The 72,089-nt window shown below is 38.5% G+C and overlaps 2 pseudogenes; both read left to right on the forward strand.

Moving 5' to 3' along the window:
- The first annotated feature begins 1,804 nt into the window (after positions 1-1,804).
- LOC117706441 (small nucleolar RNA SNORA17) lies at positions 1,805-1,920 on the forward strand (annotated as a pseudogene).
- An 11,505-nt stretch (positions 1,921-13,425) lies between these two features.
- Positions 13,426-14,021, forward strand: LOC117705666 (protein SET-like; annotated as a pseudogene).
- The last annotated feature ends 58,068 nt before the right edge of the window (positions 14,022-72,089 follow it).

A 72,089-nucleotide genomic window follows, 5' to 3' on the forward strand; every position in this document is an offset into this window, starting at 1 on the left:
ACTAACCCTAGTGGGCATTGATTGAATCTATTAAATTAAAAGCCACCATCACAGGCTCAGTGCAACACGGGAATCAACCCCATTCAATCAGTGAAGCTTATACTGGCAAGTCTTCTAAATTTCCAAGCAGGAATACACAAGAACAGAACCACAAAATCACTCACCTCTTTACACTGAGAATGGCCCTCTATGGCTGCATCACTTCCTCACTCTGCAGCTTGAGTGATTCTCTTAACCTCACGATACCACTCAGCTCATCCATACACTGGGGACAATGTCAATCAACCAAATGGGGTCACACAAGAAAATATACAGGAACAGTCTTGCAATATACAGTACATGGCACATCAGGCTTTACATTCTTGATTCTGTCGTTGTCATGATGGCTAAACTCAGATGAAGCTCCTAAGAGCTCCTTAATGGATTCTCGGTTACTAAAATAGCATAATTTAATAGAAAATGGAATATTTAGTGTGCCTGGGGTAAAGGGTAAAAATGTCCTCTCTCTCTCTCTCTCTCTCTCTCTCTCTCTCTCTCTTTCTCTCTCTCCCCATACATATGCTTATGTACATGAATATATACATATATGTATGTATGTACTTGTATGTATTACATAATACCTGTGCTTATAATTAAATGCTTATAAATATATAATTTATTGAGGTCCTCTGGCTATACATATGCAGATATGAGCCTATAATTATAATAAAATTAAATATGCATTTACATGAAATTACTTATATAGAGATACTATGTAAACAGATACATTGCTTATCCATATTTTTAAAATATTTTCCTTGAGGTCCAAGAACTAAATATATTACTCTAGTTTCTTATTTATATGCTTTATAATTTCTTTGAAGTTTGCTTCTCTGTCAGTATGATAAAAAACTGACCAAAAGCAACTTGGAAAAGCAAGGTCTTAATTCATTTCCCACTTCCAGATAGTGCTCCATCACCATGGGAAGCCAAGGCTGGAACTGAATCACAAGCCATGGAGGATCACTGCTTAATGGCTTGCTTTGCATGGCTTGTTACACAACCTGAGACCACCTGCCCAGGAGTGAAGCTGCCCACAATGGTCTAGGCCCTCCCTTAGCACTTATTAATAAAGAAAATATGTCACAGACATACCCACATGCCAGTCAGGTGGAAGTAATTCCTCATAGGGGATTTCTTCTTCCCAGTGACTCTGGTTTGAGTCAAGTTGGCAAAAGACTAAGCAGCACACCAACCACTTGATTAGATGGGGGTGAAAGCTTGACCCTGTGTATGCTACTTCACACTACTATTCACACTTCTGTTCTTCACACTACTATTTTCTGTGAGCTTTTTCTAGGCTGGGATAAGTGCAGATAAGATGTGAGCATTCTGAACACCATGTTCAGGGTGCCAAGCTCTATTTGTTTGACATCTCAAATCTTATACGTCTGTGAGTGACAAGTCTGAGACTCTTGTATGGCACCAGTTCCCCACCAGACAAGGCTGCTACTCCGAGCTGCTGACTCACAAACACACTCAACTACCAAATATGCTTGTCCTGTACTCTTGAATATCCTGGTAAATATTTCACATATTTGCCAATATGAAAATCAAATTTCATACCATTAGTAAAGGTTGTTGTGGTTGTGGTTATGGCCATTTAATGTAAAGTACAAAAGTTAGGAAAATGCATTTGTTTATGATTAGAGTCACATTCACAAAACATTTTAGACACAGACAGACACATACATACATACATACACACACATATAATACACATGACCACTCACTTGTTTTTGTTACATCAAGATTATTAAATGAGATCCCTAGAGGTGTTGCAAGCATCAGATGTGCATCAGTAGATGGCAGAGAGGAGAAAGCCTATGTCATGCTCAGCGTTTTGATCAGTAACATCTAAATGATTAGTAGTCTAACATCCCTGAAAAAAGAAGTGAGCCCAAGACAATTACCAGTCTGGGACCACATGGGCCCAGATGGGCTTCGAAAAGAAGGCATAAGCTGGAGACTAGAAAACCCTGCCTGGGACCTTGGGGATGAGCCATAGACTCAATGGGCCATGCAGGCCTGGGCAAGGACCAGGCCTGGAGTCATGAGAGCAGGAGACCTAGTTCTGCCCCTTACCAGCTGCAGGACTCAGGATATCAGGCCCTGTACCCCACCTGAAAAATGCAGTAGAGATGACCCTGGTTGCAAGGTGGATACAGTCGAGCTTTCCCCAGAAACATGAGTGTAGGAGAGCTGACCCTGCAACTTGTCTGTCATGCAGTGACATGGGTGAGGGAGAGATACCCCCTCACCCCCTGCCACATACAGTAGGCAGGAGACTTGGCCACAAGGTCATCAGAGCAGAGGGAGCTGTCCCTTCCCCGCACCTACTTCAACACTCAGGACAGAAGGCCCTAAACCTCACCTGGGCAGCTTAGTAGAGCTGGCCCTGACTATAGGGATTGTAAGTGAGCTGGTCTAGAGGATACTAGCATGGGAAAGCTGGTGGGGCAACTTGTCTGCTGTGCAGCAACATGGGAAAAGTAGAGATGCCCTCCCCTGTCCTTGCCACTTGACACCAGTGGCAGGTAGGAAAGCTGGCCTAGGGGTCAGGAAAGCAGGAGAACTGACCCTGACCCTCATCTGCTACAGCGCTCAGGGGAACAGGCCTTAAACCTTACCTAGGCATCACAGCAGAGTGGTCCTGGACATGGGGGTTTGCAGATAAGAGTGACATCTGTCCCCTCTCTTTCTCTCTCTTTCTCTCTCTCATCACCTAGCTTCTCCTCTCCTTCTTCTCCTCCTCTCCTTACTCCTTTTCTTCCTCTCGGTACTCCTCCCACCTTAGCTCCAAAAAGGAAAAGGGGGCATGGGATAGGGATTTTCTAGGGAGGGGAAATGGGGAAAGGGGATGGCATCTGAAATGTAAATAAAATATCCAATAAAAAAAAAAAGAAAGAAAAAAAGAGCGACATCTGGGAGCCAGACGAACTCGGATGCCTCTCAGGCCCACATTCAGGGCTATGAATTGGCCCACCCCAACATCTACCCTATGGATGCACTGCTTGAGTGCATGAAGGAGCCAGTCCTATAGATCCAAAACTATGGGGTCTCTATTACACAGGGTAGCAACAGTCTGTCTGATATGAGGCCCTGTGAGGTTCCAGTATTGATAGAGTAGCAGAAGCCAGAGGCCTCACACTAGACCAATGAGTCATTGCAGTGAACATGTGTAAGAAAAGTATGAACAGAAGGTAATAGTGTGGAATACACCATGATGCAATACAACTTCTACATGCATTTTTTTTCTCTGTTGGGGGAGGAAAGTAGCAAGGGGGAAAGTGGGTACAAGGGGACAAGGAGAGGATTGGGATACATGATATGAAATTCACAGAGAAGCAGTGGAAAACTTTTTTTTTTTTAAGTTTACTTATTTCTTTGGCAGAAAAAGAAAGAATAGGAGGAAGGAAGGAAGGAAGGAAGGAAGGAAGGGAGGGAGGAAGGGAGGGAGGGAAGCAGGGAGGGAGGGAGGGAGGGAGGGAGGGAGGAAGGAAGGAAGGAAGGAAGGAAGGAAGGAAGGAAGGAAGGAAGGAAAGAAGGATAGACTGATAAATGGATGGACAGATGGATGGACATAAGAAAAAAGAGAGAAAGAAGTCATTCCATTGACTTCCTTTACATGGACCAAAAGACAGTTTTTGTTTGATCTCCTATTACAGTGAGCAAAGTAAATTATAAAACTTATTTAAATAAATTAAAAGTTAACAGTTTCTTTTTTTATATTGGATATTTTACTTATTTACATTTCAGACTTCATCCCATATCCCCTCCCTAGAACCCCCTATCCCATGCCTCCTCCTCCTCCTTTATGCTTTTATACCATTTTGATTACATGCATGTAATAAGGTCAGTTCTAGGTTGAGGGACTGGCAATACAATAGATGCAAATAGTTGAGGAACAAGCAATACAATAAATGCAAATAGTCAAAGAAAAAGCAAAGCATTAAATCCAGTTACATGAACACTCCCATGATCACTGTTTCTAAAGGCTTAACAGGATGTCCAAAGTATCTGAGTCTACTTCCCTATCCTAGCCCAAGGTCATTTTCATGTCTGAAGCCTACTTCCTTGTTCTAGCCTAAAATTTAGATTCCTGTTTGAAATTACTTCTTTGTTCTAGACTAATATTTAGATTCCTGTCTGAGATTACTTCTTTGTTGTAGCCTAAGTTTAGAGTCTTACCTGAAATTACTTCTTTGTTCTAGTCTAATGTCACATTCCTGCTTGAAGCCTACTTCCTTGTCCTTAGCCAATGTCATATTCCTGCCAAGCAGCCCATTTCCTTGTCCTTGGCCCATGTCAGCTTCTTGCCAAGAAGCCCCAAAGGCTCTCCATCTCTCCCTACTTTTTATTTCATTAACAAGACTGAGCCTGTCTTAGGTTGTTCTGACAAGAATGCCTTCCTTACCAGTCATGGAATATGCATTATCAAAGGCAATGCACTTATTTCTTAGGTTGGTAAGGCTCTGTGCAGAATCTTACCCATCCTTGACTTGCCAGCCTGTTAATTTAGTAACTCTGTCTGGGGGCCCATTTTCAGGTTTAAATCATGTACTTTGGCTGCAAACATGTTGATGTTGTTAAAGGTAAACTTAACACAATGGGCAGGAATAAAAGTATTCCCAGGACAAAAAGGGCTGGCCTGATCAAACTATATATGCCATTCCCAAGGTTTGTCCAAAATGGAAAAACTGAGCTCAGGCCATGAATAATTTTATTGGCATTATCTGCAGCATCGAAGGTCAACAGAGCAGTATTCTTTAAATTCATAATCTCACTATGCAAAGTTAACACACCCAGAGAGGTGGTAGTATTATGCCAAAAATGCTTCAGGTGTCTTTAAACTTTTTTCTAATTATAATGACAATCATTGTGAATTTTAAGTAATACTACTCCAATGATGTTTGTCAAGACCCTTGGGATGGCTCCTAACTCTTGAACCCTGAATGTCCTTCAGATAATTTGAATGGGTTATAGAGCATCATTCATTGTTCCAGATACCTATATAAATTGTTTTGCATACTCAATACATTAGTAACATTTTTTTGCTAGATGGTTAACAAAAATAGTTTTCTTAACTCCTTGTGTCAATGCTGTTGCCGAAGCAGTGGTGCTAGCAATTAATGGAACTAAAGCTGTTATACCAGCAATAATCAAGCCTGCTACCCTCTTGCTTCTTCGTAAAGCCTAACTCATTTCTTCCAGCACTTTTAAGCTTTTTTCAGAGAATCAAGGTTTTCTAATACTCAGGATAGTGAGACAAAAACTGGTTGATAGACCCCCATAACAGATATGCCAGGTTACAACACACTAGCATAATTGGAAATTATACAGTCAATGCAACTTACAATAAATGTTGTAGAAGAGACAAAACCAATTTTAGCTTGACAATTAAAAGAGTCTTAAAACATGAACTAACCATGTTTGAAATCCAGATTCTGTCCCAACATTATCTCTTGCTATCCTAACATCATAGTGAGCTATAGCTAGCTTTCAAATATGTCTCTGACAAAGTCCAGATCCAGTCTTTCAAAAGTAGACTGTTATTTCCCATATTGGATTGATTTCTAGACCAGTACATGATTGAGTCCGAATAGCTGGGCACCTTTGAGAAGAATATAAGAGACATAATTTCTCTTTTTGATTCTCGATCCCACAAGGTCTAAAAACTTGAGGCAAGGTGTGGGGTGGTGGGCTGTGAGATGCAGCTGGTTGCTTGGTCGAGCATGAGCTTGGAACCCCGGAACCTTATTGGAAAGCAGGAGTTCAGCTGTGCTCCCAGGCCTTGGTACTAGGGGTGTGGCTGAACACATGTCCCATACCAACCCAAGAACCAGAATATCTTTCCATGGCCCAACACTCCAGCATGTTTCTTAGAACCATTTTCTTGAAAAATTGTTTTTCAGCTTTTTACTCTAAGGTAGTGTCTGTCTTTGTCACAGAGGTGGGTTTCCTTTATGCAGCAAAATGTTGGGTCCTGTTTATGTATCCAGTCCACTAGCCTATGTCTTTTAATTGGAGAATTGAGTCCATTGATGTTAAGAGATATTAAGAAATAGTGATTGTTGCTTCCTGTTATTTTTGTTATTAGAGGTGGAATTATCTTTGTGTGGCTATCTTCTTTTGGATTTCTAGGGTATAATTTCCCTCCTTGTATTGGAGCTTTCCTGCTGTTATCCTTTGTAATGCTCTGCTTGTGGAAAGATACTGTGTAAATTTGGTTTTGTCATAGAATATCTTGGTTTCTCCATTTATGGTAATTGAGAGTTTTGCTGGGTATAGTAGCCTGGGCTGACATTTGTGTTCTCTTACGATCTGTATGACATCTGTCCAGCATCTTCTAGCTTTTATAGTATCTGGTGAGAAGTCTGGTGTAATTCTCATCTGTCTGCCTTTATATGTTACTTGGCCTTTTTCTCTTATTGCATTTAATATTCTTTCTTTGTTTTGTGCACTTGGTGTTTTGATTATTATGTGACGGGAGGTATTTCTTTTCTGGTCTAGTCTATTTGGCATTCTATAGGCTTCTTGTATGTTTATGGGCATCTCTTTCTTTAGATTAGGGAAGTTTTCTTCTATAATTTTGTTGAAGATATTTATTGGCCCTTTAAGTTGGGAATCTTCACTCTCATCTATACCTATTATCCTTAGGTTTGGTCTTCTCATTGTGTCCTGGATTTCCTGGATGTTTTGGGTTAGGAGTTTTTTGCATTTTGCATTTTCTTTGACAGTTGAGTTAATGTTTTCTATGGTATCTTCTGAACCTGAGATTTTCTCTTCTGTCTCTTGTATTCTGTTGGTGATGCTTGCGTCTATGACTCCTGATTTCTTTCCTAGGTTTTCTATCTCCAGCATAGTCTCCCTTTGTGATTTCTTGATTGTTTCTACTTCCATTTTTATGTCCTGGATGATTTTGTTCAATTCCTTCACCTGTTTGGTTGTGTTTTCTTGCAATTCTTTAAGGGACTTTTGTGTTTCCTCTTTAAGGACTTCTACCTATTTACCTGTGTTCTCCTCAATTTCTTTAAGAGTGTTATTTATGTCCTTCTTAAAGTCCTCTATCATCATCATTAGAAGTGATTTTAAATCTGAATCTTGCTTTTCTGTGCAATGGGAAATTCAGGACTTGCTAGTGTGGGAGAACTAGTTTCTGATGATGCCAAGTATCCTGGGTTGCTGATGCTTATGTTCTTGCGCTCGTCTTTTGCCATCTGTTTCTCCTTAGTGCTATCTGCAGTCTCTGACTGGAGCCTGTCTTTCCTATTATCTTGGTTGTGTCAGAACTGTGTGAGGTGGGTGTTGCTGCTGGGGTTAGAGCTGAAGCCCAGGATCTGCTCAGTGTTCCAGTGTTCCAGTGTTCCAGCACAGACCGGAAGGAACCAGTGCTCCAGGCTAGAAGTGACTTCCTGGGTCCTAATGGGTCCCAGTTACTCCCTGCTTGGGGCGGGTGTTGCTGTCTTTTTACCCAAGATACTGCCGGGGTTAGAGGTCCTGGGAGCCGTGCTTTCTCTGGGGTTTGTGAGATTGGGTGCAGAACTGAAGCCTGGGATCTGTTCAGTCAAAAGTTGACAGCTTAAAAAACTATTAAGTAATAGTACACAGAGTTATATTGTAATTTCAGAGACCAATGAGTAGCTATGACTAGAGTTGGTTAATTGGTGTTGGATACTGGTGATATCTTCGCATATACACCAAGAGGTAGATTAGCTGTAAGAACCAAATACCATGGTATACAATTTAAGCATATACAGTTCTGAAAAAGTCAGAAAAATTCAGGATACTAAGGATATTTCATTTGTTTTGATGCAGTAATCTTACCTTTAAAACTCTATTGGGAAGTATTTCTGAATCCAAGGAAATATTTCTCTGCAGGTATTCACTGCATTATAACTTCTTTGTAAAAATTAATATGTAAAGCTATGTGCTCAGTAATTGCTAAAAAGTTTATGTTGTCCCCATCTGTTGCAATATTTTGTAGCCACTAAAGTTATTTATAAAGAGATACTAGTAACACATTATGTAAAATATCAAATATGGGTGAAAATTAATTAACAACAAGTTGACCAGTGAACACTGAAAAGGAGTTGGTTGAAGTGTTGTTATTGCTTGTCTTTACAATTGTATGACTGCGGGCAATATTTCTTTGTTTGGTTTTCTTTCTAAATTTCATAAAATACTGTTTTTAATGAGACATTTGTCTTTGCTTTTTTTTAACAGAAAGATATGAAAGCATATTAACTTATTGGAAACAAAGAACAAAGAATTAATTTCCCCTCTTTCTTTTTTGGCCTTCAGAAGGTGTCCACCAGAATGACTGAGTTGCATGGCATGCATTGTTGGTAAATTGCTGGTGAGTGAGGTAGAGTGTCCTCATATCTAGCTTACTAAATCTCTAGCATCTAGATAATTGGTAGATTTCATCGTTTTTGTTTCCCAAGATCTAAATAGAGTCTAAATTCTGTTAAGTAAAGACTGGACTACACAGAGTAACACTGAGTGACACTGGCCAGACCCACTCTACTCTTTCAAGGGGATATTGAGTTTTAGTTCCTCCTGTATATTTATGATGCAAGACAAGAAAAAAATCACATTGCATTCCATCCCTCTACCCTGCTCATACTGGAACTTGAATGCTTTGTCTTTCAAAAGCCCAAGGATCCCAAGATTGAAATCATCCAGCATAAAAGAGCACAACTACTGGGACAGGATACAGACAAACTCAAGATAGCACAAAGGCTGGAGCAATTTGCCATTTCAGAATAGAGTCCCACATGATAACCTGAAGCTCCTTCCCTACAAAGCTGATATTCACCGCATACTCTCCTCTCATCCTGAAGCCGAAGGCATACTTTGTACAGTTCACATTTCTGCAAATTGGTGTCTATTTGTAGCTATTTGGTTTATTATAACTGGTCCAGGGACAATTTAGACCAGACTTTGGCAGGCTCTTATGATAACAATCTGCCCCATGGTGCTCCTTATGGAAGACACCTGCTTTGCCAGGAAGATGCATTAGCTGTGGGTGACTGAGTAAGAACACAATTAAGTTGTCAAAGTTTCTGCCGGACCCTGCTGGGTCTGGGCACAGTAAATCTCAGGGATTCCTATTTCTTCTGTTAGCCACAGTGCCTGCCAAGTCAAGAGACCCTGGTTCTATGCTTTCTACATTTTGTGTCAGAGATCATCAGAAAATATATGGTTTACTTTGGAAAGAAACCAGGGCTTCAGTTCCCTGTTGGTGTTGTCTGTCTAGCTATTAATCCCTCATCCCTTTCAAGTTCATTCTACCCAAAGAGGATGCAGAAAGCTATCCAGAGTCAAATAACACCAAGAAGTCACAGACCTGCCAGAATGGGCAGTATATGGGACCTGTCCTGGTGCAACTTGATTGTCTACCTAGGGCAAAACCTCCAGTACACTAATAAGATATTAGTGCTAAGATAAAAAGCAAAAAGGTCATTAATCTCCTTAGTATATAGCATATATGTATGCAGGTATTGAAGGTCACATACAAAATTTTCTGAGCCAATAAGTCATGTTTCTTTCTACCTTCATTCAGACTTCCCCTCCAAAATCCACTCTCCAGATACAATCATGGGGTATTTCAGATTAAAACAGGAAATGGCAAATGATTCCTATCCTGATTTTGTTATCTTTCACCAGTGCCCAAGGCTTCAGTCCTCTGGCCTATCTAACCTTATAGAACATAATGTGGTTTGTTGGAAAAGGCACAAGGTTTAGACTCACACTCACATAACTACAAATTTGTTTCTGCCCTTTTTTAAGCCACAAAACCATATCTCTGTAAAAGGCACAGTGAAATTTGGGCTAAATAAAATTGTATGTGTAAAATATCTCATGATAGCTAAGTAGACAGCTGTTCCTCAGTCAGATATGCAGTCATTTGCAAGGTCAATTGGGACTCATCTCAAGACTCTACTCTTTAAAAGTTATTTCCTGACTACTCACTTAAATGCCTCTGGCACCTTAGTCACTCAAGAGCACCTTATCTTTTCTCATAACGTAGACAAGAAGGTATTTAGCTGGCTTTCTGTAGTAGGACAGAGCTTCTAGAAAGATTCACAAGCATGCCATGGCTTCTGTTCAGCAGTTGGCTAGGAACAGGGCCCAGTAGCTTTTTAGTAGAGAATTGGCTTCAGTGTGTAGCCATAATATCTAAGGCTTCTGGTGGGCATCTAAGTAGGGAAGAAGTTTCAATGCATCAGATCATACTAGACCCTTTCCATTCTAGACTCCTCAGAAAGTGCCCTGGGGCTTCCCTGCAGACATCTAACATGACACAGAAAAACACAAGATGTATCAATTTTTAAGAGGAAGATTGGAAACAGAATGATACAATTACATGTGTCCAGCCACAGAGACTGAAGGCATAAATCTTGGATGTGTTCCACAAAACATCTTTTGCCTATCTATAAGCCAGATCTGGCAGCCATATTTAACGTCTGTTTAACATTCTCTGTTGTAAAGGATGAAAAGGCTATTTATGGTCAACATAGACTATAGTTGTTGTTCTTTGGAGAAACAAATGAAAATGACAATTCGAAGCCTTGATAGTTATTTAAATATCTACTTATTTATAAGTAGATTAAAAATAAGTATGGCCTTCCTCATAAAATCAGAATTTAAAATATTCTACATCCTGAATAAGGTGATTGGTGTAACTCATTCAATACTATTTTTTTAAAAAGATTAAACACACATACATCTCAGAGGAGAAATTTTGGATCCTTAGAAAGATTGTTCACTTTGGAGATATGCAAGCTGTGTTTTACATCACTCCAAGAGGAATCCTTCACTGTACAGGAAAAGGGCAATATTTGAGAGACAACTCTTCTTCATGAGACAGTACAATTTCTGATGGAAAAGGATGTTGCCTTCTTATTTGCACTGTGCCTTGCAGTTATTTGCAAGGACAGCATACAAACATGAACACATGCCCTATTTCCATATAATCTACACTAAGTGAAAAAAAAAATCCCCCATGTAGGGAATGTCTCATTTACAAAAGTATTCATCACAGCATTATTCAAACATTGCAAATAACCCGAATGTCCAATAGGAAGGAAATGATTCAATCAATGGTAGTGTTCACAATGGATATTTAGGAACTGCTTCTAATAACATGGAGGAAAGCTTCTGCTATGCTATCATTATAATTTTATACTTAGGGATAAAAATTGCGTATACAGCATGATTACTGCTATGCAAAGCAAACAAAAATATTTAAAAGCTATTCATAATGAAATTGTAGGATGGTAGTATTTTGAAACATGGATTAGCAGCAGTTGTTTGGGGATATAAGACTACCAGTGCTATTTCTGCCTCCTAACTTCCTATGTTTTCCAAATATTTTAATGAGTATGTACTCATTTTATATTGAAATATCTACCAGTCATTGTTAAAACTGAGAACAGTTAAACATCAGAGGTAGAATTAAAATTTTCTCAAAATCCATTGATAAGGCATAAAGGAAGCCTATTTCTCTACCTAATGGAGAGGTTTCAGTGCCTTGACATAGGAATTCTTCCCACCACCAGCTTCAAGAATCCTTGTGGATGACAAGAGCCATGGGAAATCTCTGAAAAGGCAGAAAGAATCCTTCAGCCTAGAGTTACTCATTCTGAATGTGTAGCATTTTCTCAAAGAAGGTACAAGGTTCCCATTATGAGAGGAAAAAAATTTAAAAAAAAAACAGAAAATAGATTAGAGACCTATAACCATTAATATTGCAAAAAGACAAATGAATCAAAGTTGACTAGAACCATTTTCATTATTTTATTTATAATGAAATTATAAATTATTTTCATTTCTTTTAGTATCAGAACTCATTTTCCCTCAAACTTTCTCCCTCTGACTGTACATGTCTTAGTGAGACCAAGCACATTCTCTGATCAAAGCATGAGTCTGCATGTCATCGGGCCTGGCAGATCCATATCAGGGGTCAGAGCAAGCCTGCTAACCCAGCTGAGCATTTTCCAGATTAAGCTTTGGGGATTCCCAGAGGGTTTTGAAAAGAGAATTTCTGCCGGCTTCCTATGCATTGGGCTAGTCAGTTATAAGCTGAACTTTTATAACCATCTTGCCTAAATGTAGAAAACATCTGCCCAAGAAAAACCCAGAAGCAAGCCATCTGAGAGAGGTTTTTTAAAAATCTGCAGACAACACAGAACATAGGAGAAAACTTTCTCTCCTCATAGTATTTGTGCTTTTATCCTTTTTCTGATGATATTTTGGTATTTTGAGTCAGTTCCTTCCTGAGTCAATTCTACTCTTTGACTTCCCATTTTCCAAAACTACTAAATCCCACACTCATTTGTGTTAACCTAAATTGGCTTAGGTAGAGTCTTTTTCACTCACAAAGTATTCTTGTCTATATGGAAACTTGAAGAAACAAGTGGAAGAAGAAGGAGGAGGAGGAGGAGGAGGAGGAGGAGGAGGAGGAGGAGGAGGAGGAGGAAGAGGAAGAGGGAGAGGAGGAAGAGGAGGAGGAGGAGGGAGAGGAGGAAGAAGAGGAAGAGGAGGAGGATGACCACAAGGATGAGGAAGACGAGGACAAAGGGAAGGAAGAAAGGAAGGAAGAAACAAAGAAACAAAGAAACAAAAAAAATTCAGAGAACCTACATATTACAGACCATGTGCATGTGCACACCCATGTGGGGGGTGGTTAAGGTGAACTGAGAAATACATATTTTTAGGTGAACTCAACTAAGTTTCGTGATAGCAATTTTTAATCACATTTTAGGGATTCTTAGTGGTTACAAGTGACAAAGTGAAACCCAATTGACAGAGCTTTAACTCTGACAGTTTAGACAACTACACCTCAAGGGTAATACAAGGACCTAATCAATGGGACTGTCATTTTGAGGTTCTGTGTTGTCTGTGATACGTCAGTAGGAGACAGATGAGACATAGATGCCATATTGGCAGCAGGAGTAACTGCACAAGGTTAGAGGCCCAACAGTGGGCTTCTTCAGATTGGCGCTCAACTAAGAAAAAGGCATAGTCAAGTTAAAGGAAATGAGTTTCAGTTCACACTTTGCTTCCCCTTGAAAGAATTTGAAGAATTCCCTAAGTCTGCCTCTCTGGAGTGACAGAACGTATATTCTAGACAACAAAAATAGTTACATTTGAACATGCATAAAACTGATCTGAACATGCAGGAGAGAGCTCTGGCTTCTAAACATGCCCCTCTTGCAATGGCCTGAATTGGCAATCTGGACTTCTGCCCAAGCCTAAGAAATCCAGACAAGTTCCTGCACCAAAGCCAGCTGACATCTCCTGACCTGACAAAAGGAGTGGGGAAAAACATCAAAAAGCATTTGAACGTATTGTCAAAGTACAATATAAATAGACTCAATGAATAAGCCAATAAAAAATTTTGAAAATAGAATAGAATTTATCAACAAAATCCCATATTTTGGGGTAACATTTGCCAGCCATCCACAAGTGTCCGCACTTGTGGGGAAGGAGGACAAAGAAGCTCTACAGTATTTGGCCATAAAAGTGACACAATTTGAAGATACAAAATCAGGTTGCAGGAATAATTTTTATTTTGATGAAAATTGATGAAACTTGGAAAATAAAGTCTCCAAATAATTTGATCTGAATGAAGGTGGCAACCCATTTTCAAAGTCCACTAAAATCAAATGGAAATATGGAAAGGATTTGACAAAATGTTCAAATCTAGTGCAGAATAAGACCAGCAAGAGTAGGCAGTGTGAGGAACCAGAGCTGCCTTACCAGATCTGCTAAGCATTCTGATACAGATGCAGTTGAGTTAGGCAAAGTCATCAAGACAATATTTGACCACAACCACTGCAGTATGATTTAGTTCCTGATATGGATGATGAAGAAGAGGCAGAAGATGATGGTGAGGATGATGGAAAAAAGGAAAGGAAAGATTGGAAGTTACTGATGAAGAAGGGGATGAGGATGAAGGGGTGGAACAATGACGAACACAGGACAGTGATTGATTCCAACCTTCTTTTATTATTTTCTTTTAAGTGTCTAATTTCTTTCAGTCCATGGGAGCAAGTTTCTGTTATTTCTCCCACTTCTGTCCTACACTGGGTCACCCTGGTTTTGAAGTCTCCTCTCAGCACCATAGTTCTTTACTCATCTGGTAGGAAATACCTTGAGTAAAATGTAATAGGGGAAAAATTTCAATGTGTTCACTATGAGGTAAGGATAAATGTTTGACAGGATAAACATGCTTAGTCTTATTTAAACCTTGCCCCTATGCACACACATATTAGTGCATTCTGTGATTCCCAGTACTATGTGCAATTTTAAGTTTCTTATGTACCAGTTAGAAGAATTGAAACTTTCTGAAAGCCTACTAAATCAGAACAGACTGCTGGTTGATTTAACAAAACAACAACAGAAAGCTTTATCAATGTAAAGTCTTAAAGATAAAAATTAAACAAAAATTTATATTTGGGTTTTAGAAAGATGATTATTCACAGAGGAAATGAAAATCTGTCTTTGGCCCTCAAAGATGAGACAGGGCGAGAGGTTACTGCAGGCTTCAGAAGGCTCTGCCATGTAGGATGAAAATTAATAAGGACCCAGAATCCTTGGGTTTACTTCTCAGATAGGTGGTGGTAACCTAGAAGATATGAATGTGGTGCCACTATTGCAAGCATCTTCACACTTGGGTTGTACCTGTGGGTGACCTGGCTATCTTGCTTCACCCACTCCCCTTGCCCAACTTAATATTAGCCAAGTATTAATCCTTTCCCTAAAGAAACTTCCATGAAGAAAAGTAGCACAGCACTCGGGTACATCTTCCTAGTGTTGTCTCAGCATTACCTTCTCCTGCATCTTCCCTAAGTTCTGCTCTTTGCTCTTTACACTCCAGCTCTTCTCAACTTTGAGCTTCTGGAGTTCATGAAGCAATGACTGTTTCTGACCAGCATGGTCCAGACGCCACTGTGACTGCTATGCCATGTTGCTTGCTGAAGGTGTAAACACTACACATTGCCAAATAGAGTGGAGAGTCCCAATATTTGAGACTCAGAAAAACTTCTTGAGCTAGCTTTATGAAGAAATAAAAAACCACCTGAAAAATCTTGCTCACAACAAAGTACCACCTACCAGGAATGAGGTCTACAGGGTAAAGATAAACTCATTTCTGAACCAAGGGGCAAGGCATGCCAGATGCCAATTTACTTACTACAAGACTCTATGTGGAAAAAAGCTACTGATCACTGCAGTCTGGAAAGAAAGGAGATTTGATATGCAAAATTCTAAACTCAGATATCAATTGTTATTCACAATTAAGCACAAAGACTTGAGGATGAGGAGAACACTTTACCTGCATCTTACTATTATGTGATACCCCATCCTCTGTCCAGGTCAGAGTGTTTGACAGCCATGAACCGGGTATTGCAATCTGTAATAATGGCTTTTTTGATTAGGCTCCCTTGTGCTTCCTTCTGCAATTCACCAACCAACACCCTGTTGCCACTGTAGTATATTGTGAGAATAAGTAGACATGTGCCTTTTATAAAGCACTCGCCATTGCCTGCCATCCACACTGTGGTTGTACCTACTTTAAAAGTCATTTGATCTTGCAACATTTGAGAATAATAACAGCAGCTAAAGAATGCCTTTCCATGATACAAAGAGAGAAAGGTGTGTAAACTAAGGCAAGCAGAAATATTTGTTAATTATATTTTCTACATGAGACATCTGCCAGATGTTTTAAATTAATTACTGCATATAATCCCCCCAACAATGCCAGTGAAAGATGATTAATTATTCCCATTTGGTGATGATAAAACATACCTTAAAGACTTTCGACTGTTTATTCAAGACCACAGAGATAATAAGAGGAATGCTCGGGAGCACAGTCAGAGCTCCCTGACTACTAAGTACCTATACCAAGAGAACTTTCATTCCTAAATGTGCATACATGCACACACACACACACACACACACACACACACACACACACATGTTCACATACTAGCCTTCCTTTTACATGTAAACAGAGAAAATACACAAGCAGAAATCCAGATGACTTTATGCATGTATACCTGTCCAAATGTGCAGGTTGGCTCGGGATCTTTACTTCATGATTGACTCATATGAGTTGATGGTTCTACTTGGTTGACTAAATACTAGAAAGTAAGTTAAACGTGGGCAAACCAGCTGCTCCATATGTCCACTCTAGGTTCCTGGATGACTGAGCCAGGAATTGGCATGGGGCTCCAAGGAGTCCTTAACCATCTGTACTAGATCAATAGTCACTTTGAGATACTTTCCGGTGCTTTGGGTTTTTGCTTTACCAATGATCTGTAACCCAATTCCTTCCCTCATTGGAGATAACCTTGACCTTCTGAGGAGGATGCTGAGTTAAGGCAAGGGTTCTGAGGCTGACTGAACAACACATCTTCAGTAACTTAGCACTCTAGCATTGGCAGAACTTAAGGCTTGGTTGTTGATTGACTCAATGACCAACATTGAAGTTGAGAAGCTCCAAATAGCTTTGGTAGATAAAGATGATTTTAGACTTCAAACTATCTGCTGCTCATAGAAAGATATTGTAACAAAATTATCCGTATATTTTTCTCTAAAAGTAAGAAAGAACCTGAGGCTCAGAAGCCTGGTTGCTCTCTCATTTTGCAGTAAGATTAAAAATTAAGCTATACCTTTCTGATCAGTTCCATTCGCAAAGACCCTATGCCCCAGTAACAGATAACACTCTGGAGTCGGGCTTCTGTTCTGCACTCCTGGACTACTCCTCTCACTCTCATCCTGATTCCTAACCCCACTCTCCCATCATCTCTGGCTCTTTTCATTTGGCAAGCCATCTGATATCCTTCAGGCTTTGTGGCTTTACCTTCTTAGCTGCATCTGACAATTTAGATTCATCTTGTCCAGTTTGTGCTGAGAACCTCTCCATCTGACCCAGTCCCTCAGAATCTCACTTAAAATGATTCTTCTCCTATTCCCAGACAAAGTCCCACTCCTCGAAATAATTCACAGGCTGAGATGAGTCTACTCCGCCCCCTACCCTACTGTCACACACAAACATTGAGGACCATGCAGAAGGTCTGTCGATTGGGTTGTAAAAGGAATGCACAGCTTCCCATTCCACAGAAGCTGTATTCTGTTTTGTTGTCTCTAATTTAAATGTCAGTGTAATTTGCCCTTATAAAAATACAGCTCTCTCCTCTTTCTCCACTAGGGATTACATCTGTAACCAAGGTAACAAAAGCCAGGTGCAGCAGCCCCACCATCATCACTGTTTTTATGAGGATAGAGCGAACATAGAAAGGGTAAAGGCTAGGAGAGGCAGTGAGACCCCATGTGAGCCCCTGTCTGTCAGGGATGCATGTCCATCCTCCTGAGGAAACATTCACATCTGTTTTACAAAGAAAAAATGACTGTCTGTCTGCTGGAATGGTCTTCTACCTAATACTAAAGGCTTTGCACGATCTAGTGATTTTAGCTATAAAAAATGGTCATATTCAAAAACAAATCCTGTAAAGCTGTTGGCTGACTTGCTTAAATCCAAATGTCCCTGTGTAGTCTAGCTGGCTTTTCTAACTGAGGTAAATCTCCCTGACCCCACACCCAATAGCAAAAGGACCATTTTCATCACCAGGCATAGTGCTAGTGTTTCCCATATCACATGCATAATAAACACACCCACCTGTTCCAGTGTGCATGTTCCAGTGGTACGCATATACATACACTCCTGTTAGGTGTATTCATGTATATACGCAAATGTTTAACAACTTCCTTAATGCCAGTACGTGTCAGAACTAGTCAGGCTCAAGGTCTGTGCTTCCAAAGCCTTCTTTGTATTATGCTATGCTATCTCTGGAGCAAACTCTCAAAAATAAGTAGAGACAATAAATAAATAATACATTTTAGTGCCACAACCTTGGAAGGACAAATAAGCTGGGAAAACTAAACAAGAAGTAATCTCTATTGAGACTCTGAGATTCTTTTCAGAGCTGAAGACTCAGCCAAATTCTCTGCCTTTATCAAGAGTGAGTTTATGATGACCCCAGCTAGATGTCTGGAGACAAGTTTACCCCAAGTGTCTTCTTCCTGCCAGAGCACAAGAAACTAACTGACAGCTGGAAGTACTATGTGACCTTAAAGAGGTAGAAACATCACCTTGGGGGAAAATGTGTGAACAAAGCAATGAGAAGGAACATCTATGCCACAACAGCAGAGGGGTAGAAAGACAAGAACCAGATATTTTAAAGGCCTGCCCAAGAGCAGTGTTTTCCAGTACAGGGACAGTGTACTTAAGAAGTCACAGCAGCTATAGCTACATGCACAAGAACTGCACAAGACCAATCAAGCCAAAATTCTAGCATGAATGGGGAAGGATTCCAGCAGCTTCCCCCTACCCCATAGTTTTGAAGCTATAGGTAATTAGTTCCTACTGGAGGAGGGAGAAGCCATTTTCTTCAGGGATGCACCCCTGATAGCTTGCCCTTGTACATGGCCCTGCAACCATGATCAAGCTATCAGTGTTAAATGGACTCAGGAAGTTTAAAATAACAAAAGAAGAAAAGCGTGTCTGGAGTTAACAAGAGAAAGTTGTGGTGGGTTATGGGAAAAGCTGGAGGGGAAAGAGCAGGGGCTAGACTTAATCAAAAGGCATTGTATTAATGTCTCAAATTCTCAAATAAAAAACAACGAAATAAAAACAGGATTATTCCGGACTCAGTGTGCACCTTGAGGGAATTCTTTGCTTTGCCATGGTAGGATTTCCTGATCTCTAGGTTGGCATCTGTCCTCTTTATCTCTAATACAGTGATATCCATTCTTTTTTTTTTTTTTGTCCCTTCAGAGTTTTAGACTTTCAACTTTTCATGAGTTACATTGACCACTCTGACCTCAACCAGTTCGCTATCCAACTCTATTATTGACCTATAATTGAAATTCTGCTCAGCAGAAATGGAGATCTAGTCACACCTGCATTTGTACTGTACTTCTTATAGATTAACTCAGTCATGCCCACGGCTCAGCCTGTGGCATCTGCTGTGCCTGCTCTGCTCAGAGTCATCATGACAGTTCAATAAGAGGATGTTAAATGGGACTTTTAGCTCAGCAGTTGGCTGAGTCTCTCACGTCAAGAATAATGATGTAGGGATAGAACCCCAATAACTAAAGCCCAAAAAGTATTCAGCAAAGATGCTCCTTGAGGGTTTGAAGTCTACGCAGATGTAAATTCTGTACAGTCTTTCAACACAGTTTTTCTCTATACAACATAGTTTTTCTCTATGCTAAGGAAATAATACACATGGACAAAAACAGTGATATCAAGACCCTCATGTTTCCCAATGAATAAATAACAAGACTGAGAGTGGGGGAACTACACATAAAGTAGGCCTAATGGACATGAGAAGAGTCCATATTGTTCTTAAGTACACATGGAATAATGTGACACATATATTATGTGTTGAGTAACCATAGAATTATTATCTGAACACAATGGAATAAAGGTGGAAATAAATGCAAAAAATGCATGGTTCAGAAACAGAAATGACAGTATGCTCAAATAGCACATGAGTAAAGAAGAGATCAACACATAAATGAGAAAATAACTTTAACATGAATGAAATGAAAAAATGTCAGAAAAGGGATTTCAGAAAAAGTGGTATTCATAGGAAATTTCATAATTGTAATATTAAGCACATTTTTTAAAGAAAAATAGAAGAAGTAAATGAACTATCACCTTAAGAAATCAGAAGACAACCAAAACCAGAAACAAATTAAACCCAAGACAAAAACAGAGAGAAAATGCAGATAAACTAGAATAGAAAGACATTAGAGAAAGCTAGTGATGGCAGGCTATTCCCTGAAAATATTGCAAAATTTGGGAAAACATAGCCAGAATGAACAAGCTAAAAAAAATGAAAAGACCAAAGTTGCTTTAAAAATTAGGAAATAAAGGTGAGAACATCTTTCAAAGCCTTGATGAACTAAAAAAAGGAATAAAATGAGCTATCACGAGAAACCTTGTGCCAATAAATCAGGTAACTGGAATAAGTAAATTCCCATGGTAATCAAATACAGAAACTAATCCATGAATAAATGGAAAATTTTTAATGTTTTTTTGTAATTACTGAATAAAATCACACAACTAAACACATAAGTCTATTAATGAATTTATTGAACATGTAATGAAAAAATAAACATGGAGCGTCTAGAGTCAGTCTTCTCAACCAGTTAGTGAAAGATATAAACCAGTCCTTCACAAACATCAGAAAGCAGGTGGCACCACAACCTTTTCATCTTGTTATAGGAGACAAAAATTACTTTGACACTAAAAGCCAATACATCATCATCAGAGAAAATTACAGATGCATATTCTTTAAGGATAAGATGACTTCAATAAAATCAAATACAACTAAACAAACATCTGTTTAAAAAGTATACATTATGGCTAACTGAAATTTATCTCTGGCATTGAAGTCTGATAAAAAATAATCACTTATAATAAATGATATTAATATAATAGCAAGGCACCTCACATGTCACCCTTACAGACAGATTAAAGAGAATTTAAAAAGACATAAGACCTTTTATTCTCTACAAACAAACAAACAAACAAACCTAGGAATAGAAACACTCTGATAAAGGTCATATATAAAAAGTTAACAGTTTGCTTGGTTTTTGTTTGTTTGTTTGTTTGCATGTTTGTTACTTAAGGGGGCTAAAACAGGGTCTCACTATGTAGCATTGGCTTGCCTGGAGCTTGCTATGTAAACCCGTCTGGCCTCAACCTTAGAGATCCAGCTGGCTCTACCTCCCTAATTCTAATTAAATGGAAAAGTCGACAGCTAATATCATGCATGGATGTAAAATTATTGCTTCTAAGGACTAAAAGAGCAACACTTGTGTTTATTCTCGCTGTTTTCATAGCATGGTAGTATAGGTTCAAGGCAGGGCAGCTTAGAAGGGAACACAAGAAAAGCAAGAGCAACCACTCTGGAAGGAAAATTGAAATTACTCCTGTTGCCACACAATGTAATATTATTTATACAAAATCCTACCAATCTGGAAAGAGATTGTTGGAGACAGTGCTTGTGTTTAACAAGGTTGCAGGATAAAATAAGCAACAGTTCAGTACATTTCCACACACTCAGTATGAACACCCAAAAGAAAGTTAAGAAAAAAAGTGCCATTTGCACATGGAATATCAAAATTGCCAATATTTTCTGCAGAGCTTAATAATACTTGGTACCAGCAAAAGGATACACCTCTATGTCAGTGACACAGAACTAGGTCAGTAATAAATCTTCACATTTATAGCTAATTGATTTTCATTATGTATGCCAAGACAATTCAACAGGAATATAATTCAACAGTCTTTGTAAAAAAAAAAAAAAAACCTAACAAAACATATGCAAAACAGCATCTTAAAGCCTTCATTAATTTAATAAATATAAGACATACAACTATGAAACTGAGAAAAAAGCATAGAGGCATATGATATGTCTGTTATCTCGAGTTAAGTTACTTTTGGGCAGAGCTATTTGTTTGTTTTAGTTATGACAGAAAGGCAAATAAGTCAAAGAAAAATAAATTAGATTCTATCAAAATCAATACATTTTACATAACAAAGAACACTCAAGAAAGTGAGATGCTGAAGAGAGTCATCAGAAATTAATAGTGTATAGTGCTCTTGCAAAGGATGTGAGTTTAGTTAGCAACAGGACCTACTCACAACCACCAATGACTCTAACTCCAGGAGGATCAACTCCTGCCCTCCCTTGACACCTTCACACATGTGCATGTACATACACATAAGTATACACACATACACATAATTAAAAATGAAATAAACTTTATGAAAAACAACAAAGTGAGAAGACAACACATAGTGATAGAATTTGAAAATATATCTGATAAGGCCTTAGGATCAGGAATGCATAAACAACACAACTTGCAACTCAAGAATAAAAGGGCAAATAACTAAATTTCAAGATGAGCAAAAAAAAAACTATAAAAAGTATTTCTTCAACAATATGCATAAGTGGCCAATAAATATATAAAAAGGTGCTAAAAAGAAAAATCAAATCATTTTGAAATTTTTATGTATGCATGTAATGTATCTTGATTATATCCATCCCTTACTTCCCCCTCCAACTCTCCCTAGTGCTCTCTTTCCCATTACTGAACCTACTGATAGCCACACTCCTGAAGAAAAGTAACTCTCCCTAACTATGCAGCCAGTAACTGCCAACAGTTCCTTTTCTAAGGTCAGGGGTGTGCCCTCAGGAGCCCCTCCTCCCCTCCAGGTTGATATTTTTAATTAGCTTGATCTTGTGTTGTCTTCTGTAAGTCACAACTGCTGTGAGTTCATGTGTACAACAGCCATGTTAGGTCCAAGGTCACCATTTCGCAATACTTCTTTGGCTCTTTCTGTCTCTCCCCAGTGTTGTTTCCTGGGCTTTGGGTTGGGGAATTGTGGACGTTGATATACTAGCCCCATTCATTGAAGAACACTCAAAGCCTCTTATTCTCAGCACTTCAAACAGTAATGTAACCTGCACTAACCACTCCCTTTTAACCTTGCCTACAGTCTTTCCCTTTGAGTAACATAAAGACCAAACAATATTATTTTCCTAAATTAATTTTTTAATTGTCCTATTGGGTTGGTGAGATTGCTTAAGTGGGCAGAGGCACTTTCCAGCAAGGCTGATGACCTGAGTTCTGTCTCTAGACTCGCTTAGGGTTCTACCTATTATAATATGAAGCATATTCAAATCTATGGCCATAAACATAAGTATTTAGATGGCAGTTTGACACCATGACCATTTTAACAAGCAATGTGGTCCAAGTTATTTGTTTTTAAATCTAAACCCAGGCAGTAGAATATGGCTGAACTAAAACTATACTAATGAATTTTTGTTTAAATTCATAGTCACCAACCCCTAAGAACTATTAGGGACAATGGACTCCTGTGACCATATTTATCTTGTCCTTTCTCTTCTCTAGCTCCTTCTTCAGTTTTTCCTTGTTCTTCAAATCTCCAGTATTTTGTTCACCCCTGGAAGCTGAAATGTTTGCAGTGAGCAGTCCAGTATCCTATCTGCATCCTTTCTCATGCTTTTACATTGAGTATTGCAACATCATTTCCACATGTACATCTCCAGGATACATCTTTGAACACTAGCTCTCAGATTTAAGAATTCCAAAGCCAGTTTCCTGATTCCAATCAGCCCCAAGTAACTGTCTTTCTAGCCTCTCCCATTTTCAGGAAATACCAGAATCATCAGTCCAACTGTGTGGGGTGCTCTTCAGAGTTCTCATTTTTCTTTTCCAATATAATCTTCAATAAAACTACACTGGGGTTACAAGGAGAAAAAAGAAAAACAAATTAACAAATAAACCAAAAGATGAACTATAGCTAATCTCTATTTGTTTTGCTGCTACAAGAAAAATACCTGGTGACATCTAAATTACTTTACTGACCCCTGTGCTAGCCTCCTCCACATTTTCTTTCTTATTCTCCCTTCCTCTTTTTCTTCCTCCCTTCTCCTTTTTGCAGGATTGAAGATATGTTAATGTAAGCTTAAGCATGAAGTTTGAGAAAATGCCTTATTCAGACTGTGGTAGTTTAAATAAGAATGAGCTCCATAGGCTCATAGATTTGAATGCTTGGTCACCAGGGAATGGCACTATTTGAAAGGATTAGAAGATAGAGCCTTGCTGGAATAGATGTGGCCTCATTGCAGGAAGTTTGTCACTGGGGATGGGCTTTGAAGTTTTCAAAAGTCCAAGTCAGGTCAAGTTTCACTCTCTCCTTGATACCTACAGATCCAGATGTTTTAGCTACTTCTCTGGCACCTTGTCTGCCTACATGCCACCAAGCTCTCTGCCATGATGAGAATGAACTGAATCCCTGAAACTATAAGCAAGCTCCAGTTAAGTGTTTTTGTTTATAAAAGTTGTGTGGTCATCGCATGTTTTCAAAGCAGTTAAACAGTGACTAAAACACAGGCAAAAAGTTAAAACCTACCCCAGAAAGTAGGTGTGGGCTTTTCAGAGAGAGTCACATCCCATTGTCTTATAATAATATAGGGCTTGAGCATGCTTGAAGCTATTATGTAAAAAGAGTTGCTAAGAATTCTAAGAGATCACTGGATGATACCTGAGGGACACCTGACAGTATTCCAACTGATAGGTAGAATCCTAGACCACAAAAAATGTGGAAAGGTAGAATATCTTAGTTACTCTAACAAAGTTAACAATTTTGTTTGTGATGCCCAGAAAATGTCTGGAGGAGAAATAAAGCCCTAACAAAAGTCATGTACATTTACATTTAACCATGGCCCATTGCTATCTTAAAATAAAATATCTACATACAAAGGCAATATGCATGCTCTGAAGGTGGCTGACATAGAGGTAACATCTCTTCTGTGTTTTCTCCCTATTTCTACTTTTACAGTCTGTTCACTTGGCAGGGCCTCCAGCCCTCACATTCTCCTCTCTATTGGTCAGCCCAGTGTCCACTCTACTCCACATGACTTGTAATACCAGTCATAAGAGCTCTTTGAGTCCGTTGACTATTCTTTCTCTTTTGCTTGGAGATTCTTTCTTGTGTTTCTCCCAAACATACTCAGGTATCTTTTCCAATGCCATTCCATTAAATAAACGCTCATTGATCATTGTATATAAAATGGAAAACCACATCACCCACTGTCCCCATCTACCTATTCTGTTTTACTTTCCAAAACAACCCCTGCTACTTGCAGTTATATTTGTATTATTGCAACTTGCCTCTCTTTGTTAACTAGAAGCTCTGCATGGTGCTTTATACCCAGAATCTAGCACCTGCACATAATCAAGAATGTTGATTGGAATGAAGGACTTCCTCTTCCAAGGCCAAATACAGCAGATAGAAGCAGTGAGTTTGGATACAAAGAAGATGAGCAATGCTAGGAACAGTAAAGGAAGAGCTGAAACCTACCCAAATGCAGCCAGTGAGCAGAATCAGGCCTGAGCACCAGAACAGAGACTTCAAAGGAAATGAAAGGGATTCAGATTCTTACTGTGTAAAGACAGACAGTTTAGATATGTGTAGTATACCAAAGAATCATAGCAAGTCGCGCATGTTGCTTGCTTCACATGGAAACCTAGGGGTTTGTTGGTAGACCTTGACTTTACATTGGATAGCACTTATATCCACAGGGCTCAGTTGACATGCACATCTTTTTTTCATACTGGGCCACACCAACCATTGTCTCATGAAGGCAAAGTGTCTGAGGACTGCACTGAGGACTTGTGCTCTGAGCTGTCCACAGAGCACTTTCTCTGCATGCTCTCTTGCACCAGCAATGAAGAAGAGTAGTTCAGCTAAATATTTACTAAATGTCCTATCACAAGCTTCTGCAAGGTGCTAGAGTTTTAGTCTACTGCCTCCATAAAAGGAAGCATATTCCAAAGAAGAAGTGAGAGCAAGAAGGAGGGTGTGGAAGTGGAACAAGCAGAGTGCATAGGTGGACACTGTCATTGAAGCATGACAATAAAAATGAAGCAGAGTTGGCAGTGTTAAGGGATGTGGTGGGACCAGTGAAGGAAGACGTAGGCTGAGCAGCAGCTGTGGTAGGAGTGTTTTGTTTTGTTTTGTTTTGTTTTGTTTTGTTTTGTCAACTTGACAAAACCTAGAATCATCTGAGGAGATCCTCAGTGGGGGATTAACCACATTATTTAGGCTTATAGGTATGTCTACAGGAGACTGTCTTAATTATGTTAAAGCATATAGGAAGGCTCAATCCAGCATGCATGGCATCATTTCCTAGGCAGGGGTTCCTGAATTTTACAAGAGTAGAGAAATTGAGTTGGGCACAAGCAAGCAAGTATTCATTATTCTTTGCTCTTGACTATGAGTGTGCTATGGATGACTACCCACTTCTAAGTCTTATTGCCTTGGCCTCCTTCATATTATTAACTATGCCCTGGAATTAGGTCTTAAAATAAACTCTTTCATGACCCTAGTAAGGAATCCTAATAATGGAGTCTACAAAGTCTGAACTTGCCATCTTTTGTGGCCAAGCAGGGCTTCCAGTGGTGGGACTGGGTTACATTAAGTTGAGTTTTTGGCCAAGAGGAATACATGGAAATCCCTAAACAACCCTGGCTGATGATAGGACAGAAGGTTGCTCCCTGAAAACTGACAGTGGGACCCTATTGCTGACGTCAACATCCACATAGTTCACTGAACAGATAAAGGTCAAGCTGATGCCTGCATGGAGCCTTCACCCTACATTCTAGTCTCTTTGGTGTGGAAAGGTACTCTGCAGGCTACCAAAAGAAAAATGTGGACACCAAGCCAGCCACAAAATACTCCACCTATAATATGTCTTGCCTGCAAGATGTTCTGGGACAGTGGTGGCACAGAACTTATAGGAGTAGCCGGCCAATTTCTGCTTTAACTTGAGGCACATGCCATGAGAGGAAGGCCATGTCCTACACTGCCTGGATGGCCAGGAACTGGAGAGTGGACAGCCCAGAGACTTAGGGTAGAATCAAATACAACTGACCAATAAATAAATACATAATAAACAAACAAGATAATTCTTAATGATATTCTGCTATATTCATAGATTGGTGCCTTGTCCAGTCACCATCAGAGAGGCTTCCTCCAGTAGCAGATAGGAGAAGATACAGAGATCCACAGCAAAGCACTGAGCAGAGAGAGTGCATAAATTGGAGGTCTCCAGCAGATCTTTCCCCTCAGAGCTCAGAGAACTCCGTGGAAGAGAAGAAAGAAAGATTGTAGGAGTCAGAGGTGATGGAGGACACCAGAAAAATATAGCCTACGTAATCAACTAAGCAGGGCTCACAGAGATGAAGTGGCAAGCATGGAACCTTGCATGGGTCTGCACTAGGTCCTCTGTGGATACATTATGGATATTAGCTTGTTATTTTTACAGGACTCCTATTGGTGGGAAGGAGCATATCTCTGTCTCTTTTGCCTGCACTTGGGACACTTTCCCTCCTGTTGTGTTGCCTTGTCCAGCCTCAGTATGAGGGTTTTTGCCTTGTCTTATTGTATCTTGTTTAGTTATGTTTGGTTATGGACTCCTGTAGGTCTGCTTTTTTCAAAAGTAAAATAGAGGATAAGTAGATGTGTGGGAAATAGATGTGGGAGGAATTGGGAGGAGTAAGGGGAGGGGAAATGGGTAGGGATGTATTATATGAGAGAAGAATCTATTTTCAGTAAAAATAAAGTAAAATAAATCCTTTCCTCTAAGTCACTGTTTGCCAGAATATTTTATCACAACAGAATAAATAAAACCAAATAGCATGGTCTTGGACCTAGAAGCCACTCACAGCTTCAGTGTGAATGCCCTGTATATTTTCACCAAGTCAGAAAAAAATAGTTATTATAGAATAGTTGCCGGTGGACACCATGTAAAGCTTTGGAAACTCTATACAAATAGTCTCTAATTGGTTACTATAAACCAAGTAGAATCAACAGGCAACCTGGTTTCTGGCCCCACAAACTACAACTTAAACTGTTTGTTTGTTTGTTTGTTTGTTTGTTTGTTTGTTTGTTTGTTTGTTTTCTTGATATTGTTTTCAAAAACTACCCCAGGGTAAGAATGAAACTCTACATTTGCACACAGTAACAAATGACTCTATTCTTGCCACACAGAGGAGCCAGCTACCCTGTCTAATATAGAATATATACAAAAATTAGTGCTTATACATGCTAGAGAGTACTCTAAAGAGCTTTGTAGTTCCCAACCAGTGAACTCTCACAGTGTCCTAAAGAAATGAGTGCCTAAGTAACTTTCCCATACTTGAATAGGTAATAAACAGAACAACTGAATTCCATTCTACAAAACTCTGGATTCTGAGTAGTATGCCTCTAAAGTTTATCAAGCCTGAGATATAGACAAAGCCCTCTAATTACATTTTCCTTCCATGTTACCTTCCTCTAGGCAAAGGTGACATCAGTCTATCTAACTTCCATCTTGTCTCTTCCATGCATCCTTTGGCTTCTATACTCCTTCTTCCAATCCAGACCCTTACACACTCTTTGCAAAGGTTCTAAGTCTTGACTTTTTATACATTTCTCTAGGTATAGCTCCACCTACCACCCAAGGTCAATTCGGTGTGTTCTCTTTCCACTTTTCCCTTATTAAAGGCTCCGGGTACTTTGTACTATGTTTAAAGACTGCTAGAAACTTCACCAAATAGCATGAGGGTGAGACTGAGTAAAACAGCAGCCTCAGTCTTGTAACTCAATTCGAGCATCCCTTGAAAACCAATGGTTATATAACAATCCCCTGGAATGTTTAGGTTTCAGGCCCCACCAAAAGAGTCTTTCCTGGTAACTGTGAATGTAACAACACTTGCATGTCCTTATTAAGATTAACAGAATTATGCACTTAAAGACGTGTGTATCTTGTCACTGTCCATACCATTTATGATTTTCTGCATCATCCTGCAACAAGCTGGCCTCCAGAAAATGCCACTTCAAAAAAAAAAAAAAAAAAAAAAAAAAAAAAAAAAAAAGCTGAAAAGCTGACTCTGTGGGCTGCAGTTGTGCCTGAATAACTTCCCACTGAAAGGAAGAACTTACAAATTCACTCTGTAGCTAGAGCCCTGTGAAAATTAAGGAAGTCTGAAATGGTTCACAAGAGTATAAGCAAAGCATATTAAAAACAATAAAAATGCATAAACTCTGAACACAGTGAGGGGTAGGGGCAGTATGGAGCTTCCAAATTATTTCCAAGAACAGCCATCCTCAGCACTTGGCAAGTGAGCAAATCAGCCATCAACCAAAGATTCAAGTACAAGTCACCAGAGACATTCCATGAGACCTAGGCTTTCCTCCATCTGCCTCATTGTCAGCCAAAGCCAGATAAACAGGACCATAAGACAGTCCTCCTTTCAGAGATGATGGTTGTTTAGGGAAAGATTGAGAAAATGGTTTTACCAAAGTTCACCAGCCTCCAAACTCATTGAAGTTTTATACACTAAATACTTAGAGCTTTTCTGTGTCAATTCTATCTCGAATAAATGGTTTAAAATATTTTTAAGATTTGGAGTCTACATGATTCATCATGAAAAACATTTGAGAGAGCCGCTAGTGTGAACCTTCAGTTGACCCCAACATACTGCTTCCCTCTGACCCTCTGGAGAGCCAGTGTGAAACAACCTGCCTTCTCCATACCAGTGGTTGCCATACCTGGCAGAAGTATCACAGATTCAAAGTTAACCTATGAAACTAAGATCTTCTCTCAAAATAAATTGAAAACAGTCAGGGGCCATAGCACATACTGCTTATCTAGCAAGTGTGAGGCCTAGGGTCAATCCACAGCATTGAAAATGGAAAAAGAAGAGGAAGAAGCAGCAAGGCCTGATGAGCCTGACCTGTAGAATAAAGGAAGGAGGAAGGAGAGAGGAAAAGCAGGATGAGCATAAGGGGTAGGAAAGAGGCAATAGTAGGAAAGTAATCAGATCATAACAAGAAGCCACTGTCAAAACAGAAGAATCTTCCTTCCTGTTTCCCTGAACTCAGCCCTCTTGACTATTTATTTCTCTGTTGCTTAACAGGCCCCTTGGTGTGGACTTCTCTGCTCTGCTGAATTTTAGGCTAATAGTATCTCATCCAGAGTCATTTTCCATGGATAAACCTTGGAACTCTGATTTTTAATGTGTCACATAAGAAGCTTGGAAACTGTCACTTCCACCTTCACACCAAGAGGCTAAAGAAGTGCAAAACTCTGAAGTAATGAACAAATTCAGAGAGCTGGAGTTTCACAGATGCAAAAGCCACAAGGACTTCATGATGGAGAAACTGGGTTGAAGCCCATTGACTATTCCAGAGAAGTAGCATGGCCTGATGTGAAAGGTTTAAAAAAAATGGTCAGGTGTGTTTTTTGGGTGCTTTTTTTGAATTTTAACTCTTAGAATCTGATCAGGTTATCAGAGGCAAGATCAGAGAAAAATCTCCTCGGCCTTCAGATAAAGGAAGAGGATGGGTAGCCATTTTAGAATGATTCCAGACCTTTCTTTTTTCATTACCAAGGACTACCCAGAAAATAATTTTTCTATTTTGTTATTTTTTTTGAGAGAATAATCACATCATTTCCCCTTTCCTTTGCCTCTAAACAATTCCATAAAGCTCTTCTTGCTTTCTATCCAATTCATGGCTTCTTTTAACATCAATTGTTGTTACATACATACATACATGTGTATGTATTGTATATGTATATCTCTATAGATACAGATTTCTAAGTACATAAATACAACCTGCTCTGTATTTATGTTTTTTGGGATAAATGTTTGGTATCGGATATGTTCTTTCTTGGGGATTTTTTTCTCCCACTCTCAGGATTTCTAAGTTGTCTGGGGTTTTTTTGTGTACCCACAGATACGTGTAAGTCTAGCCCCTCATCAAGAAAACATCTCTTTGCAAAAAGAAAACCATTACAGAAAACTGCAAGCAATCTAACTGCAAAGTTGTGGAGCTCAGTCTCAATGATACATGTACAAAGCAAGCCCCATGTTTAAGGCTTAAGAATGGTTTCTGAAGAGGAGGCAGAAAGATTGTAAGAACCAGATAATTACATAGTTTCCTGTGAGATTGAGTCTTTTAGGAACATCAAACACTATATCCATATAGTCTCACTAATATGACTGCCTAAGCATAATTGTACAAGGATGAAAATAATAGGTATGCTAATATAGACAAGGGAATGCCCAAATACCTTCAAATACCAACAAAGAGAAATTATTTTAACAGAACTGAGCTATGCAAGTTTTAACTGAGTCTCACAAGCAATAGAGAAAGAACACACACAACTTCAGGCAACTTTAGCCTTCCCATGTCACCTAGGGTGTGAAAGAGGAAGGTGTGAAGATGTTTTGAAGGTCAGAGCCTGTAGACACAGTTCCAAGGAAAATGAGAGGATTTTCTCTTCCACCCACACCCTGCCATACAACAACAGTTGTTCCATATCACAGGAGATTACAGCTGAGAAAACTGCTAGGTCCAGACTTTACTGACAAAAAGGCCTCTGGGAAACTTATGTATTGTAGAGAACACTTATCACCAGAACCTCTGACATTGGTAATACAACCAACAGAAAACCAGCAAGTTAACTCCTAGACAGACAGGCATAAAACATCTCACTAGTAGCCTGTGCACTACAGTTCCATTTATTCAACATACCACACCCACAAATCAAACAAACAACACTAAACTATAGGGCATTCTAAGGGGCAAATGGTAATGAAGACGTGTGTGTGTGTGTGTGTGTGTGTATGTGTGTGTGTGTGTGTGTTCTAAATAGATAACTGAAACATTAGAACAAGAGTGGGTATGGCAGAGGTTTTAATTATGAGTTTTGAATTTGTAAATACCTGTGAATAAGATATTGAGGATTCCAGTGGAAAAAAGTAAACAATAAGGGAAAGAGATTGGGGGCTGGGGTTAGAGAATGACAGGGAAAGGTCAAATGATGTAATTATTTTTTAATTTTAATTTTTTCAATTAAAATATATGAGATAAAAGTAAAGTAGCAGAGAATAAAACTAAGGGAAATAGCTTAAAAATGTAAATGCCAATAACAATAAGGAGGGGACAGCATTCATCATGAGACAGAATGTGACACAGAGTCAGAAATCTTGAAGATATGTCAAGAGAAAATTGCAGAGATTATGATTTCATCAACAAACGCCATAAGATATATGATGAGAATACCTTAACAAAAGAAAAGGAGAGAAAAGAAAAGAAAGAAATATTTGAAGATATAGTAACTGAGGATTTTCAAAAGTAGTGGCTGATGCTGAATTATGGTTCCAGGAAGCCCAGAGAATTCCAAGCACAATAAATACACAAAACTCTATTCTGGGACACCATATTAAAACTGCAAGAAACCAATGTCAAGATGCAATTCCGAGCACCACTAAAAAATAAATAAAAAGAAAATCAGTTATGAAAACAATTTCTTGAAGGCACAGACAGAAAACATCTTGCTTGTCATATAACACGGAGAACAGAAATTATATTGGGCTTCACTTGGCAACCATGAGGGCAACAGCATAGTGAGTGAGCCACAGAATTCTATACCCTGGTGTGAAATCATCCTTCCAGAATAAGGGAGAAATAGAGTATTTGTCAGATAAATAAAAACTGATATCACGAGAATACTTGACTTGTAAGAAAAGTTCTTTTGACCAAAAAAAAAAAAAAAAAAAAAAAAGATACCAATCAGAAACACAAATATGACTAGAAAGAAGACATAAGGAAAGAAATGTGAGGTAAAGGAAATCTTTTATATTCTGATTCTTACTTGATTCAAGTGCCAACAGTTTGTTCAAAATAGTAGCACCAGTATACTCAGTGATGATAAGCTTCAGTAGTTGAAATAAATGGTAAGAATGTTATAACAGAGAGGAGGAGTGTCTAACGCGCCCCCGTTCGAGCCTTGCATTCGTGGAGAAATCACGAGACGCAGAGATCAGGTAGTTACTGCAAAACGAGGCTTTTTAATCTTTCTCACACACGTGGGGAAACGCGGAGAGGCGCGGAAGGGGAGAGCTGAGGAAGGGGTCCGGCTTAAGTACAATCTAGAGTGACGTATTCACTTCTGATTGGCTGTTGGCTCACCACCCAATATTATGCCTCGGGATTGGCAGTGACTAAGGCACGCCTATCTGCCTAGCAACTGCGCAGATAATTATTTACATCTGGAGAAGACACTCGGCCAGTGCCATCTAGGAAATGCAAATGTGTAGCCACTGAAACAGCGGCTCACTACAGGAGAGAATTTACACATCTCAGCTATGAGGTAGCCATACTATTTATCAAGTAATGTAGTGGTGCCAAAGCAAACTTATGGTAGTTATGTGTATTCAGTAGTCTTCTATTACTCTCAAGTTTAATTTTCATGATTTCAACTACCCCTTTATCAACTAAGTCCAAAAATATTTCATGGAAAACCCAGGAAATAAACAATTCAAGTGCTTTAGATTGTTTATTATTCTGGGTGGTAAGATGAAATACTGTGCCATATCATTCAGTCTCATCCAGAGCAAGATTGTTCTGTTGTCTAGCATATAGGAAGAACTACCTGCCAGTTCAGTCATACAGTAGCTACCTGAGTTATTGCATTATATGGAGTAACAAAGTTTAGTCCTAAGATTTAAGGCATGGGGAATCCTGAGGGTTTTCATGGATGAATAGAAACAACAATATTACAAACCCTAAAAAAACATCCTAAATGTGTTATAACCTTTACAAGCCAAACCTTTATACAAACACTCTCCAGATACACAGCTCCCATCTCATCATCATTAAATCTATTTTTGTATCCTTTTTCAGAACACAGGAAATGTAAAAATCAAGAATAGGGAGAAAGGCATAGGACTATCAGTAACTGGATCATAAATGGCAGGCAAACAAAACACTATTGAATGTAGGAGATCCCATATTAGGACACTAGTCCCACCCATCTATTTACCTTCACAGTCAACTATGCATCCTGTCAGATCTAGTCGTACCTCAAGCTCATTGGTAAATAATACATCTGACTTTATACTTGATGCTCTTCTTCTACAATTTCTAAATTCACATAAGCCATCTGAAAGCACCATGGATAAACTCCAGTGCATCCATGCCTCACCCCGAAGCAGGACCTAAGCACTAAAGTCTTTTCTTCAAAGTATAAAACAGCTACATAAACTCTTGGCTAGGGGTGACCAATTCCCCTATGCACAAGACTGCTGACCTCACCTACTCACATACAGAGCTGAAAATGCCTCTGCCTCTCTCCTTGTGCCACCCTCTCTTCCCCACCCCCCCCCCCAGGTGATCATTAACAAATGTGACATCATTTTGCTGAAAATATGTGTCTTGGCTAACTGCAGCTCCAATTGTTGCTCCAGTTCCCTTTCCTCTTATGAGGAAATTAAATTGCATTTTCTTTTTTATTAGAAATTTTATTTATTTACATTTCAGATATCATCCCCTTTCCCCATTTCCCCTCCCTAGAACCCTCTATCTCATCCTCCTCTTTTTTGCTTTTATACCATTTGAATTACATGTAAGTACTCAGGTCAGTTCTAGGTTGAGGAACTAGCAATACAATAGATGCAAACAGTCAAGGAACAAGCAAGACAATAAACACAAAGAGTCAAAGAACAAGCAAGGCAATAAACAAAATTCTGTGAACATTCTCATGATCACTGTTTCTAAGAGATTATCAGGATGACCAAATTTTCTAATATTTACAAATGTCTCTTCTTCAATTCTTTCTAACTCTCTCTGAGATGAAGTTCTTCGTCTTCACTATTCTTTACCAACTTCTGGGTTGACAAGACTGATGGCCATTTCTCCATCTTCACTGTGATGGTGGTTCTCATGGCTATGGATGAAGACTAGATTTCCTTTGAATTTCCAGACACACATATCCAATTTCTACTACAACTGTTTCAGGGTTTTTATTGCTATGATGAAACACTATCACCAAAAGCAACTCAGCAACTTGGGAGAAAGGAGTTTATTTTGCTTAGATTTCCATATCAATGAATTGTTGGGAGCCGACTTTTAGCAGAAAGCGGCTATCAGCTTTGCAGCCATCTTGAGCCATATACCCTGACATGAGACTTGTTTTCAACAGCCTACAACAGCTGAAGCAGACTCTGATATCCCACATATTTTGTTTTGCTGTTTACTGCCCCCAGCTGCAAGGCCCACGTGGTAGCCATGCCTGCAAGGCTTACGTCATATCAACAGCTGCAAGGCACGTGGCAAAAGCATATAAATACCCCAGATTTCCCTTCAATAAACGAGACTTGAGACTTGATCAGAACCTCTGTCTTGTCTCCATTCTTCTTGTCTCTTCCCCTTTATCCTCTCTCCAGACCCTGACTTGAAGACCGGAGCGGCAGCTTGGGCCAGGAAACAGTGGCCGCCAAGCGTGGAGTGGAGAGGGCCGCAACAATGAATGTCATCAAAGGAAGTCAAAGGTAGGAACTCAAACAGGGCAGAAACTTGGAGGCAGGAGCTGATGCAAAGTCCATGGAGGGATGCTGTTAACAAGGCTTACTCCACCGGACGGTGGTGGCGCACGCCTTTAATCCCAGCACTTGGGAGGCAGAGGCAGGTGGATTTCTGAGTTTGAGGCCAGCCTGGTCTACAGAGTGAGTTCTAGGACAGCCAGGACTACACAGAGAAACCCTGTCTCAAAAAAACAAACAAACAAACAAAAACAAACAAACAAACAAACAAACAAAACCAAGGCTTACTCCTCATGGCTTGCTCAGTCTACTTTCTTATAGCACCCTGGACCACCTGCCCCCGTGGTAGGTGTTGTCACCCACAATCGGCAGGACCTTCCCACATCAATCACTGGCAAAATGCACTACAGACTTGCCTAGATCTTATGGAGGCAATTTCTCAACTGAGATTCTCTCCTATCAGATGACTCTAGCTTGTATGGAGTTGACAAAAAACAGGTAGCTGGCACAGACCATCTGCTTAGATTATTAACAGGCAACACAAATATAGCAAGTGCAAAACTGAAGTCTTGATCCTCCTAACCACCTGCAAACTTTCCAGAGTCTTCACTAGTAAAATGAATTGCAACCTCAAAGGCTTAGTCCATCCTCAACTCTTCTGTGTTCCTCACTTCCCACACTGAAGCTGTTGACAAACCTGGTAGCTCATCTTCCACAGTCATACCATAGTCTAAGAAGATTGTTTCTACTTGTAGAGATTCCATGGGCTCTCAGTAGGGCTTCTGGCTTTCACTCAAGCTGATATGATGCCTAGTCGCATCTCGACATTTTTATCCACAATGAGCTCTTAAAACAAAGTCAGGTTAAGCTCTCCCATCTAAGGCAGACAGAGTGGACATATCCAGAATGGAGGTACATGCTCACTGCACTTTTATCTCTCATCAAACCTTACTGCTCTCATCTAACCCTCCCCAGTCATGGGGTTTCCCTGCTGCTCTGAAGATCCACAGGACAAGCTACAGGGATAGTGTTTCTGCAACCAATATCGCCTCTGCCTAGGCAGCTCATCCTTATATCCCATTTATTCCTCCTATCCTAAAATGACGTGGTGGCTGAAAAAAAAACACCTCTCTTAATCATTACTCTAAATATTCCAACTCCCCATCTCAGCAAGCTTTACCCATACTTCTAGTGGTATTTTATCCCTAAGTCTTTGTTTCTCTCTTTTTCTTCTTGTGTTACTAGAAACTGGATGAAGAACATTGCAGACACTAAGCAAGACCATACCAGCCACATTCCTAGCCTTCTCTTCTTTATTTATTAATGTATTTTTTTCTCTGCACTAGCAGAGAAGAGACTTACGTTTCAGTCACTTTTTGCCTCCATGCCTAGAGTAAATGCCCAGCATCTGGAAAAGAGTAAGAAGAAATTGGTGGGAAATGATGAATGGTTGTTGAATTACTGTTTTTCTACTTACTTAGACGTGTCTAACTTATTCTTTAATGTGTGCCAAAAAGAAAATCTCTTAAAATGTTTTGAGGATATTTAAGTCATCTTTTGAATTTCAGAAGCTGACAATTTTGTCATTATCGATCCCTTTTCTTTGTAGGGAACTGGTTACAGATGTCTGTTAAATTTTAAGTGAAAACTGTTTTTCTTCCATGAATATGGTGTTATTGGCATAGTGTTCTAGAAGGGTGTCAGAACAGCCTGCTTACCTCTGCAGTTCTAGAAGCTTCCACACACCCGACTCCCTCTAGGCAAGCCCTTAAAATTATTTAAATTGCTTTCTAGGCATGTTTGGTACAATTCTGGAATCTTTTTCAAATGTAGCAAACACACACACACACACACACACACACACATTCACACTGCAAGAAAATTACAGATGGCTTAGCAGTTCCCTGGAAATTGTATCAGAGTATAGTAGCAGGTGTTTGAGTAGAGTCTGAAGCTTTCTATCCAGTTTTAAGTTGCATTATGCCCTTGCCCATAGCCCACAAAAGAGTACATAAAATTTCACAGTAATTGTTCATAAAAAAAATTCCCTACCCAAACAAGGAGCAAGCAAGGCAGCCATCCAAACTAAGAGTGTAATTATACAATTAAATTTTATTAATATGTACTATTTTCCATTCCCCAATTGTCCCATCTCATTTTATCACACACTATTATTCTCCTTTCTTCTCATTTTTGTTAGCAAAGTAAATACTAAATTAAGATATTTCATTCATAAGGGAATAGAAGTCAGTTCTGATGCCCTGTCTGTCACCTGCTGCTGAGGACTCTCACCTTGTGGTGTATTATTTTGCATAGATTTATCAGAAATTTAATCTGCCATCAAATGAATAAATGTCCTCAAGTATCCAAATTCCAACATGTATCTCTCCCCTAATTTCAAAGACATTTCTACTAGGAAGGCCAGTTGGCATGGCTGTGAATTATTTTGCTTTAGATCTTCAAAGCTCAGGGCAACACCCAATGTCCATGACTGCCATATCATCTACTCTCCTGAGTCCCCACTGTCACCATTGACCTCACTTAAAGCAAACAAAGAATATATATATATATATATATATATATATATATATATATATATATATATATATTTACCAAGTAAAAGTAATCTCAATGTTGTGATATCTAATCCATTTGCCTAACTTGCACATATCCATCACAACTTCTGTGTCCAATCCCTGTTTCTGTGTCTGCCAATCTGTGTGTCTATCTACCTCTTTTTCTCCCTGTCTCTCTATCTTTTCTTTGTGTGTCCCTCTATCTACTCTTTCTGTCTCTGTCTGTCTCTATCTCTCTCTGTTTTTCTCTGTGTGTCTCTGTCTCTCTGTCTCTGTCCCTGTCTTTCTCTCTCTCTCTCTCTCTCTCTCTCTCTCTCTCTCTCTCTCTCTCTCTCTCTCTCTCTCAATCATTACTATTACCCATCTTAAAGCAGTAACAACCGAATTTACCTGGACATCCCCAACAAGCTTCTCCTCGAATCTCTGGGAACTTTCACAGAAAACTTCAATACTGAGGCTACTTACTTCCCGTTTTCTCCACTCTAGTGGGTTGTCTTTTCTCAAGGTCATACTCATGCTGCTGAACCCAAGGGTTGTCTGCTCAGTTACCATAACTGTTCTCTGTGAACTGCTTTCTGAAATACTTGTCTTTCCTGGTTCCCAAGAGCTGGGCTTACCTGTTCTGTCTCATTTCTTCCCATATCCTCATACACTGTTACTCATCCAAACAGGAGTGACTAAGGATCTCCAGTCCTTGCCTTTTCTTTCTCTTTTCCCCAACTCTTTTCTCACTTTCTATCTGAACTCTTCCATGTCCATTAGTTTTAGGAGATTTTTTGGTGGCTAACACCCAAATCTATAACCCTTGCCTTGACTTCTACCTCTAGTCAATGCATAACTCGGGTGTTAAATCACATGCATACAAGTAGTATTACACAGACTAAAAAGGCTATATTTATATATTTGGGAATGTGTGTGTGTGTGTGTGTGTGTGTGTGTGTGTGTGTAACAATCAATTTTTTAAAAGCAGGACTTGAAGGGAGAAAAGTGAAGAAAAATAATGAAATTATCTCAAAAATAAAAGGAAAAATCCTGAACTAAACTTAATCAAATATTAATGTTCACATTCACTATAGATCTTTTACTCCACTCCTTTTCTTTTTTAAACAATGGTTTGACCATCTGCTTGGTCAGAGGAGGCCAACATAGCTATGCTTATTTCCATTCTTTGGCATATAGGTCATATCCAAGCCACTTGCCGAGTCTATCAGTCTAACTCTAGAGGCTAGTAGAAATCAAACTGCCATCTCAATTGCCACACTCTAGACTAAGCCACCAGTATGTTCACTGGACTAGAGTAGCCTCTTGCTTCCAATACTTCCAGTTCTTCTACAGTCTTTCTTGACACCCATAGAGTGATATTCATATATTCTTTAGCAGACAGCCCTATATTCGTGCTAAAACCTATAGCTTCTCACTGTTACCAGAGTGAAACAAATTTGCATTGGCAAAGGCTACTTAGCTATTTCATCCCTGTCTACCTCTCTACAACCCATTCCCTCTCCTCACTCTTTTGTACATTGTCTACAAATGTACATTTTTTTTCTATCCTCCCTCACTGCCAAGTTCATCCACTCAAAACTTCCTCTGTAAAAATGTCACCAATAGCCATTTTCTCCTTAACGACACCCTTCAGAGAGACCCTCCTGATGGCAAAACCAATTTCTCTTATATTACTAACTTATAGTCAGTTAGTATTATTAGGAATATTAGTATATTAGGAACTATAAGTTCCTCAAATGATCTGATTCAATGCATGAATGCTTGCTTGTATTTATTTATATGTTTAGATTCCTATCAACTCAACCTGGAGTTTCTTGAGGGTATGAAATGATGACTCTTCTGTCATCTGCCTTGCATGTAAAGCAATGCCTGAAACAGAGGGATCTCTTAATTAATGGTTGTTTTCTCACAACTTAAATAAAATGAAGTAAAGCGTAGAGTTTGTTGTTTAGCACCTAATCCCAAGAAAGTTACAATTTATATAAGACTATTTTATATTTAAATGATGTATGAGTTTTCTCATTTTCTTGGCCAATTGAGAGGTACACTGAAGCCTTAAAGGGAATGAAATCACATATGCTCTCATGTAGTTAAGACCCAAGAAAGAAAACCACTTATTTACAATAAAATTTATTCTGCATACAAACATAGTCATCCCAGTCAGGTGCAGATGCTTCTCATTCAGAATTCAGGTGAATTTAACTTCTCTGAAAGCTGAAGTTTCCCATTGAGCCACAGTAACCATGTAAATGGAACCAGTTCCTCAAATAAATAGACTGTATAATAACCGGCTTGCTGTACATCTATCACTCCCTAGGTAAGGCATTTGCCTATCCTGATTTTAAGTCTTCAGATTACTTTTTTCTCTTATATTAAAAGTAAAAGCAAATTTTATATTTAAGACTAATAGTAAACCATTTTTAAAGGTCTTTATTATCTGGGCCACATGTCGCAAGAGAACCTTTCCTGTGAAACAAGGTGAATCGGCTGTTAACCCAGATTTCTTCCTGCCAGAATAAACACCATCAGACTCACAAGCAGGGAAGAAAATCACACAGCTTCACCTAATGTATCATGTTTGACTTGAGCTCTAAAGGTCCTGAGCTTCTATACCTAAACAGAGTACACAAATCTTCTCACATGCTGACTCAGTCCCAGAGGCTGGATGTGCAGCTTCTTGACCTTTACGTCAGGGTTGGCTAGGGGAGACATATCCTGTAAGGCATGGGAATGAGCACACATATGCAAATATATACATGAGGCTCTACACAAATCCTTCAGGACTCCTCCGCTGCATCCACAATTAGAAGAGACATCAGCTCCCTGAAACCAGGCTGGAATGAAGATCAGATTCCATTCATTGAACCTACACTGTAAGTGGAATGAAATGAGCAGGAGTTGGACTCCATCATAAAAACCTTCGATAGACTTAGATCAAGTAGTCTACATTTTCTGTAATCTTTTCTAGCATCAATCAGTTAATCAGTTCATTGGGAATACCAATCCCTGTGAGCTAGATTAAAGATCCTAAAACCAAAACCTGGCATACTTCTTGGAACCTCTCCTCCTCTCCTCTCCTCTCCTCTCCTCTCCTCTCCTCTCCTCTCCTCTCCTCTCCTCTCCTCTCTTCTCCTCCCCTCTCCTCTCTTCTCCTCCCCCCTCCTCCCCTCCCCTCCCCTCCTCTCCCCTCCCCTCCCCTCCTCTCCCCTCCCCTCCCCTCCTCTCCCCCTCCCCTCCCCTCCCCTCTCCCCCTCCCCTCCCCTCCCCTCCTCTCCCCTCCCCTCCACTCCTCTCCCCTCCCCTCCCCTCCCCTCCCCTCCCCCTCCTCTCCCCTCCTCTCCTCTCCTCTCCTCTCCTCCCCTCCCCTCCCCTCCCCCCTCCCCTCTCCCCCTCCCCTCCCCTCCTCTCCTCTCCTCTCCTCTGCACTCAATCTTGTTAAACTCAGTGGCAGATTTTCTTCATTTCTTATTTATCTTTGAGACTTTGTCTTTGGGTCTCACTATTCAGCCTTGCATGATCTTAAAATCTTGACCCACATACTGAAACTACAGATATGTTTCACTTTCCCTGGGTCTTGGAGATTATGGTTTCTAACAATAACAGCAACAGTGTCTTCCACTCTATGTACTCTTCTGACTGCGTAATTTCAACAACTCCCGATCAAGAATGAGATACATGTTCTCTCCTTGTAAAGAAGCAGAGCTCTGTGTTGGACTTCACAAACAATACATGGCAGAGAAGAAAAAATACTTCTTTGAAATAGGTGATAAGGCAATGCACCACTGCCTGATTCTCTGCACTTCAACTACTGCAGGTAGCCCACAACACTGTGAGGGGAGTAGACTGTGGAGGGTCTCATAACTAAGCATCTACAGAAAGGGACCATAGCCCTTTACTCCCAGGCCACAGCCAACAGCAAATGGCCAACCACACAAATGACCCATCTTAGAAGTGAGAGATCCTACTTCCAGACCCTTCAGCTGGAGGGAGGCAAGCCTCCCTACTGCTCACATGGTATATTCTTGACCTAGTTAATTGCAGGTTGAATATCTCTTATTAGAAATTCTTAGGAGCAGAGGTGTTTTGATTTCCTTTTCAGACTTTTAGAATATCTGCACATTAATGACTATGATATGCAAGGTAAACATAAAGGCCATGGTGTTTTGTGTACAACTTGTGGGTGTAGCCTACAAGGCAAGTTCATACAATTTTGTAATCCATGTGTCTTTGATGCCTGTCATGAAGTCATGTGGGAACTTTTCCTTTTGTGGTTGTCATATCAACACTCAGAAACTTTTCAATGACAGAGCATTTCCAATTACAGAGTTTTAGATTAAGGAGGCTCAACAGGTATTGTTTTGAATGACAACATATGGGGCCAATTTGTTCCACGGTGACAGAGAGCCAAGGCAGCTGCTGTTTCTCCCACTTCAGACTTGTTCTGCTTATCAGGCAGATGTGATAGAGCCTTCTTTGACACCTCTCTCAATCAGCATGAACTGTGCAGGCGTCCTTGTCATAATGTGAGTGGACGCGCTATTTCTCTTTTGATTCCTTTAACTGATTACTCTTTTCCACTCCCTCCCCATCATTGCTGTAGACCCTCAGTTAGATTTAAGAAAGAACTTAAAACTGATGTTAGCCTCCGTAGAGGCTGGGGGTAGGGAAGAGTCTCCAAACCATGAAGGGTTCTGTGACAATTGTCTATGCAGGGGCAAACTGCAACAGTCAGTTATGAGTCATGCCCCTGGAGATGGGAGCAAACCATAGAGTGCAATGTAAACCTGAACTGGGTTACAAGTGAGGACGGAGAAAATGCCTCAGGAGGAGACAGGTGTTAGAACAATATTTTACTTAGTACATGAGGAGTGATCTGCAGCCTCAGTTGCAAACCGTGGCAGTAAGTATGAATATTAAAATCACTCCTACTACTGTGCTTCATCCATCAACCCTTTTAACAAATGGAGTAAGGTTAGTCAGAAAATGCTTGTTGCCAAGAAACCTTTCGATGTCACGGTAATCACACCTTTCCATGGATATTGAAGGTTATTCTCTCTGTCTCTCTCTGCTTCTCTTTGTGTCTCTGTGTCTCTGTGCCTCTGTCTCTCTGTGTGTCTGTCTGTCTCTCTCTCTGTGTCTCTCTCTGTGTCTCTCTCTCTCTGTCTCTCTCTCTCTGTCTCTCTCTCTCTCTCTCTCTCTCTCTCTCTCTCTGTGTGTGTGTGTGTGTGTGTGTGTGTGTGTGTGTGTGTGTGTGTGTGTGTAAAATTATTGAGGGTCACTGTGATTTAGCTAGCCATAGAGAAAAAAACAAAAACAATTTAAGCAAAGTTCAAGATATGTTCAGCAGAAAATTAGGTGTTTCTCACATCAATATAAGATAAGCCCCTTGTCTCAGAGGAGCAGAAGTGCCCCTTGTTCCTCCTGTGTGTGTCTTAGAACCCCTTTTCTCCTTGGTTTGTGACTATACTTCAACAAATGAAATGCCTCTTGATCATTTCCAAGTGTGTCTTTCACTGTATCTGTTCTCTGAGTCATGTTCTGGGTGCTTAGCCCTACCACAAGAGGCCAGTACTCATTTGCACATCGCTATACTAAACCTTTTTTTTTTTTTTAGATCATTATAATAAAGAAATAATATACAATAGAAGGAAGGAAGGAAAGCCTGGCACAGGCTGTAATCCTACCACCCAGAAGGACGAAGCAGGATGATCATATGTTCAAGGTCAGCCGGGGCTACAGTTTGAGAACCTGTCTCCTACCCCACCTAAAATAAAAAATAAAATAAAGTGGGACCAAGAGATACAAGTCTGTAACCCCAGATATCTGGAAGGCTGAAACAAGAAGATAAGTGTCTGAGCAGCAGTCTACACTTGGGGAGACTTTGTTTTAGAATATGACATTAGATGAGTACTAGAGATGCAGCTCCCTGGTAGAGAGCACTTGCCTAGCATGTCTGAAGCTCTCTGATAGATCCACGGTGCTAGATGGAGGGAAAGAGAAAAAGATGGAAGAGTGGGAAAAAACAGACCCTCTGCTAACCTGCCATCTCCAAGACACTGGCTACAAGGTCTAACCTTGTTCTGCCTCTCACCAGTGATGTAACTTTGACCTTTTACATAGTAATTAAGCTTGAGCCGTCAACTCTTAACTGACAAAACAAAGAGGGTAAGAGCAAGAAATGCATTCTGAAAGAGTTAGACCTTCCTTTTCCTTTTCCTTTTCCTTTTCCTTTTCCTTTTCCTTTTTCTTTTTCTTTTTCAGAGTTAGACTTTTTAAGAGTTAGTAAGTTAACATAATTAAGGTATCAAGGGCCTCTGGTAAATAATTCATAAATTTTGAATTATTTTTTTTTCCATTAGGCAAAGCATAGTGAGCCAGCCCAAGGCTTCTGTACTAAGCCACTTGTCCCCACATTTTACTTAAAGCTTAACCCAGGCATGTCTGAACTTCTGGGTTTGATCCAATCAGTCACGTCTAGCCTGAAGCTTTAGGGGTCCTGACACCATACTAAATGCTCATCAGAAATTCCCTCCTTTCCTATTTCCCCTCAGTAGCTGCCATTTCATTTTATCACCAAACAAAACCTCATTCTTCTTCTCAGCCATGTCTAAAGTCATGGGCTTGCTGCCAAGCTGCTCAGAATACATCTTGCAAAGCAGTCTCACAGAGTCAGACCCTGATTCAGCTGAGCGACAGTGACTCTTAATGAAACTTGGGCAGTGATGCCTTCGGAGACTATCCTAGTGGAAGCACAGCAGGAAATAGATTAGGTTAATCCTTTATGTGGTTCCTGATTTTCCAAGCTTTGAAGCATAGTAAACTGAAAATAGCCACTCTCTCACATTTTTTCATCAGCATCCCCCTTTAAACCCACCCTTTTCCAGAAATGCTGTATCCTCTGGGGACATGCATTGTGAGAAATCTAGGAAATATTCTGAGCTCTACCACTGAGCTAATCCTGAAATTCTCTGCAGGAAATCTTGGTATTCTTTGTCTTCTGGGTCCCATGGCTGATTCTGTAGGTGTTCCTGGCCTTCCCAGAGTTGGTACTTCTTTCAGATGAAGTGTAAGCATGTGTTAAGAAAATCATCATGGATTAGGAATACTGCTTTGATAGAGGCAGAATGCAGGACCCAAGCTTGTACCTTAACAAGAACTTTTTTGAGGGGCCTGTGAAGGTGGCTCAGTGGGGAAGAGCACTGGTCGCTCTTCCATAAGATCTGGATTTGATTCCCAGCTCCTATATCGTGGTTCTGACACCCTCTTCTGGACTCTATGGGAATCATACATATAATGTGCAGTTTACTTGTAAACAAAGCACCCGTACACTTACAAAATAAAATTTAAAAAGTACAAAATAACCCTCTTGTTGGCCTCTATATCACAGAGAAGTGAGGTCCACAGATCTATGCAATGGAGCTCCATCAACGAAGAAATCCTCATGAAAGGATCCACAGTACCATTGTGAGCACTGGGGGTGGGGTGGGGGGGTTCCTCTATATTAGTTACTTTCATCACTGTGGATACCAAGCACATACAGAAACAACTTAAGGGAAGTATGTAAGGCTCCTGGTTTCAGAAGGGCTAGTCCTCTGGCATGATGAGGAAGGAGTTGTTGAATGAGGTAGTTCACATCCTGGCTTCTAGGAGGCAGAGAGGAAGTAGATCAGACCTGAATCCCAGTATAACTTTCAAAAGCAGGCCCTCAGTAGCCCACTTCCTCCTGTTAAAAGACCTTCCAGGATTTCTGTGACCTCCCAAAGTAGTGCTACCAAGTGGTGATCAAACATTCAATACATGAGCCTGTGAAGATGTCTCTGATTTGAACCATACATCCCTGACAGAAAAACAGCACAGACTTGAGATGACAGTAGTCCTTTAGGAGGCCATCCTCCAGCTCCTCTGGTAACCATCTAGATGACCTTGGGGGATTCAATCTTTACTTCAATAGAAAGGCAAGGACATTATCAATCATTTGAAATCTATACCAAATGAGACTCCAAGCTACTAGAAAGGTATCATTACAAAGCTCTCAACATATCAGATCCAGAGCCTCAGATGAAGACACAGGCCAGTGAGGTCTGCAGCAAGAAGGCCAGTGCTCTAGAAACCCTGGAACAATTTCACCTCATTCTAGTGAACACTTTAACCTGTGAATGAGAGAAGAACTAGAGAACTCTGCTAATAAATTGGATTAGATTTCTGCAACAAAACTGAAAGCCACAAAATCATAAGCTCTTAGCCAGGATGATACTCAACTCTCATGTCTGGATCCAGAGACCATCCAGCGTAACTAAGAGGAATAAATACTGAAAAACAAAGGAGCTGCCTACTGTGAGCAGAAAATCTTATTGAAGACACACATACATTCATGCATGCACCACCACCATCATCACCACCACTATCACCACCACCACCACCAACAACAACAACAACAACAGGTCAGATCTCATAAATCCCCTCAACACTGCCATGGGGAACTCAGGGTTGATTGCTTCAGTTTATATTTAATTAAATATTTCTAAAGTCCATATGCCTTAAATTCTATCATGGAACTATGTTGTCGTACAGTTTTTCATATTTCTAAATGTTAATGTTTAAAAAAATACTGGAAACAAAGAAGCAACTTTGATAACTCTATGGACTACTGTCTAATGGTCACAAACCCATTCATACCCATCTCCACATTTGACATGGAAGCAAGAAATTATTGTCAAAATCAGCCTGCATTTGCTCTCCTTCTGCCACACTTTGATTTACTTAAGTTGGAATCAACGTAAGATTGTTACTTAAGATTGTTGGAGTTAGCTAGAAAAATATCCAGACTGAAATTCCAAAAATATTATGGGGAAACATATCCATAATACTTGATAGTTTAAAACCCTCAGAGAAATGCCTGAACTCATGAAATAAGTTCCTGTAGTATACAGTAACTAGGGATTTTAACAACAGCCATGTTCTCACAAAAATATCACTGGATTATGTAATAACATGTTTCTAAGATCCCCCCAAAAAAACCAAAATACACACATATGAAGATAATCTCACTACAACATAGGAAATACATTTATTTTAGCCCAGGCTTTGGACAGGAACTAGAGAGAGGGGCAATAGAATGCGAAGGAGGTATTTAGAAGTGCAGCCTTATATTTCCTTCTGACCATAAGGAAAAATAATGATTAATAGAGTGGAAATTATATGATCTTGAAAAAAAACATTGGTACTCTATGTTTGAAGCAGTAAAAAGGAAACAACTCACCAAAGCTGAATACAAATATTAAAGTTTAGAAGGCAGATCACAGAAATTTAACAGAACCAGGATATTTTGGGAAGGAAGATACCGTTCAAAACTAAAGATTCCACTTTACATTTGAAAAGTATCCTTAAAAGAAAGACTTGTTCTCCTGCTCAATTCAACTTATTCTAAGGCTCACAATGGCTGAGTCAGACAATGTAGTATCAGAGACTCTGGCCCTGGAGTTTAGTCAATGCTGTTTGAACCTCAGACCCCGACTTTACAGGAGGATCTTGGACCTGTTAACTCACCCCTTGTAATTAAGGCTGTCCATTTGTTCCATGTGATTGCAGTGATTACTGAACAAGATAATGCACTGAAAGTGCCTGGTACCTAGTAAAGGCTCAACAGATTGTGGCTATTGTTCCCTTTCATTCCAAACTCTGCCCTGGGTACAGAAGATAAAAAGATGAGCCTTGGTCTCTGCCCTTAAGCAATTGTCTGCCATTTTAAATGACTACAGTGCAATGAGTATTGATTAGTATAACATAGCTACATCTACCTCAAAGCTTCCCAGCCACAAATATAGAATAAGGTAATCATTTTGTCTGTCAGATAGGTAAGGCACTATCTAAAAGGAACATTGAATCAGCCCACTGAAGAGTGTCTATTTCTAATTATAAAATTAAACCCTCAAGAGATGGAAAATGCATGGTGAAATGGATATGATGGGCAGGGATCAGGGTGAGCTGCAATGTGCAAAAATGTAAAAGATTGAATAGAGGCCTTCTCAGTTACTTTGAAAGCCTAGGGAAGTTCAAATTGACATCAGCTGTAGAATACAGATGACTAAAGAAGAATGTGTGAATTTTCTCATAGTCACTTGCTTCTTCTTCAAGAGCCTGGTATTTGGACTAGGAAGAAAAGAATTGAAACACCACGAGGGAATCAGAGACTTGGAGTGACTACATGAATCTAAAGCCACCCATGTCTCTCCAGTGCTTTCATGTCTCTTGGCTGAGATATAAACATATCACAGTAAAAAGTGAATTTTCAAATGGAATCAACAAGTTTCTGTCGGTGCCTCTTGAGAATCTAATAAAATGTAAGGCTCCAAACACACTGGAAATGGACAATTGCTATTCCAATCTCCAAGGAGCAGAATTCTGCACACCACAGAAAGTGTGCTGTCATAAAAAGAAATATAGGAAGGAATCCAGAAAGATGAATAATGCTCAAGGATAAAGGATAAATTACTGTCCAGGACAAAAATATGACAGACTATAGTTCAAAAATGTTTGCATGCATGCCATATGTCAGATACCATTCTAGGCATCTTTTATATACATAATCTTATTTAATTTCCCAATAGCAAGAAATATAATTCTGTCCACATTTTTACAGATAGGGAAACTGGCATGTATAAAGATGGATTAAAGAATGCAGATTCTCTGGTTTATTTTAGAGCTAAAATTATATACTTAGGGTTCTTCCTTTGAAGGATGAACATTGGGCATTTTGGAAAAATAGAAACATCTCAGACCCCAGAAGAAGTCAAGATGAAAAGACCAGAAAGAAAATTACACACATGTCCAAGACAACATGGTAGCCAGAAAAATTCTATGAAGAAAAATCTCGGGCAGGTCATGTCAGTGACTTCTTTTATAATTATTTAAATAGGAAGTGTCACCCACAGTCTCATGTCTTAAAATCTAAGCCTTTGATTGATTCCACTATTTAGGAATGCTGTGGAAATATTGGGTAGTATGGAATAGAAATGGGTTAATGGTGTGGGTGCTAAGGGATATCTTCTTTCTGCTCTCCTCTTGTCTCCTTTTGTTGTGACTTCTCCTGTTGTTGTGATAAAATAACAAGACAAAGTCCATGAAAATAACTGTTTACCTGAGAGTAGTGGACATTTGTTCTCAGCATACTTTTTTCTTTGTATACAGCCCATGACCCCATACCAGGGAATGCTAATCTGATCAAAACAATCCCCCAATAATTCAACCAGAGACTCATTTACAGATGATTTGTTATATTACATCAAGTTGATCCATGAGACTAATTATCACTCCTCCACCTCTTGTAAACCTGGCACCCAAACACATTACAAGATAACTTTTAACTATAGGCCCAAAAATAGAACGCTCATTTTATAATGCAAAATACAAACCAACTCGAAGAGACCCTATACTGGCTAATTTTATGACAACTTGGCACAAGCCAGAATCATCAGGGAGGAAGGAGCCTCAACTAAAATATAATGTTTCCATAATATCCAGCTACAAGGCATTTTCTTAATTATTTATCAATGAAGGAAGGTCCAGACCTTTGTGGCTAGTGCCATCCCTAGGCTGGCAGACCTGGGTTCTGTAGGAAAGCAGGCTAAACAAACCATGTGAAGCAAGACAATAAGCAACACCCCTCCATGACCTCTGCCTAAGCTCCTGCCTCCAGGTTCCTGCCTTGCATTCCTATCCTGAATTCCCTCAAAGATAAATAGTGCTGTGGAAGTGTAAGCTGAATAAACCCATTCTTCCCCAACATGCTTTCTAGTCATGGAATTTCATCACAGCAATAGAAACCCTAACTAAGATAGTTCTAATAGTCTTCGGCAAGTCTGATACTGTTTAGAAGTCCATGGTCCAAGTCTTAGGGGTGACTGAAGGCAGTCCAACTCCAATGCCCTTCTGTCTTAACTTTAGTCTTACAATGCAAAGCAAGTTACATCTTCTCAAAATAAAATTCCACAAAGTAAATATTTCCATTCCAAAAGGGAAGAAGGAAACAAATCAATGAATGGTCAGAGCAGAGGAAGAATCAAACTCAGCAGGGAAGACACTAACTCTTGCAGGTCTGTGTCTGGCAATTAGGGCTCATGATACAATTACTTGGGCTCAAAAAAGCTTAATTAGTGTCTTAGGGTTTTACTGATGTGAACAGACACCATGACCAAAGCAACTCTTATAAAGACATTTAATTGGGGCTGGCTTACAGGTTCAGAGGTTCAGTCTATTATCATCAAGATGGGAAAATGGCAGCATCTGGGCAGGCCTGGCGAAAGAGGAACTGAGAGTTCTCTATCTCTCACACACACAGTGACACACCTACTCCAACAAGACCACACCTACTCCAACAGGGCCACACTCTCTAATAGTGCTACTCCCTGGGCTGAGCACATACATACCATCACAGTCAGCCACAATTAGTTCTGCTACCTGAAGAAATATTTTAGGCTCTTTTAGCTCTCCTTCAGGCTAGCTCCACCCAAGCTTGTAGCTTTCCTCAGTAAACTCTCTTGGCTCTGTTACCTACAATATCCTGTAATCTTCACTCCTACTGAGACTTCATCTTTCAGACAATGGCCTCTCAGAGCTTCCTTGCAGTAAAGTTTAGCCTTGCCACACATTGCCTGGCTTTAGCTGCTCTCTGAAAATATACAGCAAGGTGCCATGACTACATAATCTTTCAACTTCCACTCTTGCAAAACAAGTGCCACCTTAATAATGCTACCAAGTTTTACAAACACAGCAGGGGCACAAGCCACATGAAGCTACATTGTGCCCCTGCTGTGCCAGCTTCTGTGTGCTGATTCTGGGGAAAGATGTTTCTAGGAAGCTGTCTTCAGGAAGCAGAAACCATTTAACCATTTCAGTTTAAAATTTCTTCCTTCATTAACTTGCCTATTTACAAAACAGAAGCTCTTGATGGGTGGGTTTTCACCATTGGACTCCATTCCTATACTCAGTGCAGCAAAGAAGGTCTCTTCTCAGTGATGCTGATCTCCTTAATAATTATAGAAGCTTTCTCAGAACACACACAGAGAAATATACTGATATATATGTATATATACATACAGATATGTATATAAAGAGATTACAAGGATAATAGATAATAGACAAATGATAGGTAGATAGATAGATAGATAGATAGATAGATAGATAGATAGATGATAGATAGATAGAACTATCTCTCTGTATATTAGTATATAGGTACATACAGAGATAATTTATTGCTATAGTTTCCTTAAAAATGTATCAATTCTTATAAAACTAGTTTTAGTGATTATGCTAACTTATTGTAATTGGCAAATTAGTGGTCAAAATGCCTAAGTTAGAAAACCATGCATTGCTATGATAGGTGTTCTCTTTTGAAACATGAGTCTGATAGATAATGGAGAATTTGATATGTACTTAGTACATGGCCCATGCCTTTTCCCTCATTATTATCTAAACATCTAGAGATTTTAGGAACCCAAGGAAAAACTGAAAAATGCAGAGTTGGTGGTGATATATTAATATTTTTCTTCTACTTAAGAAGGACTTTAAAGTCTTATATAAAAAAGGGGTTATGGAATAAGATAGAACTAACCTATGATTCCACATCCTGACTCATGAATTTATGTACAATAATGTCTAAATTGGGAAAAGATAGAGAGAACTATGTTAGGACTATTACATAATGTTATAAGGTTACAACATGAAAGTTTAAAATGAGATCGAAGATGATGATGAGCATTATTATTTTAAAAATAATAACTTCATCAAAAATATAACTGAAAAGTAAGAATCCATCAGACATGGTATAGAGATAAAAATAACAGGTAAGGAAATGAAGATGAAAATACATCATCACTCTAGGAGGAAGACACTAAGAGAGAATTTAGATAAGGCCTCTTTTCCCTTTTCCCTCTTAAAATATCCATGACATTTTTTTGTCAAAGGGTAAAAAATCTACATTAACACCCAGAATGCTTGACAAGAATTTTGAACATATTTCATATTCTGCAAAAAAGTAGATTCTGTATTATAAAATTAGAAAGAATTAAGTTGGAACCAGCTGGCAACCCAAGCCCAAAACCCTGCATCAGAAGGCACATAGGGTCAAGAGATACGATTTAGGGGCTAGTACACTGATCATACTTGACACAAGTGCACAGAACTCTCTCAGTAAGAAGCTCCATGCTCTCCTAGTTCATAATTCTATTTTGTCAGAGACATTGAGGAGCAAATGTACCAAGAGATCTGTATCCCAAAACCAATGCTAAAGCCAGAATAGCACTCAGCAAAAATATAGATGCCTTAACTCTCATCTCATATAGCAATGGCTTTTCCTATTACTTGTGCTCCATATTGAAAAATAATTGGAAGGGCCTGGAGAGATGGGTCAGTGCTCAGTGATTAAGAGTACAGGCAACTATATTTGGTTCCCAGCACATGATAGACAGCTTACAACAGCCCATAACTCTAGCTCCAGAGAATAAAATGCCTTCTTCTATCTTCCATGAACACCCACAGCAATGTGCACACACATACATGTATTCAGATATGCACATACACATAAATTTTAAAAAAATCTCTCTTTTTAAAAAAGCAAGCTTTTGATTGTGTTTCTCTCTCTCTCTCTCTCTCTCTCTCTCTCTCTCTCTCTCTCTCTCTCTCTCAGTGGTATTCAAGAGATCAGGAATCCCTTTTTATAAAAAGGAAATACTTGGAAAGATAGAAATAATAAATTTCTTGTTTGGTATAGACTTTAAACCTTAAATTTCCAGGTAATATTAGCAATCATTCCTTTCTGTTTCTGAGACAAATAGAAGCTATAAAATTCAGAAGCCCCAACCAGTATCACTCAGCTCTGGTGCAATGTGAAGAGTAATGATGTCTCTTCTAGATGCTCTTCTATTTCCACAGTGTTGTCTTTGATAGAATGTAATGTAACTGGCATCTTAAAGTCAGTAGTCCTTTGAATCAACCTTCTTTTGCTTAAGATTTTTCCATGTTGTTCTGCCTATCTGCAATCCATCTATTTTTTTTACTACTGATGAATATTTTGCTTCAGAAATGTTCCCTAATTTGCTTAATTTCCCTAATGTGCCTATTTCATGATTTGAGTTATTTCTAGTTTGAGGATTAAAAAGCTAAGAATCTTATAACTCTCTAAACATAATAAATTATATGTTTTATTCTTATGAAATACACTAATACATCCAAAACTTTACAAAAAATAAATGTTAATCTTAAAATATATAAACAAACTGAAAAAAAATCACAGACTTTATTTGAGAGAAGGGGAAGGTGAAATTTTTTATTTTTGTTCTAGAGTTTTCAGGTGTGTCATCATATTACAAATGAGATCTTCTCAATTTTGTTATGTAGGCACTTAATGCTATGAACTTGCCCTTAGAATAGCCTTCATTGGGTCCCATAGTGTAAGTACATTGTGTTTTTGCTTTCATTCAATTCTTAAAAAGTTTTTAATTTCTTTCTGGAGCCAATTTTCATTTAGTAGTAAGTTGTTTACTTTCTATGAGTTTGTAAGCTTTTTATTGTTTCTGTTTTTCTTGATATCCAACTTTAATCCATGGTGGTGAGATGAGATTCAGGATGTTATTTCAACTTTTTAGTATCTGCTGAGACTTGCTTTGTGTCTAAGTATGTGGCCAATTTTGGAGAAAGCTCCATGAGGTGTTAAGAGACATACAAAAACACAAACACACACACACACACACACACACACAGAGGATTGGATGAAATACTATAAATATTGGGTGAATCCATTTGGTTTATGATGTCAATTATTTCCAATGTCCCTTGTTTAGTTTTTATCTGGATGATCTTTTTGTTGATGAGAGAGGAGTACTGAAGTCTCCCACTATCCGTGTGTCAATATGTGATTTAAGTTGTAGTAGTATTTCTTTTACAAACTTGGATGACTTTTGTTTGGTGTATTAATGTTAAAAATGTCAATGCCTCTTGGTGAATATTTTCTGTAATGAGTATGCAGTATCCTTCCCTATCTCTTCTGTTTAGTTTTTGTTTGAAATATATTTTATTATATATTAAAATGGCTATTCTTGGGTCCATTTGCTTGGAATATTTTTTCATCTTTTTACAATTAGATGATGTCTATCATTGATGTTAAGATGTGTTTCCTGGATGCAGCAGAAAGATGTATTTTGTTTTTGTAACCAATCTATTAGTCTGTGTCTTTTTTACTAAGGAATTTATAGCATTGATGTTGAGAGTTATCAATGAGCAGTGTTTATTGATTTCTATTATTTTGTTGTTTTGGTGTGGTTTTTTGTTTTGTTTTGTTTTTCTCTTCTTTTAATTTGCTTTATTCCTTGTGGGTTTTATGTTAGTTGGTTGGGTGGTGTTTGTTTTCTTTCCATTATGTTTTCTTATTTATTTGTTTTCTGTAGAACAGGGTTTGTAAATATACACTGCTTAAATTTAGTTTTATCATGGGATGTCTTTCTTTTTCTATCTACTCTGATTGAAAGTTTTGCTGGGCATAGAAGTCTAAGCTGATATCTCTGGTCTCTTAGAGTTTGTAGAAAATCTGGCCCTAATGGCTTTTAGAGTCTCCACTGAAAAGTCAGTTTTTATTCTAATAGGTCTGCCTTTATATGTAATTTCATCTTTTTACCTTGCAGTTATATTCATGTGCCATGGGAAATTTCTTTTCTAGCTCTGTCTATTTGGTGTTCTGAATGCTTCATGTACTGTGATAGGCACCTCCTTCTTTTGGTTAGAGACATTTTTATCCTATTATCTTGTTGAAACTATTTTCTATGCCTTTGTTTTGGATTTCTTCTTCCTCTATTCCTTATATGCTTAGATTTGATCTTCTCCTGGTGTTCCAGATTTTCTGGATGCTTTATGCCTGAATTATTTTTACATTTAAATTTTTCTTTGAGCAAGGTATTCATTTCCTCTATATTTTTTTCAATGCCTGAGAACTTCTCTTCTATCTCCTGCATTCTGTTGTTGAGATATGTCTACAAGGTTCCTGTAAGAGTACCTAAAATTTTCATACCCAATATTCCCTCGGTTTCACTTTTCTTTAATGATTCTATTTCTATTTTCATGTCTTGAACAGTTTTCTTCATTTTATTCCACTGCCTGTTTGTGTTTTTATAGATCTCATTATTGGATTTATTCATATCTTTCTTAAGGTATTTGATCACATTCATAATAGTTATTCTGAAGTCTTTAACTTCATATATATTTGTGATTCATTATATATATACATATATATATTGCATTATATATATATATATATATATTGCATTTCTCAAAGCTATTTCCACTTTGTCTTCATGTAGTTTAAAATGTCTTTCATATATTTTAAATTCTTATATTTACCTACTTATTTTGTGTGTGTGTGTGTGTGTGTGTAGCATACATGTGGAAGTGAAAGGCCACGCAACAGGAATTAGTTCTCTTCTTCCACCATGTGTGATGTGAGGGTTGAACTCAAGTTAACAGGCTTAGCAGCAAGTGTCTTACCTGCTGAGCCAACTCTCCAATCCTTCCTTTCATATCTTGGTTACATAAGCAAAACTTTTCCTGCTTGAATGTATTTTGCAAATATTAAAGGACAAAGTAAAGTTCTGACAACAAAAGACATCTTTTTCAAGAAGCATAAAGTAAAATCTTTTATTCTCCAGTAAAATATGTAAAGTATGAAATTGCTGTAATAAAATATTTGACCAGAGAGTTAGAATTTTTATACGCTAGACTAAGTACAATCTGCCCTGTCTCTTCTATTGAATAATATCTGGACAAAGTGCATGGCTCGGTTATTTTAGGAATATGAACAATAAGAAATAGCAAGCAGCTTAGGACTGAAGAATATAATTCAAATTCCCCAAAGCTAGTAGGCAATTCACTCCACCTGACATCACCATGGAAAACATGTAAAAACAGAACTGGGTATTGACGTATAGGAACTCCAGGGAAAGCTATTTGTTTGTGGTTCAAAAATCAGACATGAAAGTTCATCATACTAGGAGAGATCATGAAAAGTCTCTTGGATTAATTCTCTGACTCCAACTTCCTTGGACCACTGACTCCATGCAAATTCTTGGTGGTAACAGCAGAGTAAAAATGGATCCAGATTTTACAGACTAGGGAGGGTGAATGCAATCCCTACTGTGGCTTTGCCCAACCATTCATCTCTCTCACAGTTTATCTGTGAATACCGAAGCCACTGAAAAAGTGCATAGCACAGAGTGCAGCCTAAACCTTCAGTTTTATGGCTTAAGGATTAAAAGTAGGAGTTCTATCTAAGGCATTCAAAAATAGCAGGCAGGAAATCAGTGAGGGAAAGACACCATAGCTTTTTTTAATATTAAAAAAAAAAAGTTCTGAATTCAATCCAAAGTCAAGTGAGAGTGGATAATCAGCACAGCATACAATTTCAGAGTTGGACTAATAAGACTACAGTTTAGAGCTCAGACTAACCGTGGGTAGTATACACTCAGGACAGTTGCAAACTACATCATGAAGACTTTGAAAACTGGACAAACCACAGGAGGGACAGAAGTACGTACATGCAGCCTACACCTACACATATTGTTTCTCTGCTAAAACAATGATAGCATTTCCCATATGATTTTTAAGACTCTGCAACTCATAAAAGATTATGCAAAATAACTAGATAAAATACCAAATTAATCACTGTCTGAAAAACCAGAAAGATATCAATATACAAGTTAAAGTGAGAATCAAAAAACATTAATGCACAGATAAAAGATGCTAAAAATTTTCCTCCTTCTCTCACCTCTCACCACCTGCAGTGGGCAGGAGAGCTTGTCCCAAGATCATGAAAGCAGGAGAGCTGGCCCAGCCCCTGGCTGGCTACAGCCTACACCTCCCTTGGGCAGCACAGTAGAGCTGACCCTGGTGGAAGGTTGTAGGGGGAGGGGTGGCACAGGTGAGCAGATTCCCCAGGGTGTGAGAGCAGAATAGCTGGCTTGTCTCTTGCTGGCTTCAGCATTGAGTGAGCTAATTTGGGCAGTCCTGGAGAACTTGTCTGGTGGTGTGATTGGGGAAAGCTGGTGGGCTGACCAGCGCGGCTATCACCCAGGCCCCGTTACAGTGCTTTGAGTTGGCCCTCCTCAACATTTACCCCATCTATGAACTGATAGAGTGTATGAAAGGGTTATCCTGCAGATCCAAATCTACAGGATTTCCATGTCAGAGGGCAACAACAGGATATCCCAGAGAAGTCCTGGTAAAGATCCAATATTTACAGAGTAGCAGAAGACAGAGGCCTTAAACCAGACCAATGACTCAATTGAGACAAACATTTGCAAGTAAAGATGTAGAGATGAAAGAGTATACTGTGGGACACACTGCAGTCTCCACACAGTTTTTCACTTGTTTGTTTGTTTGTTTGGGGGTAGAGGTTGCAAGGATAGAAGGCAGGTACAAAGGCACAGGGAGATAAGAGGAACTGGAGTGCATGAGTTGAAATTCACAAAAAATCAATAAAAAGTTAAATAAAAAATGCTAAAATTATCTATCAGAGAACTTAAAGCAACTACTCAAAAAGAAAAAAAGTTCTAGAAAGAACTAGAAGGCACTAAGAACTGAATGGTGACATTAGAACTAAAATAATTACAGTTAAATAAAGACATCATTAACTGGTCTCTGTAACAGAATGAAAGACACCATAATAGTCCATGAATGTAATGACACACCAATAAATGTTCATTCTTAACAAAGAAAAGATAAATTTTAAAACATTAGCCACACATCAGGGACATGCAAAGTAACAATAATAAGTTTGCTATAATGTCTATGAAGTCACAGAAGGAAAAAAAGAATAAATATTGGGGAAAAATGATTAACTAGTGGCATAAAGTTTCCTGTTTAGTAAGACAAAAATACAGATTATAATTGATGAGTAAATATTAAAGGAGATAAATCTAAATACACTCCTACACAGAGACTATAATTATGATGATTGAGCTTGATTATTAACCTGATGGGTTTTAGAATAACCATGAGCATGTCTGTAGAAGATTATCAAGATTCCATTGGTTGAAGTGGGAAACTCCACCCTAAATATGAGCAGTACCCATCTCTGAACTGGAATCCCAGACTGAACAAGAATGAGAGAGCAAATTAAGCAAAAGTATTCATCCTCTCCACTTTTTTACTGGGAACTGTCCCTGGAGATCCTGCTACTAGGACTTCTTGCTGCCATAATGAACTGGTGGTCAGCATGTAGAAGAATGAAAATCAATCCATTCTTATCTCTTTGTACAAAGCTCAAGTCCAAGTGGATAAAGGACCTTCACATAAAACCAGATACACAGAAACGAATAGAAGAGATAGTGGGGAAGACCCTCGAATACCTAGGCAGAGGAGAAAAGTTCCTGAACAGAACACCAACAGCTTATGCTCTAAGATCAAGAATTGACAAATGGGACTTTATAAAACACAAAGCTTCTGTAAGACAATGGACACTGGCAATAGGACAAAACAGCAACCAACAGATTGGGAAAAGATCTTTTCCAAACCTATATCCAATAGAGGGCTAAGATTCAATATATAGAATGAGCTCAAGAAATTAGACTCCAGACAACCAAATAACCCTATTAAAAATGGGGTATAGAGCTAAACAAAGAATTCCCAACTGGGGAAATTAGAATGGCCGAAAAGCACCTAAAGAAATGTCCAATATCCTTAGCCATCAGGGAAATGCAGATCAAAACAACCCTGAGATTCCACCTTGCACCAGTCAAAATGGCTAAGATCAAAACTCAGGTGACAGCAGATTCTGGCAAGGATGTAGAGAAAGAGAAACACTCCTCCATTGTTGGTGGGATTGTAAGCTGGTACAACCACTCTGGAAATCAATCTGGCAGTTCCTCAGAAAATTAGTATTACCTGAGGATCTAGCTATACCATTCCTGGGAATATACCCAAAAGATGCTCCAACATATAATAAGGACACATGTTCCACTCTGTTCATAGCAGCCTTATTTTTTTAATAGCCAGAAGCTGGAAAGAACCCAGATGTTCTTCAGCAGAAGAATGGATACAAAAAAATGTGGTACATTTACTCAATGGAATACTACTCAGCTATTAAAAACAATGACTTCATGAAACTTTTAGGTAAATGGGTGGAACTAGAAAATATCCTTAGTGAGGTAACCCAGTCACAAAAGAACACACATGATATGCACTCACTGATAAGTGGATATTAGCCCCAAAACTCACAGTATCCAAGATACAACTCACAGACCATGTGAGGCTCATGAATAAAGAAGACCAAAGTGTGGGTGCTTCGGTCCTTCTTAGAAGGAGTAACAAAATACTCACTGGAGCAAATATGGACACAAAGTATGGAACAGAAACTGGAGAAGGGACTGTCTGAAGACTGCTCCACCTGTGAATCCATCCCTTGTGCAGTCACCAAATGCACTGTTGTGAATGCCAGGAAGTGCATGCTGTCAGGAGCCTGATATTCCTGTCTCCTGAGAGATTCTGCCAGAGCCTGACATATACAGAGGCAAATACTGTCAGCTAACCATTGGACTAATCACTGGGTCCCCAATGCAAGAGCCAGAGAGAAGACTGAAGAAGATGAAGGGACTTGCAACCCCATGAGGAGAGCAACAATACCAACAAACCAGAGCTACCAGGTTCTAAACATCCAGCCTGGGAACACACATGGAGGAACCCATGGCTCCAGCTGTATCTGCAGTAGAGGATGGCCTTGTCCAGCATCAGTGGATTCCCCAGTGTAGGGAAATTCCAGGTCTGAGAGATAGGAGTTCATGGATGGGTGGGGGCATATCTTCATAGAAGTAGAAGGAGGGGAGATGGGATAAGGGGTTTCTGGGGGCAGGGAATAGGGAAAGAGAATAAAATCTGAAATGTAAATAAATTATCCAATATAATAATAATAATAATAATAATAATAATAATAATAATAATAATAATAATACAATAGAACTGGCTATTGCTGTTGAGTTTTTGAGACTTCTTGTGAACAATTTAATATTACCCATATTACTGGGGGATTCCTTATAATCCTCAAGGACAAGGTACTGTGGAAGGGGCCCATGGAACTTTAAAACTATATCTTCATAAAACAAAAAGTAGGGTGGAGGTATATATCCCAGTACAGCACAAATTTCTTTAAATCATGTTCTTTTCATTTTAAATTTTTTAAAAATTTAGATGCCAAGGAACTTTCTGCTAAGTGTCTATGGTATCCTACAACTAGGTATACTTATGCCTAGGTGAAAAGGAAGGATCCATTTACTGTCATATGGCATGGTCCCAATCAGGTATTTAAAACGGGAAAGAGGGTATGTTTGTGTTTTTTCTGCTGGATGCTGAAAGAGCATGGTGGCTGCCAGAGTGACTGGTGAGACATGCTGATGCCAGGACAAAGAATGATGCTGACCTGTGAGCTTGCTGAGAACCCAGACAATGGTAACTGGGAGGCTGTATTGGACATATGTTCCAGACCCACTTTTGCTTGCCTATATCCCAGATCAGACAAGCTGCCTTGCCTCAGGTTTTTAGACCCTGTGGAACAGAGAATCAAAAAGAGAAGTTATATTGACTCTTGTGTTTTTCTTAAATGTGACCAGTTATTCGGACTCAATCATGGACTGGTCTAGAAATCAACCCAATATTGGAAATAACAGTCTTCATTTGGAAGGCTCGTTCTGGAAGTTTTCATAGACATATTTGTAACTTAGCTGCAGTTCTCTATGATGTTATGTTAACAAGAGATAAAGTTGAGACAAGATCTGGATTTCAAACAAGTGTTAGTACATGTGTTAATGCTCTTTTGATTGTCAAGTTAAAATTACTTTTGTTTCTTCTACATTATTTAATGTAAGTTGTATTGATTGTACACTTTCTAATTGTGTTAGTTTGTTGAAACCTGGCATGTCTGTTACAGTAGCCTATCAACCAGCTTTTGTTTTATTGTCCTGAGTATTACATAACCTTGGTCTTCTAAAAAAAGCTTGCCAGTATTGAAAGAAGTTGAGTTAGGCTTTAAGCAGAAACAAGAGGGTAGTGGGCTTGATCATTGCTGGTATAACAGCTTTAATTTCATGAATTATTAGCACCACTGCTTCTGCAATTGCTTTGATACAAGAAGTTAAGACAGCTACTTCTGTTAATCATTTAGCAAAAAAATGTTTCTTATGTGTTGAATATACAAGAGGATTTAGATAGGCATTTAGAACAATGAATGGATTGATGCTCTTTATCCTATTCAAATTATTGGAAGGAGGTTCAGAGTTTAAGAGTAAAGAGCCATCTCGAGTGTCATGTCAAATACCACTGGATTTGTGTTACTTCTAAAATTGACAATGATAGTCATTATAATAGAAAAAGTTTAAAGACACTTGTAGGGTATTTGGCATAATTCTAACACTTCTCTGGATGTTTTAAATTTACATAATGAGATTATGAATTTAAAGAATGCTGGTCTGCTGAGCTTTGATGCTACAGATAATGCTGATAAAATTATCCATGGCCTGAGGTCAGTATTTCCATTTTGGTCAAGTATCAAGAATGGCATATATAGCTTGATCATGTTAGCCCTTTTTGTCCTAGGAATACTTTTATTCCTGCCCATCATGTTAAAGATTGTCTTTAACAACATCAACATGTTGGCAGCCAAAGTACATGGCTTGAAACTGAAAATTGAACCCCAGCCAGAGTTATTAAATTAACAGGATGGCAAGCCAAGGACAGGTAAGATTCTGCACAGAGCCTTACTACCCTAAGACAGAAGGGCATTGCTTTTGATAATGTATATTACATGGTGGGTAAGGAAGGGATTCTTGTCAGAATGACTTAAGACAGGCTCAGTCTTTTTTATGAAAAAAAGGGTGGGGGAGAGGCAGAGAGCTTTTGGGCTGCTCAGCAGGATTCTGACATTGGCCAAGGACAAGGAAATGGGCTTCAGGCAGGAATCTGACACTAGGCTAGAACAAAGAAGTAATTTCAGGCAGGAATCTAAATCTTAAGCTAGAACAAAGAAGTAGGCTTCAGACATGAAAATGACTTTGGGCTAGGACAGGGAAGTTGGCTCAGATATTTTGGTCATCAGGAGAAACCCTTAGATACAGTGATCATTGAACTTGGTTTATTGACTTGCTTGTTCTTTAACTATTTGTGTTTATTGTTTTGCTTGTTCCCTGACTATTTTCATGTATTGCATTGCTAGTTCCTCAAACTAAAACTGACCTTATTACTTGTATGTAATTAAAATGGTATAAAAGCAGATTGGAAAAAAGATCTGGAAGCAGAAGCTGAAGCAGTGACCATGGAGGAAGTTTATTGGCTTGTTTCCAGGTTCACATGCAGCTGCAATTCTTATACATATCAGAACCAGCTTCTCAGGGATGGTACCACCTGCAGTGGAGTGGACTCTCCCATACCAGTCATCAATTAAAAATCAATGTCACACAGATATGTCTATAGGCCAATCTAATAAAGACAGGTGAGCTTCACTGTTCCCAGGTTTGTCCAGTTGACAGCCAAGATGAGCCACGAAACCAGGTAAACTCTTATAAAGGAACACTGAATAGGCTATTTTCTTCTACTTAATATCACACAAGATGAGTGTAGCTAGTTCTTTAAGACAAAACAAAACAAAAATCTTAATAATAAGCTAATGGGGGTAAAAAAAACTTTCCATTTGATGAAGACAGTATTAAGTAGATGAAAAATTCAAAGTAAACTGTATAAAACAAACTATTATGTATAAGCTTCTTTAGCAAGATTTTGGGATAGAAGGATAATGTGAAGTTTTTCAATAAGCAAGTAATAAACATGCGGAAATTAAAATGCACATTAACACAAAATATAAACCAGGTATAAAGCTAAGAAGATAAGTGCAAAATATATAGGGTAAACATAAAACACTGATGGGAAAGGCTAAATATGTAAGTAAAAAGAAAGTCATACCATGAGCAAAATTGGAAGCCTAAGATAACAATTTTTATTAAATTGTCCTCTGCATTTAAGGTAGTCAAAATAAAAATCCAGCAGCAACTCTGGAAGTTGGGATTATGAGTAAGAGTAGAGAAATAATAATCTGATTCTAATATGAATAAAGGTGTGACAGTAGGTCAATTGTAAAAAGAAAAGCAGTAAATGAGTCCAGTGTCTAAATTGCAATTTCATAGTAATCATGATCACTTGACACCAGTAAAATGAACAAATATTCTTATAAAAGAATCAAATTAGCAAGCCCAGAAATAAGCCTCCAGTCAAAATAAATCTGATAACAATAGTTAGAAATCCATGGAGGAAAGGGTAAAACCTACTGATATGATCATAATCTTAACTAAACCTCTATCATCAATTGACAGAACCATAGATATAAAACCTGGAGGTGAGATGTTCCATCCACCAATGACATCAGATTACACATTCTTCTGTGCTCACAGTGGGCAGTCACAAAGATGGACAATGTTTCTGGTTATAAAACAAATATTAACAGGTAGAGAGTTAAATCATATAGAATATTTTTTCAGTTCATAATGCAATTAAACTACAAATTAATAATAGGACAGTTGGAAAAAAGCCAAAATATTGGAAATTAAACAGTGAACTTCTAAGTCATATGTATTCAAAAAAGAAATCTCAAAAAAATTATCTTCAATTCATAAAGAAAATGTGAGTACAACTTATTGAAGCATGTCTAAGTAACAATTGAAGGGAATGTTACACTAGCGTTGTATATCATAAAAGGAGAAAGAACTAAAATCAGTATGCTCAAACTTCATCTGGGAAAGGAGAGTAACATAAGTGTAAAGCAAACCAAAGAAAAGATATAATAGAAATCCAAGGAAGCCAAAATTCAAGAGATTAAAATAGTAGATACAATTAACAAGCCAAAACCTGATCATTTGAAAATATCAATGCATTTGTAAGCCCCTAATTAACATAAGCAAAAGAAAAGTTAGGATTTCTAATACCATAAGTGAGAGTTACCATTGCTACTGTTCCCATTGTTCACTGAAAACATGATTGTTTGTATAAGAAATTGCCAAGAATTACGAATCTATGATTATTTATTAGGAAATTGCCTAAATAAACTCCTGAAATTAAAATTATCTATAGAAAATTTTACAATACCAGGTAAACAAAAGTTAGTTACTAAGTAGTGAGCAAATAAAATTTTAGATTAAGAAAATAACATTCTTTTTATTAGCACCAAACAAAGTAAAGTGCTTTACAGGATACCTTCAGAGATGAAGATGTGTGTAAACAAAACTACAGAACTGTGATGAACTGAACTGAAGAACAGAAATGTTAATCTACTATGTACTCTGTGTCCAAGCACATTGTCAGAAGAAACTACAATGTCATCAGTCTTCCCAATTCTACTTGTAGTGTCAATGCTATCCAAGTCAGCAATTTAATATGTGCATAGTGCATAGTTTCAAAATATTTCTGAAGTTTATATAGGAAGATAAAGGGTCCAGAATAACCCACAATCACACTGAAGAAGAACCATGTCTAAGAAATTATACCACCAAGCCTCAAATCTTACTATACTTTATAGTTATCAAGAAGTGTGCTATTATTAATGCTAGACAAGTACACTAGTGGAGAAGAATAACCACAAACTATCTTTCCCCTTCTCTCTCTCTCTTACACACACAGACACACACACACACACACATACAAACATATACACTTCACTGTTTACAAAAGCAAAGTTAATACAAGAGGGAAATGAGAATCTCCAATAAATTGTGCTAACATACATGGTTATATACAATAATGAATCTAGACACCAACTTTATACATTTCACTCAAATTTAGTCAAAATGTATCACAGACTATGGTGGTTTGAATGAAAATGACCCACATAGGCCTATGGGAAGTGGCACTGTTAGGAGATGTGGCCTTGTTGGAGGAAGTGTGTCACTAGGGGTAGCTTTGAAGTTCAGAAGGTCAAGCCAGGTCTAGTGGCTCAGTCTCCTGCTGCCTGCTGATCCAGATGTAGAACTCCCAACTCCTTTTCCAGCACCGTGACTGACTGCACACTGCCATGCTGATAATGGACTGAACCTCTAAATCTACAAGCCAGCCCCAGTTAAATGTTTTCTGCTGTAAGAGTTGACTTTAGTCATGGTGTCTCTTCACAGAAATATAACTCTAAGATACAGACCTATGCATAAAACATAAAAACCACAAAATTTCAAAAAGGCAGTGTAGAAAAACCCTAGATGAATTTAGATGTGGCAAGGAGGTTTTAGATAGAATACCCAAATCATAATAGATAAAAAAAAAATGTATTTCATTAAAATTAGACAGTTTCTCTCAAAGGAAAAAAAATAAAGCTAAACACACTCTTGGCATATTCCTAAAGGATGTTCTATGCTACCATAAGGACATGTGCTTAGCTGTGTTCATTGCAGCTTTATTCATAATAGCCAGAAACTGAAAATAGCCTAGACATCCCTCAACTGAAGGATGAATAAGGAAAATGTGGTATGTTTGCATAATAGATTATTACTTAACTGTTAAAATGAAATGATAACATGAAATTTGTAGGCAAATTAAGAAAGTAAATCACCCTATATAAAGTAACACAGAACCAGAAAGACAAATATAGTGTGTATTTATTAAAAAGTGGATATTAGTTGTGAAGTAAATGATAATCAAGCTGCAATCTACAGGCAAAGGAAGGCTAGGTAAAGAGGGGGATTCTAGTAGGAACCTATGGACCTCTCTAGGAAGGGGTAATAGAATAAAGTTTATGAGTGGACAGGAGGCAGGTAGTGACTGGAGTAGGAATGATCAGGTGGGTGGAAGACGGAGTGGAGGGAAATAGTATGAGGAGAGACAACTAGAACTGGGGAACATTGCAGGGTGGAAACTTAGTCTGATGGAAACGTCCTAGAATCTATGAGAGGGACCCCAGTGAAGACTACCAGTAATGGAGGATATGGAGTCAGTAGTAATGATCTTTTGTAGTCAGGCAAAGCTTCCAGTAGAGTGCCTGGGTTGAATTCCACTGAGTTGTTGGATGGGGGGTTCCTACAAAGATCCCTACAAAATTCAGGCTGATGCTAGGACAAAAGGATACTCTCTGAAAACTGACAACACAGCCCTATTGCTGGGCAGCACATCTATACAGCTCATTGAATGTAGAGAGATCAAGCTGGTGCCTACATGGGGCCTTCCACCCTAGTTTCTATTCTTTTTGGTACAAGTTCTTTTTGGTATTCTGAAAGCTATATAGAAAGAGAAATCTAAGCACCAGTCCAGCCACAAAACCCTCTACCTACAAAAGTGTTCTGCCTGCAAGATGTACTAGGAAAGAATGTGTGAAGAGTGGCCAGACAATGTTTGGTTTAACTTGAGGACCTCAAGAGGGAAGCTATGCCCTAAACTGTCTGGAAGGCCAGGAACTGGAGACTGCACAGCCTAAAGACCTAGGGGAGAACCAAACTCTACTGGGAAAAAAAAAATTGATGGGAAGAAAAAAAATAAGTGTAATAAAGAACCTGAGGTGATAATAAACTGTAGAAGTCTAATGTGCTAAAATGAGAAAATTTCAGACTTACATGATCATACAACAAATGACAATCAATCTCAGAATAATTTGTGTGTGTAAATCAATGGATTCCAAGAACCTACATAATATAGCTAAGAATTGGAACACGGTTTATAACAAAATGGCAGAATGTATGATGAGAAATGATCAATTATAATAATTCAAATTCAAATTCCTTCCTTTATAGGCTGAATTTGCAAAGATGGTTTGGAAGCTAATTATGGCAGAACTCATACACTGATTTGAGGAGCGGAACTGAAGTACTAGTCCCCTTCATTTTCCATGTACACAGAAAATTCTCTGGCAGGCTAACCATATAAGCAATACACTCAATGGAAGTGCTAAGCCACTGTGTTTTACATTTTAATGTAGATATATATTTCCTGGGTTTCTTGTTGAGATGTAAGTTCTGTTTATAGGCAAGGAGGACCAAACAAAATCTGTTTTGCTTTGATTTTTTGATAAAATTTTGAAAAAAAAATGGGTGATTTAAATTTAAAAAAAGGTTAGACAAAATGAAAAGATGTGATATTAATATAGTCAAGAGAAAATTCTATTCATTTTCAAAGTGAATCTGGAAATATTTTCTAATATTTTTGGTTTTGTTTTTGTTTGTTTTTTGAGACAGGGTTTCTCTGTGTAGCTCTGGCTGTCCTGGAACTCACTCTGTAGAACAGGCTGGCCTCGAACTCAGAAATCTGCCTGCCTCTGCCTCCCAAGTGCTGGGATTAAAGGTGTGCACCACCACTGCCCAGCTGGAAATATTTTCAAAGTATATTTTTATCCAAAATATACAAAAACTGGGCAAACATATTAACAAAGAAGGTAAACAAAATTTAAGTCAGAATATAAAAAGATTCCCAGCATCATTGGGTAATTGTTATGAGCTGTCACTGTATCTAGTAAGAGGGTGAAAGTTATTATGAAATAGTAATAATCATAACAATAATAATATAGTGATGATAATATCAACATGAGACACTAATAGTAATAATAAATAAGAGTAGAAAGATATCAAACCATAGGCACAGGAATTTACATTCACTTGATTGGAGTGGAAAATTGTGTAACCACTTTGAAACATGGTTTGATGATCTCTTACAAAGCTACAGTTCTTATGCAGTTGTACTCTGAAGAATTTTCCCAAATGAGCTGAAAACTGTGTCCGAGCAAAAATCTGAATATGAGCATTTCTAGCAACTTTTTCATAATTTCTAAAAGTTAGACACAAGTAAGATATCTTTCAAAAGATGAAGGAATGAAAAATTGAAATGATATTCTATGTTAAAATTAAGTGAGCCATCGAGCCCCCAAATATCAAAAACAAGTGCATAATGGTTTGTGAAAGAATCCGTCTGAAAAAAAACAACTCGGTGTCTTTCTAGCTGTATTGTATTCTGGAAAAGGGCAAACACTGTTGGTGTATTAGAAAGACAGTACTTGTTAGAGATTAGGGATGTGGGGGAGAAGAGTGGGTAGGTTGAACACTGAACACTTTTAGGGCAATGGAATAATTCTGCATGCCATTGTAATGGTGAACATATGAAATTATGTGTTTTTCAAATACATGCAATGTACAACACAGAATTAATCTTAATGATTCTCCATAGGCTTTACCTAATATTAATATATCAATTCTTGTTTAGTTGTAGCCAATGTAGCAGATTAATGTAATATGTTGATGTTGGGGGAAAACATGAGATGGAGTGGAGGTGTATGTGAACTCTCTTTACTGTCTGCTTAAGTTTTACAACCCTAAAACTGCTCTGAAAATGCATTTTACTCAGTTATAAAAATAAGACAAAACATCAATGAAAAAGAAACACTTTCAAATCTGGCTTTTGATAAAGAAACTAAATTTAGAACTTATTTGCAAGTTTTTTTATAATAAAATCTATAAATTTTTTAAAAAGAGACACAAGCCATAGATCAAAGAAAAATGCTTGCAAGTAAGTTATTTGATAAAGAAATTGAATTTAGAATTCTCCAAACTCAATTGTATTAAACCAAACAACACAAGAAAGAGCTAACCAGACAAATCACTAAACAAATACTCCAATGGAAAAGAAAAACATGAGAAGATGCTAAACTTTATTCATCATTAGGGAAATGTGAGTTTAAGTAATGAGATCCCATTATGCATTGTTATAGTCACTAATATTTATTTTTAAAAAATTCCATGACAGTTTTAGAGATAAAACAAAGCTACTAGAACATTCACACAGAGCTAATGAAAACCCAGAATGGAATGGGCACTGTGAAAGATGACTTAACTATTTCTTTGAAAAAGAAACACATTTAATACACAGCCCAGCAATCCTGTCCCTAGATATTTGTCCAAGAAGAAATGAAAACATATATTTGCAGAAAACTGGTAACAAATGTTACATTGATTTTATTCACAATCACCAAAGGAAACAACAAAATGTCCTTTGACAGGCAAATGCATCAGTAAAGTGTGTTTTGGTATGCACCAGAAGGCAATTTGCCAGTAAAGAAAAAATTGCTGACAACAACACATCACAGGAAAATCTCAAATGTTTTATATTAAATGATAAAGTCCAAGGTCAGAAGGATGGCTCACTATTAACAGCTAAGTGCCAAACTGACAACCTGAGATCAAGCCAAAGAACCAACATGGTGGACGAACAGAGCCAAGTCTGGGATGTTGTGCTCTGATTTCCACATGTATGCACTACCATATGTGTATACACATGCGTATACACAAACAAAAATAAAAAAAAATAACCAGAGGATCAAGGAGTTCTCTAAGAGTTTTCTGTGAGATAATATCTCCTAGGAATGTCAGAAGAAACACCATGAAGTCTCACCTACATTCCTTTCTATACATGTGCTGAATAAGGACCACAATAATAGACAAGGCAATGTGGATGGAGAGGGTGGGAGCTCAGGATGCTCCAATCCTAAACAATGAACTATAGGGATGCTGAAAGCGTGAGAAATGTTCTTCCCCAGGGAATTACATATCAATTGGTTATCCAATTAGCCAGCCCTAGAAACATACACACAAGTAACAATATAGGCTGAGCCAGTTTTACTTGTGTATTTAGGAATTCAACTGGTAATGAAGAAAAGCCCATAAATTTGAAAGAGACCAAGTAGAAGTATGTGGGAAGGTTTGGAGTGAGGAATCAGAACGGTGAAATGATGAAATTATTTTACAATCTCTAAAATAAAAGAAATGGGTAAAAATAAATAGATACATAAAATCTAGCCTCAAAAGCTCACATACTGAACCTGGCATAATGACACACACCTGTAATTCTAGCATTTGATGGCTGAAAAGGAGAGCTTTAAGTTCAAGGCCAGTGTTGGGCTACATAAGAGACTGTCTCCAAAGTGTTATACTATGTGCTTCTACTTATATAATATATTCAAGTTCAATATATTTGGATAGAAAACTGTCAGAATGTAGAGGTCTGGAAAGAAGCATGGATGACTTGTTAGAGAGCCAGAAATACTTTTAATATTGGCTACATAATTATAAGCATTTGTGAAAACACAGACATAGGCACAAAATAGTTAGAATTTAATGTGTAAAATTATACCTTAATAACCTTGACTTTAAAATAGGCATAAAAGAATACTCTTAGATGATGAGCAAGTTCTTGCTCCACAGAGGCTTTAAGTAGTTTATTGGCTACCACTGTCTACTCTGTGTTCTACACGCTTACTTATCCATCTGTACTGCCCAGTCAGTTATCCCTGTGAAGCCTCTTTCATAAGAATGAATGTCAGAAGAGAGAGCAGTGTGAGATGAAGTAACTGCATACTTCACCACTCCAATTGGTTTAAAGGTTGCAACTACTTGTCTTCTACATTATCAATTCTAAGTTTTTATCTCACAGATATTATCTCACAGAAAATTCCTTGATCCTCTGGTTATCTTTTTACTTTTGTCTGTGTGTACACACACGGTAGTGCATACATGTGGAAATCAGAGCACGACATTCCAGACTTGGCTCTCTTCATCCACCATGTTGGTTTTTACGATTGATCTCAGGTTGCTCCCAGCTGTTAATTCTAATGGGTAACAGAAACATTGTCTTGTTGATGAGAATCAGTGACAAGATTATGACTTCTTTTTATCTTCTTATCTTTGGACCCAGATAACCCAAAGTACAAATATAGCATCCAAATACTATACTTCAACTGGACCTTACTCTTGAACATGTATTTTTTTTTTTTAAAGAACATGGACTCATGGATTTTAGCCACAATTGTTCACAAACAATCCCGAGCAGACAACTATATTTATAGTAAAGCAGATACTATATCTGCAGTGGACCAGTCACTATTATGTAGACTGCCATATGGAATATGATCTCCTGATGGACTGTTGGAATGATTTACGGAAGACACTGTGGCAGCACATTTCAGTAGATATGTGTAGCATAGGTATGAAACAATCAATAGAGAAACTCATATTGCTATGGCATGATGTCAATACCAATAGCGTACAAACCTGAGAAACAAGGGCAGCAACACAAGAAGTCCCAGCTAACCATATTGCTAACAGATCATGGGAGGAATTCATGCTTATTGTATAAAACTCTGACTTCTGTATGGTTTCTATTATATAATAGTGTTTATGATTGGGGTTCTGAGAAACTAAAATAGATACTATTCTAGAAGAATAAAGATCTGGTTCTTTCAGAATAGAAGAAACTTTATGTAGCCAACCACTACCAAGTAGACAATATTTTCAAATAATAGAGCTATCTCAGGTACAGGGATAGACTTCTGTTGATGATGTGTTGAAAGAAAACAAAAACAATATTGGCCATGCAGTGTGTGTGTGTGTGTGTGTGTGTGTGTGTGTGTGTGTGTGTGTGTGTGTGTGTGTCTGTCTGTCTCTGTCTGTCTGTCTGTCTGTCTTTCTCCATGTATGTATGTGTATATGTGTATGTCTGAATGTGTGTGTGTGTATATATGTGTGTCTGTGTGTTTATAATTTTATTTTCTACAACTTTGTTTATCATGCTTTGTGCCATCACTCAGTTGGCTATATCAGAATTAATATTAGCTGGCAGCTTTTTTTCATCTAATCAGTACTTTGATAATTGTGGGGTCCAGAGTCACCTCACAAACCACAAGAACACTGATCTCAGTCAGACAGTTTATTGAGCATATGTCCTGGCACTGATTTTTCAGAGCCATAGTCCAGACTAAGGAGCTGATTGTGACCCCATGTCAAGATCCTATAGGACTTTTTAAGACTGAGATCTACATACATCTGTGGCAAGTTACTTCACAAATCAGGATTTAAAGATAGGGGATTACCTTAGGTACATGTCAGGTATACATTCATTTTGCTCCCATTAATTGGGGTATTAAACTGTGTGTGTGTGTGTGTGTGTGTGTGTGTGTGAGAGAGAGAGAGAGAGAGAGAGAGAGAGAGAGAGAGAGAGAGAGAGAGGAGAGAGAGGAGACTTGTCTTGCCTAATATTTATGTGTAAACTTGCCATCCAGAATGTCAGTTACCCATGTATATGGTTCTTTTCTGCCAAGTAAGATGGCAGTTCTCAGGGAGGTCTTAAACTTTACTTGATCCCTATTTAAAATGTATTTCTTATTCTAAATAGGTACTGGTGTCTCTCTTATACTGGGGTCCATCCCGGGTGCAGTTTATTAAAAGCAAATATCATAAAAGCTCACACAGAGATAGAGGAAGTGTTGTTAGGTAGTTGGTTCCAGTCCAAGCAAATTGTGGCTAACTATAGAAAACAGTTCTTTTGATTTCTATTGTGATTGGTTTCTAAGAACACCAAAACACAGAGCATCCTGCTAACAGCAGTAACAGTAAACGAGAATGTTTCCTTATAATATTAACAAACAACACAAAATGTAAGACTAGAGAGGTA

This window comes from Arvicanthis niloticus, chromosome 3 (assembly GCF_011762505.2).
Source record: "Arvicanthis niloticus isolate mArvNil1 chromosome 3, mArvNil1.pat.X, whole genome shotgun sequence".
Taxonomy (NCBI): domain Eukaryota; kingdom Metazoa; phylum Chordata; class Mammalia; order Rodentia; family Muridae; genus Arvicanthis; species Arvicanthis niloticus.